Here is a 72,089-nt window from a genome sequence, read left to right as displayed (position 1 = left end):
GGGTCACCTGGTCCAGCCCTAACTATATGCTTTAGCAAAAAGGAAAGTTTTAAGCCTAATCTTAAAAGTAGAGATAGTGTCTGTCTCCTGAATCCAAACTGGAAGCTGGTTCCACAGAAGAGGGGCCTGAAAACTGAAGGCTCTCCCTCCCATTCTACTTTTAAATACTGTAACATTCACAAGAACCAGACGTTTGGATCTCAGTTTGTCCGTTTATTCGGTAACACAGGCAAACGGGCCGTTAACTCCGGAGAGAGTGCTCTCGTACAACACCTCACTTCAGCCCCGCACAGTCACACAACAACAAGGACCCCCCTCCCCTTCCTGCACACATTAACTCCCTTTTTCCTGCAGCACAACCAAACATGTATCTTAAAGAAATAACAACAGTGTGCAGAGATAACCAACATGTCACTGTAAAATAACATTTAACCATCGCTACAATACTCTAGGAACAACCAGTAGTTCTTCAGAGCGAGAGCGAAGTGCTCTAATAGGGTGATATGGTACTACAAGGTCATTAAGATAAGATGGGGCCTGATTATTTAAGAGCTTGTATGTGAGGAGCAGGATTTTGAATTCAATTCTGGATTTAGCAGGAAGCCAATGAAGGGAAGCCAAAACAGGAGAAATATGCTCTCTCTTTCTAGTCCTTGTCAGTACTCTTGATGCAGCATTTTGGATTAGCTGAAGGCTTTTCAGCGAGTTTTTTGGACATCCTGATAATAATGAATTGCAGTAGTCCAGCCTGGAAGTAATAAATGCATGAACTAGTTTTTCAGCGTCACTCTGAGACAGGATACTTCTAATTTTAGAGATGTTGCGCAAATGGAAGAAAGCAGTCTTACATATTTGTTTAATATGTGCGTTGAAGGACATGTCCTGGTCAAAAATGACTCCAAGGTTCCTCACAGCGTTACTGGAGGCCAAGGTAATGCCATCCAGAGTAAGAATCTGGTTAGATGCCATATTTCTAAGATTTTAAGGGCCGAGTACAATAACCTCAGTTTTATCTGAATTAAGAAGCAGTTAGCGGCCATCCAGGTCTTTATGTCTTTAAGACATTCCTGCAGTTTAACTAATTGGTGTGTGTTATCTAGCTTCATAGATAGATAAAGCTGGGTGTCATCTGCATAGCAGTGAAAATGTATGCTATGTCTTCTAATGATGCTACCTAGGGGAAGCATGTATAGTGTAAACAGAATTGGTCCTAGCACTGAACCCTGTGGAACTCCATAATTAACCTCAGTGTGTGAAGAGGACTCTCCATTTACATGTACAAATTGGAGTCTATTAGATAGATATGATACAAACCACTGCAGCGCAGTACCTGTAATACCTACAGCATGTTCTAATCGCTCTAATAGGATATTTTGGTCAACAGTATCGAATGCTTCACTAAGGTCTAGCAGGACAAGCACAGAGATGAGTCCACTGTCAGAGGCCATAAGAAGATCATTTGTAACCTTCACTAAAGCTGTTTCTGTGCTGTGATGAACTCTGAAACCTGACTGAAACTCTTCAAATAAGCCATTCCTCTGCAGATGATCAGTTAGCTGTTTGACAACTACTCTTTCAAGGATTTTTGATATGAAAGGAAGGTTGGAGATTGGCCTATAATTAGCTAAGACTGCTGGGTCTAGAGATGGCTTTTTGAGTAAAGGTTTAACTACAGCCAGCTTGAAGGCCTGTATTTATATAGCGCTTTATTTAGTCCCTATGGACCCCAAAGCGCTCTGTTTTCAGAATCAACTTTTCTCTTTGCCATTGTGAGGGGCTAGCTTCGCAATAACAGAAGTTTGACTTGATTGACACAGGAATGTTCCCAGGTAGCCTAGCCGGCAAAGAGGCTGCAGCGCTGCATTATGGGATCTGTTGTTCGTGTGTTATTAGCACTTCATATCGCCGGGCCATGCATAACAATAATAACAAATCTATATAAAATGATCTCGCGGGCCGGATATAAATGTACGCCAGTCCGGATGTGGCCCGCGGGCCTTGAGTTTGACACATGTGCTGTAGAGGCTCAAGCAAATCCTAAGGAGTCAGCTGAATGTAAGAAAAAGATCCAGGCTATTAACACCCGTGATCAGGTACCCTGCTGAGATAATAAGCTGGCCAAAGGAGGAGATGGAAGCCACTAACATCAAGACAAGTTCCAGACCATGAATGGAGGGTTTCACCCCAACTCCAGCACCCTGAGGCTGTATGCTAAGCGGAAGGACAAAGCTGAACTCAAAGACAGCATGGAGGCACTAATCATAGCAGCACAGGAACAAGCTCTGAGCAAAAGATCCATAGAGGCTGGGATCTATCACACCAGACAAGACCCCAGGTGCAGGCTGTGTAAAGATGCCCCTGAAACAATCCAGCACATAACAGCAGGGTGCTAGATGCTAGCAGGCAAGGCATACATGGAACGCCATAACCATCTGTGCCGAATACAGCCATAAAGTCCTGAGGTCAAAATGGGAGACACCCCCTAGGATGGTGGAGAGTGACCAAGCTAAGATCCTGTGGGACTTACAGATACAGACGGACAAAATGGTGGGGGCTAACCAACCCGACATAGTGATAGTAGACAAACAGAAGCAGATGGCCATAGTGATTGATGTAGCGGTGACAAATGACAGCAACATCAGGAAGAAGGAACACAAGAAGCTCGAAAAAAATACCAAGGGCTCAGAGAAGATCATAAGAAGATGTAGAGGGTGAAGGTAACGGTGGTCCCAATGGCAATTGGAACACTAGGTGCAGTGACTCCCAAGCTAGGCGAGTGGCTCCAGCAGATCTCGGGAACAACATCGAGGATCTCTGTCCAGAAGAGCGCAGTCCTGGGAACAGCTAAAATACTGCACAAGACCCCTTAAGTTCCCAGATCTCTGGTAGAGGACCGGAGCTTAAAGGATTGACCACCCTTACGGTCAGTGGGTAATTATTATTATTTTTTATATATGCATACATATACATATGCTGACATGGTTCACCTCTAAAAAGCATGGGTGGACAGTGAACCAGTCACAAACCAGAGCTGCCCAGTGGAACCTTACGTTGTCCCAAATGACAAGATAGCTGATCTTCACTGGGCCAACTATCTAATCTGGTGGAATGACTGTGTTGTGTTGGATTTCCAGGAATGTTATCAGATGGGCAGTGTTGTAGGGGCCAAGGGTAGCTTGCTGATGGATGGCACAATAGTTGCTTCACATATTGTGATGGTCTCACCATGCTGGCCAGAGACTTCAACAATGGCACGCTGGCCAATGGCATTCCTTCCCCACCTTCAACTTTTCATGAGGTTGAATCCATCCTCATCAGTGAAGATGAACTGGTGCTCCACTGTAGCCATCTCTTTGTAGTGGTTTTGATCTCCTCTGAGATTACGTTCCTCGGCCTTCATTGTCCTCATCCTCCCTATTCTCCTCCTCTTCATTCCTCTGGCTCTGCCTTTTTCCAATGTTCCAATGTTTCCAATGTTGGCATCCATTGCTCCAAAACAGAAGAGCTCACCTGTTGCTCTTTTATAAAGCTCTGATTTCTTAATCGCAATTATGTGTAAAAGGTGTTTACCCATGTGATAAGTTAATATGCAAAGTAGAGCAACAGAGTTTACAATTTTTAATGACAGTGTGTTTCTTGTGCAAACAATAGACTTTCCTCATAAAAAATTTGCCAAATGCAGAAATTATGTGTAGTGTTTTGAAAAAAGTGTGTTTTAAAAGCTGCAATTTGAGTGCAAAGCAGGAATTGTGCTTGTAGTTTATCAGAATTGGTTCAGTGGGTTGGTGCATCAGTTACATGTTGTAGTCATTGTGTTTGAAGTACAAGTAATTGTGTGCAAACAATTGGGAAAAACTGTAAACATACAGGACAAATTCAGCCATGGCAGCAAGAGAACCTAAGATACAGCTCTTGGTATTTGAGATTGTGTGTTCTTGCAACTGAGAAAAGGTTTTTGATATTAGAGATTGATTTCTTGTAATTGAGATAATGTTTGTGGTATTAGAGATTGCTTCTTTGGAACTCAGATACAGTTTTTGGTATTTGGGATTGTGTGCTTGGAATTGGGAAAAAAATTGTTATTACAGATTGCTTTCTTGGAATTGAGATGAAGCTCTTGAAACTTGGGATTGCGTTCTTGGAATTGAGATAACCTTTATGGTATTAGAGATTGACTTCTTGGAATTGAGATGAAGCTCTTGAAACCTGGGATGGTGTTCTTGGAATTGAGATAACCTTTATGGTATTAGAGATTGACTTCTTGGAATTGAGATGAAGCTCTTGAAACTTGGGATTGCGTTCTTGGAATTGAGATAACCTTTATGGTATTAGAGATTGACTTCTTGGAATAGAGATGAAGCTCCTGAAACCTGGGATTGTGTTCTTGGAATTGAGATAACATTTATGGTATTAGAGATTGACTTCTTGGAATTGAGATGAAGCTCTTGAAACTTGGGATTGTGTTCATGGAATTGAGATAAAATTTATGGTATTAGAGATTGACTTCTTGGAATTGAGATAAAGCTCTTGAAACTTGGGATTGTTTTCTTGGAATTGAGATAACATTTATGGTATTACAGATTGATATCTTAGAACTCAGATACAATTTTTGGTATCTGCCATTGTATTGCTGGAACTGAGAAAGATTTTGGAATTAGAGATTGCTTTCTTGGAATTGAGATTAATGTCTGTGTCAAGGGTCGGCAACCTTTCTGATGATGAGTGACGTCTAAAATTTCCTCGGAAGTCAATGTGCCATATGACTGCATTAGCAATAAATTTAATAACACTCTATATGGAGAGTTACACACTATGTAGAACAACTTTATAGAATTATATTTGTTTGCAGATGTTGGCAGCTATCAGCGAATCGTTATCAACCATTTTGAAACAAAAAAAAACACTTTATCCATAACAAGAACTCCATAACAGCAAATGAACTCTACAACAGAAAATGTAAATGCTATTTATGGTCTCCTCACAACAATGATCAGAAAAATAAACTGGGCCAATATGGCATGTTTGTTAAATGGTAAAAATGGTAAATGGCCTGTATTTGTATAGCGCTTTACTAGTCCCTCGGCAACCTTCCGATTACAAGGCAAACTCCCAACTCTTGAGCCACGATCGCCCAACAATAGAGAGATACACATGTCAATGTGATCTCTGGTCTCCCACTCAGAGACACAGGTCTCCAATTGTCCAGCATTCAGACGGCTGCCTGAGGACACTCTTTGTGTGAGAGAAAATCTGCTCACACAGATATGTAGAGCCAAATACTGTCAATAAGGCCTTGGATTAACTGGCTGGACACAGAGGACATCGAAATGCAGCTGATTGAACTGAAAAGCTTGACTATGTGGGGTCAAAGGTTGCAGATCTCCGAACACAGCCTCTGCAATGTTCTGAAGAAAATTAAACTTGTCAGGTAGTGATGTCCAGCAGGTGAAAATGCAAGCACAGCTATGGATTCCAGCTGTGTTCGGAGATCTGCAACCTTTGACTGCACATAGTAAACAAACAAACAAACACCAGCTACTGGTAGACAGAACAGTCAACCGAGACTGCAGGACCAAATTGTGCTCTGCCTAGATTGATTACAAGAAGGCCTATGACTCAATGCCCCACAGCTGGATACTGGAATGCCTAGAATTGTACAATTAACAGGACCCTAAGAGCCTTCATCAGGAACTCAATGGGGATGTGGCGTACAACACTAGGCCAACTTCAAGCCCATAGCACAAATCACCATTAAGTGTGGGATATACCAACGAGATGCTCTAGCCCCTCTGCTGTTCTGCATAGGCCTGAACCCCCTCAGTGAGATCATTAACAAGACTGGCTATGGATGCTGACTACGGAACAGAGCAGTTGTCAGCCACCACCTGTACATGGATGACATCAAGCTGTATGCCAAGAATGAACGAGACATCGATTCACCGATCCACATAACTAGGATATACAGCAATGACATCGGGATGTCATTCGTACTGGAGAAGTGTAGGCGGATGGTAACAAAGAGAGGGAACGTAGTCAGAACTGAGGGGATCGAACTACCAGAAGGTAACATTGCAGACATAGAGGACAGTTACAAGTACCTGGGGATCCCGCAGGTGAATGGGAACCATGAAGAGGCTGCTAGGAAAGCTGCAACCACCAAGTACCTGCAGAAGGTCAGGCAAGTCCTGAGGAGTCAGCTGAACGGTAAGAACAAGATCCGGGCTATCAACACCTACGCCCTGCCCGTGATCAGGTATCCACCTGGTATAATAAGTTGGCCAAAGGAGGAGATAGAAGTTACTAACATAAAGAAAAGAAAGCTCCTTACCATGCATGGAGGGTTTCACCCCAAGTCCAGCACCCTGAGGCTATATGCTAAGCGGAAGGAAGGAGGCCGGGGACTGGTGAGTGTCAGCACCAGAGTCCAGGATGAGACAACGAAAATCCACAAATACATCATGAAGATGGCCCCAACTGACCGAGTGCTCAGTGAATACCTCAGGCAGCAGAAACCCAAGAAAGAGGAGGAAGACGAGGAACCATCATGGAAGGACAGGCCCCTGCACGGTATGTACCTCTGGCAGATAGAGGAAGTGGCTGATATCCAGAAATCCTACCAGTGGCTGGACAAAGCTGGACTGAAAGACAGCACAGAGGCGCTAATCATAGCAGCACATAAACAAGCTCTGAGTACAAGATCCATAGAGGCTGGAGTCTATCACACCAGACAAGACCCCAGGTGCAGGCTGTGTAAAGATGCCCCCGAAACAATCCAGCACATAACAGCAGGGTGCAAGATGCTAGCAGGCAGGGCATACATGGAACACCATAACCAAGTGGCTGGCATAGTGTACAGGAACATCTGTGCCGAGTATGGCCTGGAAGTTCTGAGGTCAAAATGGGAGATATCCTCAAGGGTGGTGGAGAATGACCAAGCTAAGATCCTGTGGGACTTCCAGATACAGACGGACAAAATGGTGGTGGCTAACCAGCCAGACATAGTGGTGGTAGACAAACGAAGCAGACGGCCGTAGTGATAGACGTAGCGGTTCCGAATGACAGCAACATCAGGAAGAAGGAACACGAGAAGCTGGAGAAATACCAAGGGCTCAGAGAAGAGCTCGAGAGGATGTGGAGGGTGAAGGTAACGGTGGTCCCAGTGGTAATCGGAACACTAGGTGCGGTGACTCCCAAGCTAAGCGAGTGGCTCCAGCAGATCCCGGGAACAACATCGGAGATCTCTGTCCAGAAGAGCGCAGTCCTGGGAAAAGATAAGATACTGTGCATGACCCTCAAGCTCCCAGGTCTGTGGAACACTCACCAAGTATTCCACATTCCTCACACTCAATGTCTGACTCCTCCGACTCAGACTCTATCCACAGTTTTATCTTGGCTCTTTCCATCAGCTCTTTGCTCATCCTGAGAACCGTTGGTATCAATCAGTTTACATGCGATTCTGAAGAAGCCGTGCAGCCTTGACGATGTTGGCCCCATTATTGATTACAACGAGCAGCACCTTCTCTTTCCCTACAGCCCACTCTTCTAATGTCTGATCAGTGCAGCGGGCGATGGCTTCCCTGGTATGTGGGTGCTCCATTCGTTGCACGTTAAGCAAAGCATCATGGACCTGGCCCAGGTGGGTGGTAAAACAAGCGGAAACACCCATGAAAGATCCTGTTAATCCCCTTTTTCTCCAGCCATCTACACACAGAGTTAGCTTCCTCGCTTCTTTTATTAGTTCTTTCAATTTCTGCTTTGCTATATCCATCTTGGCCCCAATCAGACCATTAGCTCACACAGTTGTGTAGGTATCCTAATCTCAATAAACATATTCACCAACGCTTCCTCTCGCTTGTGATGTTGCTGCGAATGGACCAACCTTGGGCTTGGGCGTGCACACTTACCTTCTCAAGATAAGCTAGTTTAGCCTTCTTTTGCGAACTTTTCAAGTGCACTTTAAGGTTTGTGGGATTTTTCCCCTTTAGAAATGTCCCACAAATTTTTATCTCTTTCCACTAAAAGACACTTGCTTTTATCCAAAACACATATTCAGAGAAATCCCAAATTTGACTCTAGCGCTTTCTCTTGACTTTTGCTGACATGATGCTACGCGTGGACGGAGCGGCAACACAGACGACTCGACCGAGGTACTTGCCACCTGCTGGCATAATGAGACAAAGCAAGAAAAAAAATGGAAACTACAGTTCATTTTCCCCCTAGACCAGGCGTAGGAAACGTTAGTCCTCAAGAGCCGGTGTTCTGCAGGTTTTAGATCTCACCCTGGGTTGCCACACCTGAATCAAATGATTAGTTCATTACCAGGCCTCTGGAGAACTTCAAAGCTAATTTAGCCATTTAAATCAGCTGTGTTAGGTCAAGGACACATCTAAAACCTGTAGGACACCGGCTCTCGAGGCCTGGAGTTCCCTACCTCTGCCCTAGACTAATGTATGACACACACACGTGAACAAAAACTAAACATATTTTCTCTATAAATTCAGTTAATTTTAGTTAGTTTTGTGAACGGTCATTTCAGTTTTAGTTAGTTGTCCATTTGTCACAGTCTTGTTTTTATTTCTATTTCCGTTAACATTTTTTTTTTATTTCTAGTTTTCATTATTTTGTTAGTTTTCATGAGATGTTCTTGGAACCTTGATAATGTAATTGAAAATTCATTTTGTTATGTATTGATCACTTTAGTATTAGTAAACTTCAGTTAGTCACTTAGTCTTACTCATTTATATGTCTGTAGAATAAATGTGTCTTTATACTCTATCACACACAGATACACAAACACAGTTGGGGCATTGTAAGTTCATGTGAGATGTAAAACAGATATCGGGGCTCCTCCTTATCAGGGAGCAAGTAGGGAGGATTCGAGATATAAATCTGTAAGTGACAGCTATGTGAACCTCACAACCCAAATGTTGCTGAATACTTTTGTCTGTGTGTTTGTATAAAAGACATCAAGGCCACGTTTCTCTGGTTTCTCCTTATTGCAATATGTTATTAAATGTACATCAAAAGATACTCATCAGGTGTTTGCAATTAATTTTAAAATTTTTCACAGTGACACAGCTATTGGTATTTGAGATTTAGATCTTGGAACTGAGATATAACTCTTGGTATTAAAGAGTTTATTAGTGGATTTAAGATGCAAATGTTGGCATTTGGGATTGTGTACTTGAAAAAAAGAAAAAGGTTTTGTTATGATCGAGTGTGTTATTGGAATTTGGATTTAGATTTTGGCTTCGGGATAAAGCATTTTCATTGCTCCACTCAAAACCAGTTGTCTAAAATCTAAAACCCAGCTTTGGTATAATAATGCTCCCAGAGAACTCAGATGTGTAGAAAAGCTGAGCGAAAATGGAAAAAAAAGACAGACTTCAGGTTTAATGTACTTAGAGAATCTTTGATAAATTATCAGAAGGCTTTAAGAGCAGCAAAAAGTATTTCTACAAGATTGTGTCTAATAACTGTCACAAACCTCATATTTTATTCAGCATGATTAATTCTGTTATTAATCCACCTACTGCAGCTCCCCATGCAGCATCAAAAGCAACGTGAAAACTTACTGAAATTCTTCATTAATAGGATTGCAGATATCAGGTCTCATATTATCCCTCCTACTACCGACCCATCTGTTCATACGGCAGCTTCAGTTGCATTTGATCATTTTGAGCCCTTGTCCTTTCCATTACTGAGTGAAGAAGTCAACAATTTGAAACCCACAAGATGTACGCTGAATATTGTTCCATCTTGTTTAAAGAAAGTCGTTGGAAGATGTTTTTGACACTGTGGGTATGTGTTTGCTTTCTATTGTCAATAGCAGTCTTCAGTTTGTGTGTGTCCCTGCTGACTTCAACCATTCTGTGGTGGAACCTATTCTTAAAAAAACATAACCTGGATCCAGCAGTTTTATCCAACTACAGACCAATTTCTAAACTGCCCTTTCTTTCTAAAGTCCTGGAGAAAGTTATCCCCCGTCAGCTCCAGACCTTTGTATGGCATTGGTGAAGTATTTCAGTCTAGTTTTAAAATGCACCAGAGCACTGAAACTGCTATTTTAAAAGTTTCTAATGACCTTTTAACTTTTACTGACTTGAGAGATTTTGCGATTTTAATATTATTAGACCTCAGTGCTGCCTTTGATACCGTAGATCAGGGGTGTCAAACTCAATTTCACAGGGTGCAAAAACTCAAGGCACACTTTAGGTCGCAGGCCAAACAAGATAAATATTTACTGACACACTAAAACAATGTTTTTTAAACACAAAAATTTATAACTTAGTGAACTCAGTGAACAGTTTGCTCAGTTTATCAGCAAAGTGTGCCGACTTGGTTCAAAAAGTCAGGCACTGGTGCATTTGTGACAGCTTCACTTGAAATGCCTTCATCGCGTCATACATGCCATGTCCATGAACTGACAGGTTTCCTTGCTGAGCTCAAAAACTCTGTTGAGAACTTTTCCCCAACTCAGCCAATGAACCTCTATATGATAAGGTATGTCTGCAAACTGAATCTATTTTCCACATAAAAGACTGAAATTGACGGTGATTTAAACCTTTAGCTCGGATAAAATTTACAGTTTGTGTCACGGTGATCATTACATTCTCCATTTTCAAGACTTTACCACACAGCGTTTCCTGGTTCATGATGCAGTATTCTGTTAACCAGTTAACCAGTCTGTTAACCTCCTGCATCTTTACTCACATCCTGCTGACTACTCCACTTTTTTCACCGCATAACACCGGCACTCCATCTATTATAAGTCCAAAAAGTTTGTCCCAGGGCATGTCGGTTACAGTTTGACAGACATTTTTAAAACCTTTCCTGTCGTTGTCCAGTGCATCGATTTAATGTCCTTGTCCTGCAAATTGTACTCCACTCCACAGATGATGGCCAGCTGTGCAATGTCCATCAAGTCTGTACATTCATCCACAGCAAGAGAGTGTGCAATAAAGTCTTTGCTTCTTTGACACAACTGTGTTCTTAAATCAGTGACCATCTCACAAACCCGATCAGCAATCGTATTTCTGCTCAGGCTCACATTTGCCAAATTTGTCATTTGCCAAAATCTGCATTTTGTCTGGACACAAGACATCGCACACCTTCATTATTCAGCTCCTCAGAGTGATAAATGGGCTGATTTGGCTTTCTCCTCTGCCACAATAAAATTTTCTTTCACAACAGCTTCACTTTGTGATTTTGCTGTGGTGAAAAACATCTTCTGAAATGTAGCCTAGCCGGCAAGGAGGCTGCAGCGCTACATTATGGGATCTGTAGTTAGTGTGTTATTAGCGCCTCATATCGCCGGGCCATGTGAAAGAATAATAATAAATCTATATAAAATGATTTCGTTTGCCAGGTTTAAAAGTACTTTGGAGCGCTGGAAGCAGTGGAAGAGAAGGAACTAAAAACACATTTATTCTTGGGCTTTTAAATCAGAATGAGTTTGTACTACTTTTATTTCTCTTATTTCTTACTCAAACCTAATTTTATAATTCTTTTTCTTAACTGTTATCATGTCTTCTTATGTTTTTATTCATTTTGATTATCTTAATTGTACAGCACCTTGGTCAATTGTTTTTGTTTTAAATGTACTATATGAATAAACTTAAATTTGACTTTGTGGATTTTTTGGAATTATAGTTATACTTCACTAATTAGCTGGGGATTCTGAGCCCCTCCCAGAGAAAGAATTTGGAAGGATTCCAAATTTCCCAACCTTTCCCTAATCATGCTATGCCCCCTGGTGGTCATTGTTTGCAATGATTTTAGGTTGGAATTCAGATTCCAACCTCCATATTCCCACCAATGAACAAAATTGGAAGGGAACACTTTCGGTGGAATTCTTCCAAATGCAATGATAAAGTCAATGGCAGCTATTCCAAAAACACGATATAATCCCTTACCTAGCGTTAGGATTTTAAGATTGTTTGACTATCCTTTTGCTTGTAACCAAGTATTGATGTCCGTGCAAAGAATTTCATACACGCACAGGCTGTCGACTCATCTCCTTGTACGTGTAAAATAACCCTGAGTTTTAAAAACAGCACCGCACACATATTCAGAACTTGGCCCCAAATAATTTTATCAAAGCAATTTCACCCTCGGATGAGGTATTTTGGTTTTATACAGCCCCCTCTTAGGTTAAGTGAGGGAAAGAGTTTTCTTTTCTTTAGAGGTATTTTTTACAACAGGGAAGCAGGTTTTCTTATTAGCAGAAAACTCTCGATAAACAGAAAAAACAAAACACACGACCCTACAAGATGAGACTGTGAGATGAGTGAAATAGCTTCTTCTTTTCTGCTTGTTGACACACCGTGTGCATGATGGTGCAATTCAAGACGACACAGAAACAAGATGCAGTGACTCAAGAGTCTCCATTTCAACTTGGGTCGAAAGAGCCGACTTCAAACTATATACCAGTTTTTGAATTGTGTCGATAGGCCTCGTAAAACCAGAATTTTCGCCGTCTCCGGGAATGAAAAATTCGATTGTCGTTAAGCGCAGAGAGGGGTTGACATTCTTGATATTTTTTATCCTCTATAGATAATTGGGTCATAGGAGCAGAAAATAGAGTTCGGCCAGGGTGCATTTGGCAGATTTTTGATGTCAGAGAGACATTGTTTTCTTTTCTTCCTTTCTAAAATATAAATGCGATCTTAAAATATGTCGGAGCTCTGCTCAGGGTTCCTTCTCTTCCCGCCGCTGGTCTTGACTGATTTGGATTTTCCTCTGGGCATTTCATTTTTAGCCAGAGAAACCCGCTCGCCTGGAGGGTGTTTCCTCTTCCTGTGAGATAAGATCATCATACCTCCGGCACCTCTTGACTGGGGGTCTGCTCTGTCAGCTTCTCCATCACTCAGTTGACCGCGTCGGCCGCGATGTTGATGTCGGCCGACTGTTTTCAGTTGAGGTTTGGCTATGGCGAACCCCGTCTTGAAGAAAGGAGATGCAAAACGAAACAGTCTGGAGAAGATAGATCCTATGCCTCTGCCGTACATCACTGGGGCCCCATAAGAACTTTTTCAAAATTGCACTTTATTAAACTACATTTCAAAAACCTTTTTCAAATTGCACTTTAATAAACTGCATTTCAAAATCCATTTCCCTTGCCTGTTCGCTCAGGGATTAATTTCTGGATTAGCAGTTGGATTAACAACTTCATTTTAAAAATCCTGCTGCTATTCAAATTAGCCACACTGTGGGATGTAAGGAGCTCTCTGATTGGTTGGTCAGACACAGGCTGTCTGCCAGCCTGGATTTTTCTAGCTCATAGCTTCAGCCTGCTAAGAAGTGTGTGTGCTTGTACAAAGGCCGTTCAGCCTCGGGATTTACACTCGGCTCAACACGGATATGTGAAGAATGAAGGGACCCTGCAGCGAAACGGAGAGCCCAGCCTCTGACTGAGTGCCTGTTTTTGCAGTCTGACCACCTGTTAAAGGTAACGTGCTAACATGGCTAACGCTAGCATCACCGCACGTAGCCCGTTATTTTAAGGTCATCTTATCTTATGAAAATTTTAAGTGTTCAGCTGTACGAGCTAGCTACGTGTTTTGGAAGCTGCTGTGCTGTTCACAAATAAAGCTGGAAGCAGCTCAGACTATTAGAAACAGCACTGAGGCCTGTTACATTTATACAGTGTTAGAGCAATGGCTGCAACCTACAGCCTTTAAACTAGCGATTAAAACGCTGACAGTAAACTCGTCAGTCCAGATGTTACCACATTACTTTGTGATACTTAGAGTTAAAACAACTGAGACAGGCTGATTAAAATAACAGCTTTCAGTTCTCTCATTCCTTATAGCAGGACTGGAGATCACACTACTGATTTCAGTTCATTTAATATGTGAGTGCACAGATTCATTCTCAACTGGACATAAATGATGATCAAAGGTTGTATATATGATGAATTCATCAAATCCCAGCCTGTAAGACAGTGCGCTGAATCTTAGCTTTGAATGTCCAGTATATTCTAATCAGTGCAATTTAAGCATTCACTGAACCTACAGTATCTACAACTGTGTTGCAAATGTGTGGTAAAGACACAGATAATGAAATTTATTTAGTAACACAATATACATCATGAAAAACGAAAGCTGAAATTGATTCAGTCTTAAAGTAGTTATAACCAGAGACGGAGGCAGACATTTGATACACCCGGGGCTTAAATGACTGAAAGATTAATAGGCTGTGTTTTGAGTTTTGTTCAAAAAAGAATGACTTCATATTGGGAAAAATATATATCACATATGCAGGACACCTTAAACTAGTTTTTTAATTAAGCAGCAAGGCAGAACAAAGTCGGGGCTGTATCAAGACACAAGGACTAAACCCCAATTCAACCAGACCCAGAACTGATCCAGAATTAAAACAGGACTACAACAGTTCAATTCAATTCAATTCAATTCAATTTTATTTATATAGCGCCAAATCACAACAAATGTTGCCTCAAGGCGCTTCATAGATACAGAGAAAAGCCCAACAATCATATGACCCCCTATGAGCAAGCACTTTGGCGACAGTGGGAAGGAAAAACTCCCTTTTAACAGGAAGAAACCTCCGGCAGAACCAGGCTCAGGGAGGGGCGGCCATCTGCTGCGACCGGTTGGGGTGAGAGAAAGAAGACAGGATAAAAGACATGCTGTGGAAGAGAGACAGAGATTAATAACAGATATGATTCAATACAGAGAGGTCTGTTAACACATAGTGAGTGAGAAAGGTGACTGGAAAGGAAAAACTCAATGCATCATGGGAATCCCCCGGCAGCCTACATCTATTGCAGCATAACTAAGGGAGGATTCAGGGTCACCTGGTCCAGCCCTAACTATATGCTTAAGCAAAAAGGAAAGTTTTAAGCCTAATCTTAAAAGTAGAGATAGTGTCTGTCTCCCGAATCCAAACTGGAAGCTGGTTCCACAGAAGAGGGGCCTGAAAACTGAAGGCTCTCCCTCCCATTCTACTTTTAAATACTCTAGGAACAACAAGTAGGTCTGCAGAGTGAGAGCGAAGTGCTCTAATAGGGTAATATGGTACTACAAGGTCATTAAGATAAGATGGGGCCTGATTATTTAAGACCTTGTATGTGAGGAGCAGGATTTTGAATTCAATTCTGGATTTAACAGGAAGCCAATGAAGGGAAGCCAAAACAGGAGAAATATGCTCTCTCTTTCTAGTCCCTGTCAGTACTCTTGCTGCAGCATTTTGGATGAGCTGAAGGCTTTTCAGTGAGTTTTTTGGACATCCTGATAATAATGAATTGCAGTAGTCCAGCCTGGAAGTAATAAATGCATGAACTAGTTTTTCAGTGTCACTCTGAGACAGGATATTTCTAATTTTAGAGATGTTGCGCAAATGGAAGAACGCAGTCTTACATATTTGTTTAATATGTGCGTTGAAGGACATATCCTGGTCAAAAATGACTCCAAGGTTCCTCACAGTGTTACTGGAGGCCAAGGTAATGCCATTACCTTGGCCTGTCACTGATGTTCCCCTGGTCCCAGCTCCTATATTTGTTCCACTTTTAACAGTAATACACAAAACTCTGGACTCGGACCTTTCTCTCCCATAGTCAACACAATACCCGTTATAATCACAAACAGAGAGCAACAGAATTATCATAAATCCAGTAACTCCAAAAACATTAATAACCTCCGGCCTCTTCAAAAATGTCAACATCCATTCAACTCTGTTGTCAAAAATCCACCGGTCTCAATCAGTATGGCACTTTTAAATGTCCGCTCTCTGTTGAACAAGTCTTTTATTATTAATGATTTAATTTTAGATAATAAACTTGACTGTTTATTTTTAACTGAAACATGGCTGGGTTCGGATGCACCAGTTGTTCTCACTGAGGCCTCCCCACCAAATTTTAATTTCTCTTTTTCTATTAGAAGTGGTAAGAGAGGTGGTGGGACTGTATCTTTAGCCAACAACACACTCACCACCAAACACATTTTATTTGATCATTTTACCACTTTCGAATTCCATGCTATTGTTTTCAGCAGCCCTCCAGTTTTATCTGTCACAATTTATAGACCACCTAAAGACAGTGCTGCTTTTATCAAGGAATTCTCAGAATTTTTAACAAACATACATTCAAAATATAATATGATAATTTTAACCGGTGATTTTAACCTGCACATAGATAATCCTTCTGACCCTGCATCAAAAGAATTCTTAAACATTCTTCACTGTTTGGATTTTACCCAGCACGTCACGCAGCCGACTCACAACAGAGGACACACCCTGGACCTGGTCATCACCCATGGGCTGTCCGCCAGTGTGTCCTCTGTTGTTGACTTGGCTGTCTCTGACCACTACTGTGTGTTTTTTAACATCACTGGTTTTATTCAGCGGGAGACCTCAGTGCGAACTGTGAGGAGGCGCTATCTAACCTCTGAAGTGGCTGCAAATTTTACCAGGGTTTTAGACGAATGCCCCCCTGTGATTTTACCTGCACCCTGTGATTTTATTTTTAGTCATTTTAACAGCAAACTGAAGAAAAGCCTTGACTCCGTTGCTCCACTTACCACCAAAAAGATTAACGTAAAACATGTATCACCCTGGAGAAACGAAGAAGTCAAAAAATTCAAAAGAAATTGCAGGGCAGCAGAAAGGAGATGGAGGAAAAATAAAAATACAATCAACCATGAAATATTTTGCGAGCAACTTAAAATGTACAATAATATATTAAGGAATTCAAGAAATTCATACTTTGCCAAAATAATCAGTAATAACAAAATAATCCCAAGGTCCTCTTTTCCACCATAGATCATTTATTTAACCCTGATTTTAACAGCTCTCACAGAACCCCCACAGACTCGCTCTGTGAGCAGTTTGCAGACCACTTCAGGGGAAAAATCAGCGCCATCAGATCTGATATTTTATCTTCTCGCGATATGATTTTAAACACATCTGAGGACTCGATTGTACCCAAGGAGACACTGGACAGCTTTGTCCTGGTTAATGCTGAGAACCTTAAGAAAGTTTTCTCCACAGTGAGACCCACCACATGTCTTTTAGATCCAATCCCTTCTTCACTCTTTAAAACACTTTATGGATCTTTTGAAGCTGAGCTTTTATGCATGATGAATTGCTCTCTTCAGTTGGGTGTCTTCCCTGCTGCCTTTAAAACGGCGGTGCTGAGGCCCCTTCTGAAGAAGAGCAATTTGGATTGTAATGATTTTAATAACTACAGACCTGTATCCAACTTACCATTTTTAAGTAAAATTTTAGAAAAACTTGTTTTTACTCAGATTAATGACTTTTTGAGTGATAGACAGATCCTGGAGATATTCCAGTCTGGATTTAAGGTGAACCACAGCACAGAGACTGCTCTCCTAAAGGTTTTAAATGATCTTAGATGTAACTGGGACTCCCAAAAGCTCTCAGTCCTGGTGCTACTGGATCTAAGCGCAGCCTTTGATACAGTAGACCACGCTATTCTTTTAAACAGACTGAAACACATGGTGGGCCTCTCTGGTGCTGTACACAACTGGTTCACTTCCTATCTCTCAGACAGAACTTTTATGGTGAGTATGGATACATGCTCCTCTAAGATCCATAAAATGACATGTGGTGTGCCTCAAGGGTCAGTTCTAGGCCCTGTACTTTTTAATTTGTATATGCTCCCTCTCGGCGGTGTCATCAGGAGGCATGGAGTGAACTTCCACAGTTACGCTGATGACACTCAGCTGTACATTTCCATGTCTCCTGATGACACCAGACCAATGGATGCCCTTTTTAACTGTATTTTAGATATAAGATCTTGGATGGCAGAAAACTTTTTACAGCTTAACCAGGACAAAACTGAAGTTTTAATCGTCGGTCCTGAGGCTCAGAGAGAGAAACTCTTGTCTAAATTACAGGCATTTTCACTATGTCCTTCGCTACAAGTGAAAAATCTGGGTGTTATTTTTGACTCTGAGCTTGGTTTTATCCCACATATTAAACATGTAACCAAAATTGGATTTTATCATCTAAAAAATATAGCCAGAGTCCGCCCTATTCTCTCTCGGGCCAACACGGAGATGTTGATGCATGCTTTTATTACCAGTCGCATTGATTACTGTAATGCCCTGCTCTCTGGTCTTCCTAAAAAGAATATTTCAACTTTACAACTTTTACAAAACTCTGCAGCTCGTGTGCTGACGAAGACCAGAGGGCGGGCCCACATTACACCGGTTTTAGAATCGCTGCACTGGCTCCCCGTGTGTTTCAGGATCGATTTTAAAGTTCTTTTATTGGTTTTTAAATGTCTTAATGATCTCGGGCCTTCTTATCTCTCAGGTCTGCTTTTACCATATGAACCCTCGCGGACCTTGAGGTCCTCTGGTACTGGCCTTTTGATTGTCCCTAAAGTCAGGACACATACTCACGGAGAGGCAGCTTTTCAGTGGTATGGTCCTCGTCTGTGGAACAGCCTGCCGGAGGAGCTCAGGGCCGCAGAGAACGTACATGTTTTTAAGAACAGGCTCAAGACCCACCTTTTTAATTTGGCTTTTACTTAACGTTTATTTATTTTACGCTTATTTATTCTATCCTGTTATTTTATTGTTAATTTAGGTTTTACCTAATATTTATTGATTTTATTCTTATTCATTTTTTAATCTTCTTACTCTATTTATATTTATATTTATATTGTATCCCGTTCTTATTTATTTTATCTTTTTACCCAGTATATACTCTTATTAGGTCATATCTCCAGTGTTTCCTCAGAGGGCGCTCTCTGCACCGGGGCTGTGATCGACCGCGGCTGCTGGGGCTCTGGGGGTCCTCTCAGCCTGGCTGGGGGGCTTCTTTGCCTCCCTCCTGCTGTGTGCCCAGCCTGGAGGCTGCGGTCTGTGACCGGCTTCCGGTGCAGACGGCTCCCCATGATAGTGTTTCCTCACTTGGCTCATGCGTACCCAGTCCAATTTTACTTTTTAAGTGTGTGCATGTGTGTGTGTGTGTGTGGGGGGGGGGGGGGGGGGGGGGCTGCTTTTAACCATGTAAAGCACTTTGTGCTACATTTTCTTTTTGTATGAAAAGTGCTTTATAAATAAAGATTGATTGATTGATTGATTGATCCAGAGTAAGAATCTGGTTAGATACCATATTTCTAAGCTTTTCAGCACCGAGTACAATGACCTCAGTTTTATCTGAGTTAAGAAGCAGAAAGTTAGTGGCCATCCAAGTCTTTATGTCTTTAAGACATTCCTGCAGTTTAACTAATTGGTGTGTGTTATCTGGCTTCATGGACAGATAGAGCTGGGTGTCATCTGCATAGCAGTGAAAATGTATGCTATGTCTTCTAATGATGCTGCCTAGGGGAAGCATGTATAATGTAAACAGAATTGGTCCTAGCACTGAACCCTGTGGAACTCCATAATTAACCTCAGTGTGTGAAGAGGACTCTCCATTTACATGCACAAACTGGAGTCTATTAGATAGATATGATACAAACCACTGCAGTGCAATACCTGTAATACCTACAGCATGTTCTAATCGCTCTAATAGGATATTATGGTCAACAGTATTGAATGCTGCACTAAGGTCAAGAAGGACAAGCACAGAGATGAGTCCACTGTCAGAGGCCATAAGAAGATCATTTGTAACCTTCACTAAAGCTGTTTCTGTGCTGTGATGAGCTCTGAAACCTGACTGAAACTCTTCAAATAAACCATTCCTCTGCAGATGATCAGTTAGCTGTTTGACAACTACTCTTTCAAGGATTTTTGATATGAAAGGAAGGTTGGAGATTGGCCTATAATTAGCTAAGACTGCTGGGTCTAGAGATGGCTTTTTGAGTAAAGGTTTAACTGCAGCCACCTTGAAGGCCTGTGGTACATAGCCGATAATTAGAGATAGGTTGATCATATATAAGATTGAAGAATTAATCAATGGCAGGACTTCTTTGAGCAGTTTTGTAGGAATGGGGTCTAAAAGACACGTTGATGGTTTGGAGGAAGTAATTATTGAAGTTAACTCAGAAAGATCGATTGGAGAAAAGGAGTCTAACTTAACATCAATGGTACTAAGAGTAGCTGTAGATAATATTACATCTGTGGGATGATTATTGGTAATTTTTTCTCTAATGATAAAAATTTTATTTGTGAAGAAGTTCATGAAGTCATCACTAGTTAACGTTAAAGGGATGGTTGGCTCAAAAGAGCTCTGACTTTTTGTCAGCCTGGCTACAGTGCTGAAGAGAAACCTGGGGTTGTTCTTATTTTCTTCAATCAGTGATGAGTAGTAAGCTGTTCTGGCTTTGCGGAGGGCTTTCTTATAAAGCAACAAACTATTTCTCCAGGCTAAATGATAATCCTCTAAATTTGTGACACGCCATTTCCTCTCCAGATTACGAGTCATCTGCTTTAGGGTACGTGTTTGAGAATTATACCACGGGGTCAGGTACTTCTGATTAGAGACCTTAGTTTTCACTGGAGCTACAGTATCCAGAGTCGTACGTAGTGAGGAGGTGAAATTATTAACAAGATAATCGACCTCTGTTGGGGTAGCGTTCAGATAGCTGCTCTGCTCTGTGTTGGTACAGGGCATTGACGATGATAACAGTGGCTGGATTATATTCTTAAACTTAGTTACAGCGCTTTCAGAAAGACATCTACTGTGATAAAGTCTACTCTCCACTGCCGTGTAATCAATTATTGTAAATGTAAATGTTATCAAGAAATGATCAGACAGGAGAGGGTTTTCAGGAAACACTGTTAAATGTTCAGTTTCTATGCCATATGTTAAAACAAGATCTAGAGTGTGATTAAAGTGGTGGGTGGGTTCTTTTACATTTTGAGAGAAACCAATTGAGTCTAACAACAGATTAAATGCCATGTTGAGGCTGTCATTTTTAGCATCAACATGGATGTTAAAATCACCCACAATAATTATTTTATCTGAGCTCAGAACTAAATCAGATATAAAGTCTGAGAAATCAGACAGAAACTCTGTGTAAGGCCCAGGTGGACGATAGATGATAACAAGTAAGACTGGTTTCTGAGTTTCACAGCTGGGGTGGACGAGGCTAAGCATCAGGCTTTCAAATGAATTAAAAGTCTGTCTGGGTCTTTCATTAAGTAATAGACTGGTGTGAAAAATTGCTGCCACATCGCCCCCTCGACCTGTGCTTCGAGATTTCTGGTAGTTAGAATGACTCGGGGGTGTTGATTCATTTAAACTAACATAATCATCCTGCTGCAACCAGGTTTCTGTAAGGCAGAGTAAATCAATTTGTTGATCAATTATTAAGTCATGTACTAACAGAGACTTGGAGGAGAGAGACCTAATATTTAATAATCCACATTTCACTGTTTTACTCTTTGGTTCAGATGTGGATACTGTATTATTCTTTCTTTGTAAATGTTTAAGTTGTTTGTTGCTGGTTTTTAGTTTGTTTTTTGTCTTTTTGGAAGCAGACACAGTCTCTATGGAGATGGGTTTTTGGGGGGGCAGCAGGAGGAGAGAAGCTGCAGAGAGGCGTGTAAGACTGCAACTCTGCTTCCTGGTCCCAACTCTGGATAGTCATATTTTGAGGGGTTTAATAAATTTGTCGATATTTCTAGAAATGAGAGCTGCTCCATCCAAAGTGGGATGGATGCCATCTCTCCTAACAAGACCAGGTTTCCTCCAGAAGGTTTGCCAATTATCTATGAAGCCCACATCGTTTCTGGGACACCACTCAGACAGCCAGCAATTTAAGGAGAACATGCGGCTAAACATGTCACTCCTGGTCTGATTGGGGAGGGGACCAGAGAAAACTACAGAGTCCGACATTGTTTTGGCAAAGTTGCACACCGATTCAATATTGATTTTAGTGACCTCCGATAGTTCAAAATCAGGACTACTTAGGATTTAACCAAGACAGAACCAGAATCAAAACTAGATGATAGTAGCACTAAAAATCATCATAGACCTGCACTACACTTATTTTTTAATTCTACCAAAGTACAATATTTAGATTCAGAAAGGTTTATATAATTATTTAGCCTTGTTGTGCAAACAAGCCTGCATAACTTAATAAATATAGAATTTGAAAAATAACAAACCTAAAAAGAAACACTAGGTACGAGATACATGAGTACCTATGATACGGTGATACTTTTGGTAAACAACCATTTGACTAAAATGTCTGTCTGATCTGCTCTTGTTCCCTCTCTGTTCCTCTCTCTCCCTCTTTGTGCTGACAATCAAGCCAAACACCAACATCATCAAATATACAGTTGAAACTGATACTCTTCAGATAAAAACACAAACACTTTTTTAATTGTAACATCAAATCAGACTAAATGTTTATTTTTTTAGATTGATAGATATAAAAAACATATTTGTTAACTTTAAGAGTAAAGACAGAAACTATCTGTATTTCTTAATTGTAAATGGCACCAAATTATATTCAAAATTGAGCCACACTTATGGAGCTCCACAATTCTTTTCCTGGTGTTTTTGTTGACATCTCTTGATTTTCCCATTTCAAAGAAACAGGCTCTGTGTTTTGCCTTATATGCATCCACAGCTGTGCCACCAATTTACTCACATGGACTCTACTAACCTATCAGAAGCTTCTTTAGCTCAGAATGGAATCGTCTGCAGTTTTCTTATTAATTAACAATAAACTTAGTGTATATGTACTCCTAAATTTGATGAAAGTGTTAATAAATAGACAGCTCTGTCTCTCTTTATTCTGACATTTAACTAATTCAAAAGATATTTCAATATTTATTTATCCAAAACAAAACAATTTTACTCTAAATTGATGTTGTACAGTAAAAAAAATGTTCTTGTTTGTAGTGTATGTAAGTATCTGGTTTAAACTGTGAATATACTGCTGTGTATTGAAATTCCTCTTGTTTTGCATAGAAATATACTGAACAACATACAAAGCATAATATATAAAATAACATCTACCAGAGTTGTTTCTTTGAAAGAAGCTCCTTATGTCCATTCTTGCATATCAGTAAATTACTGAAACAGATTTATTTAGCCGTGGAGGGTAACAACTGAAAATATGAAATAAACACACATGTAAGCTAAGACTCTCTAAAGAAACAGCATTGTTGTTGTTCGACTTTTCATTTCGCAATTTGTTGATTCACTTGAAGAGCAAGTAACGTAATATGGGTCAAGTGATCAGTTTGATATCAATCTTTCGTGATACACCGTCATATTTACATTATTTGTACAGTACGAAGGATTTGCTTTGGTACCTGGTCAAACTTCAGTTCTCCTCTTTCTGCCTGGCTGCGCTTCTCCAACAGCGCACTCGCAAGCAGCAGCTGCCCCGCCACCTCGCTCAGTTGCCTAGTGTCTGAGCTCGGGTCATACCAATATTAGGGGGGATTTACGCATAGTCGTAAATTCCCACAGTGTGCACTATGTGCTTCGAATATTGTGTGTAGTTTTTTTTTATACAGTTGTCAGCCAGGCATCTAACTATGAAAAATTTACACTCCAAAAGACCCTGGGCTTCTGAAAAAACAACCCGGGCTTAAGCCCAGTAAGCCACCCCCCCGCTCCGCCACTGGTTAAATCACTGCTGATAGTCTGGTTGTTTATATTTTCACGTTTTTGTGTCTGTAGGGCTGTTTGATGACGATTTGGAGATGAGAACACACCCACATCTGTTCCGTACTGCAGCCATTGATGGTGTTACGGCTCTGAGTCAGCTTTGGGCCATCAGACGCACACACTGGAAAACCAACACCTACAGCTACGGAGCTAGTAGAAATCTATTTTTTACATTAACATCTCCTTACAGGTCCATCAAAAAAAACCCACTCCTACAAAACTGACACGTGGGGCCTGTTTACAGCAGATCGACTGATTTTCCAGAGAAAGTTAAAACTATGATGTAAAAAAAATATAAAGAAGTTAAACACATAACACAGATCAATATATCTGCTGCAGGAAAGTCAAGGTTACAAACACTCTGTGAACATCTGTGTTTGTGCTTTGCTTAGTGAGACTGGAAATGTTTTATAATATTAATGACGTTTATGTGAAGCCAGTAGAGCTCACAGTTCTCACAGTGTAATTTTATAAAGTAATCAGTGTTATATACCTCTATCATTAAGATGTCACCTTATGTGTATAAAGCAGTTTTAGTCTTGTTGTTTTTAGCTGCAGTTACGGTCGTGTTTAATGGTCTGAGAGCAAATTTCAGTTTTTTTCAAGATGAGCTCTAAAAATTTTCTACAGGCTCCTCTTTTTTTGTTGGTTCTTTTATATGTTAATTCAATCATATTTATAAGTGTTATCTCAGTTATTACATTTTGTGTAATATAGTATAACATCACAATGTCTACGTTGACAGAAAGGACAAAAATGGGAAGATAGGAGTGAATATATTAAAAGGAAAGAGGACAAAGAGAAATGAGAACTGTGTCAACAACTGCTGCACCTGCAAGAAAAACGAAGCAAAAAAAATAATAAAACCAAAAAAAGAAACATTCAGCACCTGGAACACAAAAATATGAAAATGTACAGAAACATAAATCTACAATCTTCTTGTGGTGAGTGTTTGAGTGTGTGCTCATGAGAGAGAGTGAGTGTCTGTGTCTTTTTCTTGAAATGTACTTGATAATGGTAAATGGTAAATGGCCTGTATTTGTACAGCGCTTTTACTAGTCCCGCCTAGGGACCCCAAAGCGCTTTACACGTCCAGTCATCCACCCATTCACTCTTACATTCACACACTGGTGGAGGCAAGCTACAGTTGTAGCCACAGCTGCCCTGGGGCAGACTGACAGAAGCGAGGCTGCCATATCGCGCCATCGGCCCTTCTGGCCAACACCAGTAGGCGGTAGGTGAAGTGTCTTGCCCAAGGACACAACGACCGAGACTGTCCGAGCCGGGGCTCGAACCGGCAACCTTCCGATTACAAGGCAAACTCCCAACTCTTGAGCCACGATCGCCCCGAATGAAGGTGGGAAGCCAAAATAACGCCCCACAGGAATTAGAGGCAGACAGACATGGATCCAGGAGATCCGGGCCATCCACAGCCCCCTAGAGTATTGAAGACCTGAGGCCACACATCTCGGTGACAACTGTGTGTCCATCTCAGCAGGAGGAGGAGGGAGACCCCAGATGGGGCGCCCACAACCAAAGGGTGAGTGGATGACAAGAGGCAACGGGCAGCCACTCCGCTAGAGGTCCACCACGCTGGCATGTGCCCAGAACAGGGCCCTTGGCTCCTAAGAAACACCAGGTACCCAGCAGAGCCCCCCCAACACAGAAGAAGTCCCATCCACTGCAGACCATCATACACAGGGGAGCAGGTCAGTGACCACCCCAGAACAACCAGCCACAACCATGTCCCACAGAGGCCAAGACTCGGCAAGTCCCAGACCACAGCCCAACCATGTACACACACACACACACACACACACACACACACACACTCAAAACCAAAACTAACCAAAAAGACAAAAACAAAATCAAGGCATATATGACAGATATGGTTGATAAGATGAGGAAGGGGTCCACAGAGACTACCCGCAGTGGTGTGAAAAATGTTTGCCCCCTTCCTGATTGCTTATTTGTTTGTATGTTTGTCAGAGAATCAGAGACTCAAAGATCAGAATGTCTTTATTGTCACTGTCGCAGGTACAACGAAATTAAGTCATCTCTTAGAATTAGATTTCAATAGAATTCAACTTTATTGTCTTTGTCACAGGTACAAGGCAACGAAATGCAGTTTGCATCCATCCAGAAGTGCTTTAGCCATGATATAGATATTGTTACGAAATCAGTTTTACCCCTGTTCTTTTAGTCGTCGAGGCATCCAGAGACGGCACCGGAACTCAGTAGTCATTTTCACAAAACTTTTATTCATCTTTATTCATCTTCATTTAAGCATGCACTTCTAGAAGGGAAGACGAGGCCGGTGTCTCCCTCTGCAAAATCTTCACCCCTTTGTTAGTTACAGCCAGCTTTATAGAGGCGTCCCCATCATAAAACCCCCCTACGGTGTGCTGCAAACTCTGTGTCTGTGTCTATGTGAGTGATCGTGTGTGACTGTGTACGCATACCTGTGTGTTGTGTGTGCACGTGAGTGAGTGTGCGTGACAGTTAAAACACTGTGGGTGTAGGTGACTCCCTAGAGGTCATAAAAAACCCATTTCCCTTCCAGACCACAGTTATCCAGGTCAAATGTTGAAACCCCCACCCAAACATTCTCTGGGGAATTTCCTCTCAGGATTAACTCCTCTTTGTTTTACTTTCACAGTTCAACTGGGGAGGGTCTCCTATACTCTGCTCCTAAATTCAGGACACCATCAGGCCTTTATTACATTGAGGGCAGTGTCACTGTCTCTACAATAATTCTAGATTCTATGTTAACACATTTCTAAACTCTAAATCAGCTAAACATATCTACAATATATTACAATATATATTAGCAATGCTATTAGCAATGCTATGATATGTAAGTATATTACAGAAATGGGTCTGTTATGGTATGTTATAATGGACACGGTATGAAGTATGTTATAAATATGCTATAACTATAAGTATGTACAGGCTATGAACAGGATATAAACATGAAAAACTATATAGAAATATGAGCTATACAGCTATACAGAAATGTGAACTATGCAAGTTATAAACAGTTGTAGAATTAAAATTATCGTATGTACAGAATGATTATTTATACAGAATTATATAATAGTGCAGTTAAGATAAGTGAGATATGTGGATAATTTCTACAGAGGCTATATAAAGTGCTATCACCCATAAAAATACAAAAACACTAAAATGTAATGAAATCAATAAAGAAAATACCTAAAGTGCCAATAAGAATAGTATGAGCAAACATTTACATATCCTTCCACACACATGCTTCAGTCATTTAAAGATTTTTTTGTAGCAGCATTCAGCATTCAGACGTGTTATTGTGGTTGGGTAAAAACTGTGTTTGAGTCTATTTGTCCCTATACTGATTGTTCTGTATCGTCTGCCCGACAGTAACAGTGCAAACAGTCACATTTGAAAACTGTTTTCTCCCTATTATAACAGAAATGAACTGTGGTGTATCACAGTTTTGTGACCTTACCAACCAAAATAACCCTAAGAATACAGCAACGACTCATCCAAAAGGTCACAAAAGACTGCAGAACAACATCCAAAGAACTGCAGACCTTACTTGCCTCTGTTAAGGTCAGAGTTCATGACTCCACCATTAGAAAGTGACTGGGGAACAATGGCCTGCATGGCAGAGCTCCAATATGAAAACCACTGCTGAGAAAAAGGAACAAAAGTTTGTCTCAGTTTTGCCAGAAAGCATCTTGATGATCCCCAAGACTTTGGGGAAAATACTCTGTGGACTGATGAGACAGTTTAACTTTTTGTAAGGGTTGAGTCCCATTATATTTGGTGTAAAACCAACACAGCATTTCAGACAAGGAACATCATACCAGTGGTAAAATATGGAGTGTGATGCCCTGACGCTTTTTTGTTGTCTCAGGACCAGAAAGACTTGCTGTGGTTAATGGAACCCTGAATTCTCCCGTCTACCAAAACATCCTGACGAAGAATGCCCGACCATCTGCTTATGACCTCACCATGAAGCACACTTGAGATCTGCAGCAGAACAATGATCCAAAACACCCCAGCAAGTCTACCACCAAGATAATCAGCTGCTGGAGTTGACATTAGTCACAGAAACACATTCAGTTATCAGATTCTCTTGTGGTGCTGGGTTTGTAGCCACATTTTGCATTTTGTACAAACCTTGGTCTGTGTTGCTGTTGTGTGCGTCACATTTATAAACAGCTCATTGTGTCAGTAGCTTGACAGCATTGTGGAATTCAGAGAAGCATCATATCTGCAATTTTCATGAGTATTTCATGCAAATCATATCTGAGGAAGCAAAGTGCACTTCATGTGGCAACACTATCCTGGCACTGTTCACTGCTTGCTGTGACAAGAACAGTAGCTGGGCTAAGAGTTGTACAGTGATGTTAGGATATTCTCTGTACTGTCCTGTAAAGGCTGAAGTAGCCAAAAATAAAAGTAAAATTAAATTAAAAAAAGACAGCATTTAAATGACATTTTCTTGTGTAATTAAGCTGTTGTATTTTGAGTATCTAACAGCATCTGTATGTAACCTGTTGTTTTTAGTTTATAACTCAATTTCCACTCATTCATTTTCTTGACTGCTTATCTAATTCAAGACAAATGGATCATCCAGATATCTATAATGTTTGATTTAAAGTTGGTTATTTTCTTGTTTGGTCTGTTGCACTTGATGAGGAAGACATTTTCATTTTTTATTGGCTACATGTTTTGCATATAGATTAATTTTCAGCCAGACAGCGTAATTATAGCAGCTCTCTGTTTTATTTACCATCAGCTCAGCTCTTCACTGTAATCCAGAAGTGATAATAGCTCTCTGAACAGCTCTCCAGACCGGACAGCAAATTGAGTGAGTACACATGCTCATAATCCTTTATTTAGGAATGAAATTCACAGCAAATATTGAGTATAATGTTCCCCGAGCTTAAGACTGTAATGTGACATGATTCTACTTTACTGGATCAGTTAATCTAACATAGATCAATTTTTCTAAAACTGTAGCAGGACCGTTATGCCTCACTGTGTCTTGAGAGTTATTAGTGAGAGACAATTTACTTAGAAGAGCTTTAAGTTAATCACATAGTAAACAGAAATATGTTGTAAAGTTAATTTGTAGATACAAATTATTTTTTGAAATGGTCCTAATGTTTCGAACTTTCCTGTAAGAGACAACAGAAAATTTCAGTATTTTGAAAATGCTGTTTATAACAATGCCTGAAATTTAGAGAGGAGACCACAATACCAGCTGCAGGAGAAAAACAAGCTCATAATACATGGCTACACAGTAAAACTGCATTGTGAGCTTTTTTTTAAAATAGCATTTTACAGTTGTCAGAGCCCCCCGTCCTCCCTAATAAAGGGGGTGATGCAGTACTCTCATCATTTAAGATGAGCCCTCTTCTCTGCTTTAAGATAACCACTCATGTTATCAGAGATGTTATCAGGGTTATAGAATAGAGTAAAGTCAAGTCCTCTTTGACACATTCATTTTTCCGTCTCCCGATGGGGATATACAGGCTCTCATATTGCCAGAAAAGCTCACACGAATGGCTGACTGGTATCTTAGCAGGTTTCCTGTGGACCCATCCTCAATGGGCTAAAGATGGTACAGTAACTTCCTTTAGGACTTGAGTGGGACCCTAAAATCCCGTGTGAACTGGGTTCACTATTTGTGTAGTGAGAGTTTGTGAATATTTTTTACAATGGAATTTTATTTATTTAATGTCAAATGACAACAACAGTCACTTCAGGGAACTTAATGTAAGGTAAAGACAGTACTACATGTAAACTCCAACAAGTAGATGACCCGCTGTGAGCAAGCACTTTGGCAAAAGTGGGAAGGGGAAACTCCCTTCTAACAAGAAGAAACCTCTGGCAAAAGGTTGGAAAAAGAAAATAGTGGCTGGATAGGCTACTGCTCAGTACTGAGCAGAGGCTTTTCATTGTTCTATTGATAGTTCCCACATGCTTTGCATTTAATCCCTCACCCTGTAGGCTGTTTTCCAGTTTCTGCGCAAAAGACCAAAAAAGCTAGCATCAGGAATCACTGCATAGAGGCAGAAACACTTCTGACAATGTATTTTGTGGTATGAGGAATAATACGATTAATACCATTCAACTTTTCATCAGAACAGTTTCAGATATAATTTCAGAGATAATGTGTATTGTCTGTGAATCGACCATCTATACTAAATGATTTGTGATGAACTGGTGGCAACCTGCTCATATTTTATGTTTAAATTGTCTGTTTTTGTTGTGCTGATTATATCATTATTAAGACAGACTTTTCATTCATTTGAAAGCCTGATGCTTAGCCTTGTCCACCCCAGCTGTAAAACTCAGAAACCAGTCTTACTTGTTATCATCTATTGTCCACCTGGGCCTTACACAGAGTTTCGGTCTGATTTCTCAGACTTTTTATCTGATTTAGTGCTCAACTCAGATAAAATAATTATTGTAGGTGTTCTCTGCAAAGCCAGAACATCTTACTATTCGTCCTACTATTCAAACCTTGGAGTGATTTTTGACCAAGACATGTCCTTCAATGCATATATTAAACAAATATGCAGGACTGACTTCTTCCATTTGCGCAACATTTCTAAAATTAGAAATATCCTGTCTCAGAGTGACGCTGAAAGACTAGTTCATGCATTTATTACCTCCAGGCTAAACTACTGCAATTCATTATTATCAGGATGTCCAAAAAACTCATTGAAAAGCCTTCAGCTAATCCAAAATGCTGCAGCAAGAGTACTGACAGGGACTAGAAAGAGAGAGCATATTTCTCCTGTTTTGGCTTCCCTTCATTGGCTTCCTGTTAAATCCAGAATTGAATTCAAAATCCTGCTCCTCACATACAAGGTCTTAAATAATCAGGCCCCATCTTATCTTTATGACCTTGTAGTACCATATCACCCTATTAGAGCACTTCCCTCTCGCACTGCAGGCCTACTTGTTGTTCCTAGAGTATTTAAAAGTAGAATGAGAGGCAGAGCCTTCAGTTAAGTTTCAGTTAAAACTTTCCTTTTTGCTAAAGCATATAGTTAGGGCTGGATCAGGTGACCCTGAATCCTCCCTTAGTTATGCTGCAATTGACATAGGCTGCCAGGGATTTCCATGATGCATTGAGTTTTTTCTTTTCAGTCACCTTTCTCACTCACTGCGTTAATAGACTTCTCTGCATTGCTAGCAGTTAGCATGTTAGCAGGGAGTTTGTCCTTCCCACTATCGCCAAAGTGCTTGCTCATAGGGGGGTCATATGATTGTTGGGTTTTTCTCTGAATGTATTATTGTAGGTTCTACCTTTACAATATAAAGTGCTTTGAGGTGACTGTTGTTGTGATTTGGGGCTATATTAATAAAATTGAATTGAATTATTATCAAACAGTACATGTATAAAGCCAGATGACACAACTGAGTTAAACAGGAGACATGTCTTGAAAAAATAAAATCCAACCGTCAAGTTTCTACTTCTAAATTAAGACAATACTATTATTACACAATTACTTCTTGTATGTGGAATGTTGGAGACTTCTTCTTAAACCATTTACCATTAGTTTGCAAAATAGGAAATATCCTTTGTATTAAGTGTGGCATGTTTCACCTCTTAAAGAAAGCATATTAGAATGCATATATTCTTACATGCATCCAAATGTGCAGACAGACATAAACGAAGCAGAAATGTTCTGTGATCTGTTGTGCACAGAAATCACTTTTGTTTCATAAACTGATGAACTATTGCAACTAAAAGATAAAAACAAATATGAAAAAATAGTTTAAGAAAGTTTTGATTAATTCAAAACAACTTCATTGAAAATACAATTTTATAAATAGTCTGATGTTTGTGTTGGATTAGACAACTGCATTCAGTACCCACCACCATCTGATTGTAATCTTCTAATAGGTGTTTGCTGATTCCAGGTAATTTTCATGTTTACAAACTAAATAAACTAGTCAAAAAACATCAGACAAAAGGACAGAGAGTGAAAGTGAGGCTGTCTTTGGAAGTACATGTATTCGTGTTCTCAGTGATTTCTGCCTTTGTGCAGAGACACACACATTCATCATGTTGCTCTCTGAGACATCGTTGGTGCTGCTGATGGTTTGCGGCACTCAGGCTGCACATTTTTTAGGCACAGTCATGACCTACTACCCAAAGGACACTTTAGCAAATGGATCTGTCACAGTACGTACATTTTCTATCTAAAATAATTTTCCGGACTTGAAAACTTGAAAATGTTAGGTAAACACTTTGTGGCTGTAACTCTACAGGTGACCGTTCGGTATAAGTTGAACTTCCACGACTGCACATCTGATAACATATGGAGTTGCCTCAGTGGTGATTGTGGGACTGGAACCTACACACTACATGTGGTAAAACAGGAGAGCAGTGGAGACTGGTGTCAGAGAGAGGGAATCATGACTCGACAGGTTCCCAGCAACGCTCCGTTTGAACTTTGGTGAGTGTACAACAACAGGAAAAAGTCATTTGTTACAACATTTTTAAATTGTCACTGAAGGGCGACAAAAACAACTTCCCCAAAACATCAGCAGCTTCACTAAACAGTCTTTTTGTTGAGTGACTCGTGGTAAACTAATAATTTATTAAAATATGTTATGTTAAGACTTTAAAAACTGAATTTCTGATCAATTTCCACTGAAGGTTGGATGGTAATGCCTGGATATCGAACATCAATGGTATCACATACTGGAGAGCTGTGACTCGGGTGGAACTGAGGAACCGGTCCGACACCGGCAAAGCCAACACATCACCTCAGACCACCATCATACCAGCTGTGAGGTAAGCCCACTTAATGTGTGTCTATGTTTGTATTCTTATATATTTCATATTTTACATTCATCCCTTTCATATTAAAGTTAATTTTAAGCATTTATCACTACTCTTTACATTGAAATGAATACAGCAAATAGAGCTACAATCTTTGTTTCTCTCTCAGAGTTCCTTCAAACTGTCAGAGAGATTTCAGCCTGTTGATGTTTGACCCTGATGGAGACGAAGTTAAATGCAGATATGGAAACTCTGCACTCTCAGAGTGTAACCCCTGCACTCCACCGTCTGTCCTCAGCCTCTCATCGGTGAGCAATGATTGTTACTCTCATGTCAGATGAGAGAGGCAAACCTTTTGCACAGAAAGTGATTAAATGGTTTTAACTGAGTTACAGTTCAGATCAATTTATTTTGCAAAAGTGAAAGTTTGTCCAAAAAAGTTGTTTTTTCTGCAACAGAAAACATTTTGGTTATTTTGATTTCAAGCCCATTTTTCTCCTCTTGCAGTCCTCTTGTACTCTGTCATTCAGCCCCACCAGCAGCAGTAATGAAGGTTCGTATGTAGTACAGCTGGTGATGGAGGACTTCCCCAGACAGACCATCACTCTGACTCAAATCAACGGGACACAAACAACAATAACTACCAACGATGCCATCAGCAAAATACCGATTCAGTTTGCTTTGAAAGGTACCAATATACGTTTCATTATCTTACAATGAAAGCACTAAAGAGCTGCTGCTGCTGAACTTACTGCTCGGCCTGATGTACAGAGATGTTTGACCACCAGTGTCATCAGGACTGATTCTCTGGACCAACAAATATTAATCTGTCCAGCAGATATTTTACTCTGGATCATCTTTCCATCTCGTGAGAATCACCTTAACGTTTCTCTATTCATCCAGTTGATCCTGCAGTGCCAACCTGCACAGAAGGACTCTTTCTGCCCAAGTTTCTTCCTCCAACACCAGCCAACGGAGCTCAGCTCTACAACAATGTCAGTCAGACTCTGGAAATTAACATCACTGCAGAGGCACTTAACTCCACGTAAGTAAAACACAGTTAAATACGTAAAAGTTTAAATATTATATTCAGAGCAGCCTATGGGTAGATATGAAATATAGGCCTCAAAGTCATGAATCTAAGAGAAATGAGTGACATGCAAATTTTACATATGTTTCAGGTTATCAGGTTACATATGTGAGATGATCTTTATTATTACAAAACTCCAGTGCTGATGTACAAGATTACAGTCAGAAGTCAAGTTAGACGACACAGTAAATGAAACAGCCAATGCCTCACAGATGTAAGGACATGAATGCAAAAAGATTAGGTAAAACAACAGTAAACATTAAAAGTAAGGCAACATGAAACACTTCCAAGCAGGGGCGATTCTAGGATCAGAGCTTTGGGGGTGCTGAGCACCCAGAGAGCTGCCAAGCCAGACAAGATAAACTTTACTCGTCATGATGAGACTTCTTCCCTGTCTCTGTCAGTCCCTGCTTCCTTAAATGTCTCCAGTTCTCCTGGGTTCTCTCTGACTGTCTCCTTGGTGCATTTAAACCCCTGTTCCTCCCCTGTCTTCGTCGTCTGTTGTCTTTGTCTCCCTTATCAGTCATCATAATTTTACCATCTCTGTGCAAGTCTGCAAATTTCTTTATTAAATCATAAGATTCTTATAATGCTTAAAATTCTTACAAATCTGATAAAGGTTATTTAAATGCTGCAAAAGAAGAATGGATTGGAGTGAAAAAAATACATATCCTAATGTTAATTACTGGGGGAGAATAATGAATGATGCTCACAGTGAGTAAAAAGTAAACTGAGTGCATTTTTTGGACAGAGATTCACTTTTAATGTGTATGTATAATATAATACAGATACATAAAAATACACTCCAAAAACAGAAGAGTCCTTGAAATGTACAAATGTACAAAATATTAATATTTTTTTTTATAAAAAATGGAGGCAACTTTGCCTGTGGTACAGTGTATAATATGTATGAAAAGATCTTTACTGCAGATACTACTATGGCTCTGCAGGTTTTTTCTTTTATTTTAACCTATGTCGCCTCACCTTGAGGTTGGCAAATCTGTCTATCACATTTTGGTGGTCAACTCTCTGAAGCGCCTCTTTCTCAACTGACATCACAGCCAGGTGCTGGAGTCTGCTTTGACCCATGGTCCTTCTCAACCAGGTATCCCTGTCTGTTTTCTTACCGGTTTCTTCCTGACCTTGTACTTTCTCCTCACGTTCCCATCTTTCCTGTCTCCCTCTTTGGACTGACAATCATACACAAATAGATTGTATTAAATTAAATGAAAAAATGACATTAATATGAAAAAAATATACTATTATGGTCACTAATGAAAAAGTCCTCTCTCTGTGTACTTTCAACCAAAATGCAAATAACCAAACCACATGAACATCTAATAAAAGATATAAACATTGAAACACTGATCCAACATTATTCTTGATAGTTTGATGTTTGATGTGCTTCAGCACCCCTGGGCTAAAAGCACCCCTGCTTCCAAGGTTGGTTGGTTTGAGAAATAAAACATGGCCAGATAAAATCTGTGCTCTAGTTGGGAAACAAAAGAAATATGCTCTTTTTGCAGATGTGGAGATTTTGAAAAAAACAAAACAAAAAAAACCCACACACAATTTGATGAATTTTTGATTTTGTTTGTTGAAGGGTCTCTGAGCTGCTCTACAGCGGGCCGTACAATTTAATCAGCAGTACATCAGGACCAGGACAGTTCACCCTAAGATGGACACCATCGGAAAGCGAAGACAGAGAAAGCCTCCCCGTCTGTTTTGCTGTCCAGGCAGTTTCTCGGTCAGTCTCATGTTTCATGTAAATGACTCTGTAGAAAGTTGCAGCAGTTGAAATTCCTGAAATGAAAAAGTTTCAAAGTAAACTTGAAATCCAAAGAGAAGAAGAGAGAAAAGACTTAAGAAGATTCACTGATGTAGTGAAGGAGGACATCCAAAGGGTTGGTGTGACAGATGAGGATGTTAGAAACAGAGTGAGATGAATGTAAATCTTCTGCTGTAGTGACCAGTAAAAGGTGCAGCTGAAACAAGAAGAATATAACATCTTTCTACTCAATTTTGAAAGTGCTTTGAGTCACTCAAAGCACTTTCTAGTACAAGTCTCATTCACCCTATCACACATACAGACAGACATGTGTCATACAAACATATTGTACCTAAATTACTTTCTATCTAACATTTACATGGATGTGCTGAGTAGGGCTGCCACAAACGATTATTTTGATAGTCGACTAGTCACAGATTATTTTTACGATTAGTCAACTAGTCAGATCATGCATCCATTGGATGTAAAACGTACAGCTTATTGCGGCAGCATGCATCTGCTCTTATATAACTATCATTAGCTTACAGCTTTAAGTGTTTAAGGTATGCGCTAACTAAAAACAAAGACAAGATGAAATTTGCAGATTGTTTCGGTGAAATTTAATAAACTCAGCCGTCTGCTCCTTGCTATCTAAAATATAACAGGACACCGGAGTATATTCTCGAGCATCTCACACTTCTGATAATCATTTCCTAAACAGACTACAAGTCGGATTTTTGTCATATTTATTGTATTTTGATCACATTTAAAACATCAAATCATCAGATTTCTCTTTATTCTCAGATTTCTCTTTACTGTTAAGTGTGTCTGTGTCAACTTTTCTGCTTATACTTGTTTTTGGGTGGTGTAAGCATGATCATTAAGGAGTGTTGGAGAGGTATACTGGTATACTTGAAAAGGAAAGATGATGTGAAACTACATAAAGAATAATTTTGTACTCTTAATAACAGATCTATTGCACTGACTTATTTCTGCAGTGGGACCAAGTATCACTCAGAGCTTCGATGTGTCATTGTGACAGTTGCAAAACGTGAGTAGAGTCCGTCACCATTTCAGCCACATTTTAAATCTAATTTACTGGATCAGTGTAACTGAGTTATAAGATCTAATTCTGTTTATAGGACCAATAATAACCACACCACCTGAAACAACAACTACACCCAGTGAACCATCTTGTGAGTATGAATGAAATGACATGATGTTTACACTATCTCAGTACAAGATATATTACTCTCACTTTGGCATTGGCATTATTATGCCAATTTTATATCACTACACAATACGCTGGTTTTACAAATTCTCAATTTGTAAAACCAGCAAAATACTTTTGAGGTATATTGAGTGAATTTTGCAGTACTGACTAACTGCATACAAAATCAAAAGTCCAAAATAAAGTCATCAGGTGATAAGATGTGATTTTCACCAGGCCACAAAACCCAATGGTTGCCTTTGCAATCAACAGTGTGAAGTAGTGAACAAACTCAGCAAAGCAAGAAATATACAATGGCGATCAAAATGCCAGCTGGAAGTAAATAGATGATTAAGTAAAGCTAACTAATCCTTGGTGGACAAACACATGATTCCTTAATGTTTCATGTAGGACAACATGGTTGACATGAGTTTAACACCACCATCTCAAAATCCACAGTGCATATTTCGTTTTGCTAACACAAAAAAGAAAAAATTTGGTCTGAATTAAAAAATCATCAACAGACTTGACGTTGCTTGAAAACTTTGAGAACTGAATAGAGTACAGTGATTTCTATTGGATTCCAACATGTCTGTCATGGTCCTGAGTCTGGCGACCCAGTGTTTGTTTTTATTATTGATGTTCTTTCTTTTAGTTAGTTTTTGGTGATTTCTAGTTCTTTGGTATTGTTTTGTTGCCTGACCTGTGTTACACAGTTCTTGTCTCTTCTCCTTGACCTCTGTTTGTGCATCTCCAGTCAATCGCGTCGTCCCATGTCTCTAAGTTTCTGTGTTTCTGTTTCCATCGTTGCTAGTTTCATGCTCCTCGTTTCCTAGTGCTTCTGTTTCTAGTTTCCAATGTTTACTTCTTAGTTTCCATGTTCAAGTTTTGGTTTGTTATTCGTAAGTTTATTTTGTGGATTTTTTTCCCAGCATACACAGCCATACATGACAATGTCTTTGTGTTTCTAGATGTTCTCATATTGAAGATTACCTCTTTGGTGGACTTGTCTAAAATTGATAGAAATGACTTACTTACACAGGTAAGTATATTTGTATTTATTCAGAAATCCCATCAGAGAGTCAAACAGCTGCACCATATGGACTGTAGGGAAGCATCAAAAACCGTTAAACCTTTCGACTTTAAATGTGTTTGTTCAAATTTACCCTTTAACCCTTTAACGCCCAGGGTATTGTATTTGATACATGTGTTTTTGAGACTTCTAGATCATCAGCTTGACTTTTTTTATCCTCAAAAAATGATATAAATTGTGTGACACATTTTTAGTGACTAAATTGCAAAAATATGGCGCATGTAGTGTCGTGGAAAATTTAACAATAACCTGCAACACACCCAGTGAGCTTGATTTGAAGTGGGTTTAATCAACACATTGCAATGTGGAGAGAGCATCCCAGTGAAACACCAGGACCATCTCTGAATTGTGGCCACCGCCCTTACATCTTATCTACAGAGACACAGACAAAGAACACTCCTCAAACTCTTACATGTTGGCTCCTCTCACGGGGGCTATACCTCCTCCCTCACAGAGAGAATTATGACCTTGTTTTCTGCTTGGCCGTCACCTAAAGATTTACATCCCTGATAAGCAGAAGGAGCCTCACTATCTGTTTAACGTCTCCCATTACAATGGCCTCACTGTGTTAACTTTCCACATGCATGTAAAGTAGTGGCAGGAGTGCTCTTACTATAGTAAAGTGAGAAAGTGATATTACTATAACTAATGTAATATGATTAAATATGTGATTAATATATGAGAAAAGAAATCTGCCACCACATTAGCAAACATGATACAAATTAAAACTTGTATATATGCAGATTAAAAATTGATAGATTTTTATATATTTTGTCTAAAGATTCAGCAAACACTCCATTATCAAAAAAATTAAGATGTCTTGCAGTTATTTCATGGCTCAAAATTTAAAGGGTTAATATGTCTTGAAACATGCTCAATCACTCAGGTAAGGAAATCTCAAAGTTGATTCTGTTTATCCGGACGTAACGTTTTCAGTGGAACAAATGTTTCATTACTCGTCAAAGTGATTTCTTCAGGCTCAGCTGACTGCAGGTTTCCCCAACCTTATAAACAATACATTTGCATGATTAGCACAACTGGATAACAACGGGCTATGAGGTCAGTTCTAGAGATGGACCGATCCAATATTACGTATCGGTCCGATACTGACCTAAATTACTGGATCGGATATCGGAGAGAAATAAAAAATGTAATCCGATCCAAAGTATCACAAAATCACCTCACAAAACGCGCTACTTGGCGTAACCCAGCTCGGCGCATCGGCGCAGTATGTGTCACGTGATAGCGGCGGCTGTTGTCTGCGAGACCTGTCGGTGGTCTGGTGGAGCATTTGGAGCCTCGCTACATGCTTCCTAACCGTGGCATTTCATCTCGGCGAAAACAATCCCAGAGAAGTAAAGCAAGTGTGTAAGTTCATCCCTGAATGTTTGCATAGTATTTCCACATTAAGCTTAACAAATGATATTGAGCCACAGCTAGACTGGCCATCGGAGTTCCATACTGAGGTGAAAAGGAAGCAATTTTTCCCGTAATTCAGTTAGAATAAAAAAAAAAAATAGGACACAAAGCTGGAGTTATTCTGTCTTTGCTGCGCAGTTGCATCTACTTCTCTCATTCTCTCCCCCTCCCTCTCCTGTTACTTCAAACATGAAACTGATCAATGATCAGCTGATCGGCTTTTCTGCCGCAAGTCCGTCTTTCTTGTTTGTTTATCGCCCACTTCGCGCTAGAAAGAGGAGACCAGCGGATAAACAACAGCAGCACGTTTAAGCGTGATCAGCTGTTGTTAGAATGTATTTAATATTACTTTCTAGAATCAGCTGAGGTTTGCTGGAGCCACAGCTGTAAAAGCTGCTGGTCATGATGTCCGTTTGGATATGTAGTGAGAGTGAAACCTGAAGATAAAACCAGGAGATGTCCTTACTGAATCATCAGAGCTGAACAGGTGAGTTGAAGGGAAGTTATGAACTGTTTCCGAGAGACAAATAACACCCTTTTTAAGTAGCTGACAGCTAGTAACTGTGCAGGGGCGGGTCCTAACAGGGAGAGGGGGCCACAAAGAAATACTTTTCTTTGTTATGTCATTTAAAAACTTTGAATAAATAATTATCTGAATCTTACAACAAAAGTGGTCATCTCATTAAATGTATAGAAATCCATTATTGTATATGGTAAGTAATAAGTCATATATACACCTCAGTAAGCTATAGTACTTTTTCCTTTGGGAAGGTACCATCTGTGCAGTCTGCAATTCTGTAGAAAAATAATTGATTTCTGTGCATTTGTCTTACACTTGCATTAAATTAAAGTTAAAGTCAATTAAGCATCATGAGGTGGAGGGCGGGGGGTGGTTCCCTAATATTTTTGCTGGGAGTTGGCAACCCTATTAGTTAGGTTGCTTAATATTTCCACTAAGTACTCTTTAAAATACCAGAAAAATACCAGAATAGGGGGGATGGTGTAGGTTTAAATTTATTAGATTGATCAGTATTGCTGAACTATAAAATGTTTTGGGTGCAGTGTATTTTTTGCATACAGGTATGACAGAATAGCTTCAGTCTCTTGTTTTTTAAAACTTGATTATGAACTTTTACAAAATGCAGCAAGATATTTCTAAAAAAAGTTTTATTGATTACAAAATATCGGATTCATATTGGTATCGGCAGATATCCAAATTTATGATATCGGAATCGGTATCGGACATTAAAAAGTGGTATCGTGCCATCTCTAGTCAGTTCCTTGATCATTAATATGCAAATTGTCGTTACCATTGATCAACAACCACTGATTAATGCTCATTGATCAATGGATATGAGTACCATTCGCAGAGAGTTGGGGAATGGCTGCAATCACAGCATTGTAAGATCCTGTGATTGCATGATGATGTAAGATCTCCTCGTTTCAGAGTTTTCCCTTTTCATATAAAAGACCTCCTTGACTCCCCGCGCAAACCAGCGTTCTTCCCTGTCCTGTTCACTCATCCAAGTGACTGATAAAGTTACTTGGATTAAACGTTTTTCCCACTAAAAACGCTACTGGCTGAATTGTAAACGAGTCTTTGGATCTGTTTCAGCGCCCATTCAGTCCTTCTAATTTCTAAAATCCTTGTACTGTCCAACTCATTCTCATTCCCAGGGTGCCAAATTCTGACATTTTGACAAAGCTGCTGATTCAGCACACAGGTTGTATACTGCATATAGAGAACAAAAGATCCTGCTTTAAAGATTAAAATAGTGTTGGCCATGTAAGTTTGGGAACTTTGTGTTTTGAGCTTTGCTTTACCCTCTGTGTTAGTTTATCTATCAAAAAGAGAAAAGATGGTGGTCTGAGTTAAAACACACCCATTATGACCACTGACACATAATGATAAAGGGAATGAGGGCAGGCTCCTTATTACACTACATGGACAAAAACACTGGGTCACTAACGCATTAAAAATACAGGAGCTGATCTGCCAAGAAAACCCATGACATGAAGCTCCAGGTACACAGTTTTTGTGCAGATGTTAATGCAGTGCCTTTAACACTATGCACCTCAGCATCTGATAACCCTGCTCTGTAAATTTACATGGTCTGCCACTCTATGACTGAGTTGTCATTTCTTCCAATTTAAGTCCAGAAATGCTAACAATTTTTTTATTTGTCATCACTGCATTGTTTTTTTATCATCCAAAAAAATCAATAAAATAATTAACTTCTTTTTAGACTGACAGAGTTGCTGTCACAGCGGGGTACACCGGTCTGTTTGTTTTTAAGACCCAGAAGCAGACGCAGAGAGGAGTTTGTGGGAGTTAACAAAAGGCGAGCCTTTATTTGGCTGTAAGCAGTAGCAAAACACGAAACTAAGAAAACAACAAAGACTGTGAACACTGTGTAAACTGAAAGAATATGAAACTCAGTGAAATAACCATGAAGAAACTATGAACACTGAGTAATCTAAGAAACACAGTGTAAACAAAGAGGAAAACTTATGAAACCACTATGACCTTGACTATGGTGACGATAACAGACGATCTGACAAAGACTGAAGTGAAACATACAGACTAAATACCTACAGGGATGATTAGGGGAAGTGGACACACATGGGACCACAGCTGACACACATGAACCTAATAACAGGGCAGGGGAAGTGAAACTAAATACAATGAACAAGGGAGATACTGGACTCTTTCAAAGTAAAACATGGAGACGTAGACATGACACAAGGAGAACCTGATAAACCATGAACTAAACTGCAAACAAGGCATGGCCGAATAACTAGATAAGTGAAAATAAACTGGAATACAGATGAAATAACAAAACAACATGAAACTCAGAAACACTGGGTCGCATGACCCAGGACCACGACATTTTCACTGATCCGGCCCGCATTAGATGAAAGTGAATGTGATGTAAAGTGAATTTGACGCCCCTGGTCTACAGTACCCCACTGGGAGAAATGACTGTATGGGGTCATACCTTAAACTGTTCACACATGATAGACATGCAAAACCACACAGGCACACCCTTCATCATAAAAACTGTTTATGTGAGCAGAGTTTCTTAAAACCTTTGCTGCTTCTTTCTAAAGAACCCTCACATGTAGAATAAAAATCAGTGAGAATATCTCTCTTCATTTTTCCCCCTCTGTAGATCAAAAATGTGCTGATATCCAACGGACTGCCCCAAGACATGATCATACGACTCATAAGCAGCAAACCACAGATTGGTGGAACTGCAGCGCCCTCTACTGGCACAACATGAACATCTACTGACAACTTCTGGAACATTTTCATTTCATCTGCTGAATGAAGTTTTGTCTTCACTGTTCTTTAAATAACTTAGGAGTAGATTTTAAAAGCAAAATGTTAGCCTGACTTTTCACTGCTATAATCTAAAATTAAGTAATTTGTACTATGTTATTTTTTACTATCCTCATTTTATTTTATTCAAGTCGTATAGTTCAAATATTTATTGTTATTTATTTTAATAATTGTTTAAATTTTATTTTATTCTCTTCACTGCGTGCAATATACTTTCATTACGCTTTTTGAGATTTATGATTTCTGTTTGAAGTAATTTGCAGTTTGGATTTGATATGTGTTATATGAAAATAAAGATATAAATGTTATTTAATATGAATGATTTTTAAAATGAATGGTAATTAAAAGGAAACTTTTAAAATCGTTTATCACATCCTGCAGAACTGCCTCTGTTCAAACACAAAATACAAACATCTTTGGATATCGTCAGTTGACCAGGTTAATTATGTGATTGTATATTTTTTGCTATGAAATTCCAGCATCCAAGCAAAAGTAAATACTTCAAAGACGAAAACTGCTTTGACTTAAATGCTCACAGTAAAGGAAAAAGAGAACATTCACTTTAAAAGTAAAAGACTGTCATGTGTCTACCCGGTCGGCTCACTGTGACTACATGTGTTTTTGTTTTGATTTTGTTCCTGCTCTGTCCCTCCTTCTCTCACTGCCTGGGCGGAGCTCACCTGTGGGCTCTTGCCCTTGGCCCATGCACTTGGTCGTAATCACAAACCTGTGGCTCATCACCAAACAGTGTTCCAGTCCCTTTATAAGATGGCAGCTCTGTGTTTCTCGTTGCTGGACTGTTGCCGACTCTCGTCAGTGTTAACCCCAGCTCAGTTTATTGTCGTGTGCCCCTGGTGATCTTCCTATTGTAACCTTTTGTATCTCTGTGAATAGATTTCCGTGGACCTGCACCTGTGCTACCTCATAGATCAAGTGTGTGAGGATTGGAGCGAGCTTTTGTGTTTCTTGTGGAGTGTGAAGAGGAGCGTGAGGCGTGGACGGAGTGTGGTCTTTGGAGCGTGTGTGACTGCAAGTGTCTTTCCCCCGTTTGTGTGTGGATTCCCCGTCTTTTCCCCACTTTGTAAATGGATCAACTGGTGCTTCTGTAAATAAAAACTCTTTATTGTTCTGTACTCAGTGCCTCCAGCACTGCCGTGCTCTAATCCACAGCCAGGGAGTTTTGTGACACTGCAGCTAATCCTGTCTTGTTTCTCACACCATCATGCTCCACAACCTTTTCTGTGGAGGACTACATATCTGGAATATCAGGATGAAGATGGAAAAGACTTACTGTTTTCCTGGCACTTGAATTTTTGAAGTGGATTATAGTCCATGTGGGTGGTGGAGAGTCCAAGACGGAGGGCTCGGACCATAACCAAAATTGAGTCCACAGAGACAGCTCAGGTGGCCGAACCGGAGGCCGACAACACAGAAGTCCAAGCATTTCAGGTGGTCGACCCGGAGGCCAGCGACAGAGACGCGCGGAAGGCAGCGGTGGTAACAAAACAGGTCCTGAGGCTGGTCGCGTAGAAGATGGCAATGATAAAGCAGGTCCAAAGGCTGTCTGTGGCGGCGAAGAAGTCCAGACAGCAGCCTGGAAGGTGGCCGCCGACACTTAGATGAGGCGGCAACCACACGACCACACGACCAGACAAGGCAGGACCAGACGATGGGGTGGCAGCCGCAAACGATGGAGCAGGTGGATGGATCGCTCTGACCCTTCAGCAGAGACTGGAGATTGCTGAACAGGCCCCTCAGACCCTCCAGCGGAGACAGGCTGCTGAACAGGCCCCTTGGGCTGGCTGGAGCTGAGCGGCTCTATCTATCTATCTATCTATCTATCTGTATCTATCTATCTATCTATCTGTATCTATATATATCTATATCTATCTATATATATATATATATATAAAAATAAATAAATAAATAATGTGTGTCATTACATGTTCCCCTCTCTCGTCTCTGTTTCACTCAGTCCAGTGTCGCATTCTCCCTCATTCATGGATGTGTATTTCTTCGTGTGTTTCGCTGTACATTTAGGTTTTGAAATTCTAGTTTTGTTTCATTTTGTATAACCTGCACGCCTGTAATTATGTTGTGTTTTTGAGAGTCAGCCCTGCCTGTGAGTCTGCTTTTGGAACCTATCCTGCCTGCTGTGCACAGCCAGTTCATGACACAGTAGAGGTATGATCAAGCATTTCCAAAGGGCTGTTGGACATTTACAGTGGGGCAAAAAAGTATTTAGTCAGCCACCGATTGTGCAAGTTCCGCCACTTAAAATGATGACAGAGGTCAGTAATTTGCACCAGAGGTACACTTCAACTGTGAGAGACAGAATGTGAAAAAAAAATCCATGAATTCACATGGTAGGATTTGTAAAGAATTTATTCGTAAATCAGGGTGGAAAATAAGTATTTGGTCAATAACAAAAATACAACTCAATACTTTGTAACATAACCTTTGTTGGCAATAACAGAGGTCAAACGTTTACTATAGGTCTTTACCAGGTTTGCACACACAGTAGCTGGTATTTTGGCCCATTCCTCCATGCAGATCTTCTCAAGAGCAGTGATGTTTTAGGGCTGTCGCCGAGCAACACGGACTTTCAACTCCCGCCACAGATTTTCTATGGGGTTGAGGTCTGGAGACTGGCTAGGCCACTCCAGGACTTTCAAATGCTTCTTACGGAGCCACTCCTTTGTTGCCCGGGCGGTGTGTTTTGGATCATTGTCATGTTGGAAGACCCAGCCTCGTTTCATCTTCAAAGTTCTCACTGATGGAAGGAGGTTTTGGCTCAAAATCTCACGATACTTGGCCCCATTCATTCTGTCCTTAACACGGATCAGTCGTCCTGTCCCCTTGGCAGAAAAACAGCCCCATAGCATGATGTTTCCACCCCCATGCTTCACAGTAGGTATGGTGTTCTTGGGATGCAACTCAGTATTCTTCTTCCTCCAAACACGACGAGTTGAGTTTATACCAAAAAGTTCTACTTTGGTTTCATCTGACCACATGACATTCTCCCAATCCTCTGCTGTATCATCCATGTGCTCTCTGGCAAACTTCAGACGGGCCTGGACATGCACTGGCTTCAGCAGCGGAACACGTCTGGCACTGCGGGATTTGATTCCCTGCCGTTGTAGTGTGTTACTGATGGTGACCTTTGTTACTTTGGTCCCAGCTCTCTGCAGGTCATTCACCAGGTCCCCCCGTGTGGTTCTGGGATCTTTGCTCACCGTTCTCATGATCATTTTGACCCCACGGGATGAGATCTTGCGTGGAGCCCCAAATCGAGGGAGATTATCAGTGGTCTTGTATGTCTTCCATTTTCTGATGATTGCTCCCACAGTTGATTTTTTCACACCAAGCTGCTTGCCTATTGTAGATTCACTCTTCCCAGTCTGGTGCAGGTCTACAATTCTTTTCCTGGTGTCCTTCAAAAGCTCTTTGGTCTTGGCCATGGCGGAGTTTGGAATCTGATTGGTTGAGGCTGTGGACAGGTGTCTTTTATACAGATGATGAGGTCAAACAGGTGCCATTCATACAGGTAACGAGTGGGGGACAGAAAAGCTTCTTACAGAAGACGTTACAGGTCTGTGAGAGCCAGGGATTTTCCTTGTTTGAGGTGACCAAATACTTATTTTCCACCCTGATTTACGAATAAATTCTTTACAAATCCTACCATGTGAATTCATGGATTTTTTTTTCACATTCTGTCTCTCACAGTTGAAGTGTACCTCTGGTGCAAATTACTGACCTCTGTCATCATTTTAAGTGGGGGAACTTGCACAATCGGTGGCTGACTAAATACTTTTTTGCCCCACTGTACATTGTCTAAAAATGAAAACTTATCCTACAGACTATATAAATAACATTTGTTTTAATGTCGATAGTGTAGCTACCATATTAATTTATTTTAACACATTTTGCATCAATGTGAGCATTGGAGGTGGTGATTAGAGCCATTCCTCATTTTGTCCCACCAGCATTAGGTTAGTGAATATACGTATTTTAGTAAATTCAGTCTAGTTCCATTTGTATTGCAGTCGTCTCAAGTTGCATTATAATTCTAACCTTTGAATCTACTAGTACTACTACCAACTACCACCAATTACTATTCCTACAAGTCTTTATCAACTACACCACCAGCTACTACATCACTTGTGAGTATAAATGAAAAGAAGTAGCATATAGCAAACACTGAGTCCATAGTATTGGGATATTCAGTACAGATTTGAGTGTGAGACTGCTTGAATTCAAGGGGTGCTCACACCAAAATGCCAAAATATCACGTCATTGCAAATGGTTGCAAATGGTTACCTGTCTCTCTGTGTTAGCTCTGCGACAGACTCTCACCCTATGGTAGCTAGGATAGGCGCCAGCCCCCAGATAAACAGATAAAACATCCTCAGGAGCGTCCAGCGGATGTTGAAAGACCTCAGCCTCCTGAGGAAATACAGTCTGAATTGGCTTTCTTTATACAGATGCTGCGTGTCACTCGATGTGTTATGAGAGTGTCTCGTTCACAGAGTCTGACGAAAAGCCACAGGCTGCTGTAACGGCAGATTTCTTTATTCCATGTATTGATCACATATTTTAACAATATCACTATAGCAATAGTAGAATCATGTTGTCACCAGTTGTATGCATGTAGAATGTTATCACAAGTGGGCCTCCTGTTAATTGCACCTTCACAGGGGGGCTATTGTAGTAAGTGGAACACATCCAGGCACCACATTTAAGGGATATTTGACGGGTGCTTGTAATTTTTCTTAATGGAGAAGCGGGATCAAGGATTAGCTGAAATGAAGATATTGTCATGGTCCCTGTGCCTCACCAGCTGATCCCGTATTAGGCAACATGTGTTTTTGTTATTTTTGCTCTTTCTCTCTCTCCCTCCCGCGGCGGTCTTGGGACCCAGGGCTTGTTTCTTTGTAAATATGTTTGTTGTCCGTGTGTTGTGTTTTGGGTAGTCTCTCTTCTTTTCCCCTCCCCTTGTGTGCTTACGTTCGCTCTCCCGGATGTTTTAGACACAGAGCGACCTCTGCACGCAGAAGTGCTCCCGTGTGGGAGGCAGCTCATCGATCTGTCACCAGCTGTGCCAATCACCTTCTGGATGAGCGTCCCATTTAGCAGTGCGGCTGAGTAAGGTTTGCACCATTGTTAGGGTTTTACCTTTTCCTTGAGGTGACTTGTGGGTCCATATAAATAAAACTAAATTGAACTGTGAATTGATTTGTTTATCAAAGTATTTGTAATTAAAATATCAAAAAGTCCCAGTACGATGTGGAAAGGAATCTAATTTCCTTGTTACTGGCAAACCGGTTAGCCCTGTCTTCACTGCAAATTACTGTCAAACAGACAACCATGAAACATTTCCTCATACTACAACATGTCCCAGCCTACTATGACTTTCTTTTGTGCAGAGACTTTCTCACATTTATCATGCTGCGCTCTGCGCTGGTGTTGATGCTGCTGGTCTGCAGTGTTCAGGCTAATTTTTACAATATAGTGGTGAACTACTATCCACGTGGCAATGTTTCAACAGGATCTTCCACTGTAAGTACACTTTCTCAAAAGACAAGTTGTTACGCCCCTAGTCTAGGCGTGTAGAGACGCACATAAGATTGGAGGAGAGAGAGACAAATACCCGCCCTGGTTCACAAGCCAAATATCCAAAACCAGTTGTGAGTAAAAAAAGGTGATTTTATTGAAGGTAATGAAGCATAGCTCCAGGGTGAACCCAGGCCAAAATAATAAACAAAACCAACTAAGTCCCACCAGAGAAAACTAACTAAACCCTACGAAAGAAAACAGAACAAACAAATGACAATACTAGCCCTCGCTCCCTAACCCGGAAAACAGGAGAAAACTGTTCCCAAAGAAAAAGGCGGCTCACCCCTTCCGCTTCAGCCTAAGGGTGCCTAAGCACTAAGTTAACACAGCAGGAGCGGCTCTCACAGATCACACTCACACAAATATACAGCAAAAGTATAGGTTGGTAACCAGGGTCAGGACCGCGTCGGCTGTCAAGCTACTTGCTCGCTCCACTCTCTCTCTCTCTCCGGCGGGAGCTGTCAGAGCGGCTTTTTGAACACGGTCACGTGTTCCACGGTCCAACCAGCTGCTCACTACTCTTCATTAGGGGAGGGACCTGCAAAGAGTCTGAAGCACAGTAAAGAGACACAGAACAGAACAGCCCACACAGTGTTCTTATGGCCACAGCCGTAACACAAGTATATTTACTTTGTGAATTTTGAAGGTGCTTAAGTAAACACAGACACTTGTTTTAGACAAGGTCGACGAGGAGAGTAGAGGAGAATGGTGCCAAACTGAATGAGTTATCTCTCGGCTTTTTTCCAGCAACTCTATATTTTCAATTCCGTGAGTGCACACATACGCTGTACATAATTACACATGCATAAATATGTTTTTTGTTGTCTGAGGGGGAATGAACATTAAAAAACCTCCTCTGAGAAGTCATTCATTTCTATTGCAGGGTCTCTGGCTTAAACTGGATCTTTGGCATAAAAAATGGCATCGTATCATTTAAAATTCAGGCTCTGGTGGAACTGAGGATCCGCTCTGACATCGGCAAAGCCAACACATCACCACAGACCACTATCATACCAGCTATCAGGTCAGCCCTGTTTGTGCCTCCATTCCTTTTTTAGTAATTATACAAACATACATACATTCATACAATTTTATGTGTCACGTCTGGCACTTTCATTGCTTTTCACAGACTAATTTGCTTTAAGATGGAAAGTTTCACCATAGAGAAGGAGAAAGATAGAGAATGCTACAAGTGAAAATTAACCTTTGGTTCAAGTTAATTTTTGCAGTTGTGAAACTTTAACCATAAACCCAGATCAGCATCCAGGCTGTGGGTGTACTGAGCAGCTATCAAAATGAACATATAAAAATTGTGTCAGATATTTCACAGAAATTAATGCAAATAATGGAAAATGAGTTTGTTTGGTTTTTTAACTTTCTTTCAGAGTTCCATTAAACTGTCCAAGAAATTTGAGCCTGTTGATGTTTGATCCTGATGGAGACATAGTGAAATGCAGAAATGGAGATGCATCACTCTCAGAGTGTAGTCCCTGCACACCACCGTCTGTCCTCAGCCTTTCACCAGTAAGTAACAGCTATTTTTTTGTCACTGGAGACATGTTGGCTCCAGTGTCAGATTAAGGAACTGACCTCCCAGCCCATTGTTCCTCACTGGGCCGGTTTCAGTCATTATGCAAATTCAAATTCAAATTTTATTTGTCACATACACAGTCACACACAGTACGATATGCAGTGAAATGCTTAGACAACTGCTCGTGACCCAAAGAAAAAAAGAAAAGGCTATGAATAAGATAGGAAATACATATGAAAATTAAAACGGGTAAATTTAACTAGGAAGGAATAAAATAAAATATAAAAATTAAAGTTAGAAATGAAATAATTGTACAACAAAATACACAATACACAGTATAGAAATATATAAGAATGTATGAAGAAATATAAATAAATATATATACACAATAACAGCAGCTGTACAAGTATTAACTGGAAATGAGGAATATAATGTCCAGTGTTGTGCAATCCACATTATTTAGTGTCTTGTGCAGTGCAAATATGCTTAAAGTGATTTAAGTGATGAAGTGAAAACAATGTCCAGAATGTTCAGTGTGTGTAAGAACTATATGTGTGGGTCAGTGCTGTGTGGTGGTGTGGTTGAAAGACCATATCGCCTGCGGGAAGAAGCTCCTCCTCAGTCTCTCTGTGTTGGTCTTCAGGGAGCGGAATCGCTTTCCTGACCTCAACAGAGAGAACAGTCTGTTGTTGGGATGGCTGAGGTCCTTCACGATCTTCCTGGCCTTGGTCCAGCACCGTCTGCTGTAGATTGAGTGCAGGTCAGGGAGCTCGGAGCGGATGGTGCGCTCAGCTGATCGCACAACCCTCTGTAGAGCTAGTCTGTCTTGCATGGTGCTGTTCCCGAACCAGGTTAAGATGTACTGTTTATAAGCTTGGAGAAACCTGCAGTCAGCTGAGACTGAAGAAGTCACTTGGATGAGTGACGAAACGCTATGTCCAGATGAACAGAATCAACTTTTGGAGATTTACTTACCTGGATGATTGAGCATCAAGATGAGACATGTTGGCATAGACAACAATGCTTGTTCATCATGTCAGATCAATATATCTGGCAAAGACAAACAAAAAAAGCCTGCTTTTTGTTAATTTAGATAAGTGTAAATTATGTGAAATGTTGCTTTTTAGTAAGTAGAAAATATTTGTGCTATTTTTTCTTCATGGCCCTATTTTTGTCTTCTTGCAGTCCTCTTGTACTCTGTCATTCAGCCCCACAAACAGCAGTGATGATTTTCTCCTGGCTCCTGTTTAATGGCCTTGTTATTTTGGCCTTTTGATTTTGGCCACCATGAAGCTAACGTTTACTTTATCCTTACTGCAGGAAACCCAGAATTTGTCAAGATTTAAACAACTTGTCTTTACTTTACAACTTGGCTGCTTATTAACTTGGAAAAAGCTTTCTCTTGGCTACCTGTAGATGAGAAAAACAATCCTGGTGGACCAGTTAGAGTTTCTGTTCTTAAAAAAATGTCTTTATTATTGTCATCACTGCTTTGTGTGTTGTTTCAGTGGATCCTGCAGTGCCATCGTGCACAGAGGGACTCTTTCTACCCATGTTCCTGCCTCCAACCCCAGCCCACAGAACCCAGCTCCACACCTACGTCAATCAGACTCTGGCTATCAGCATCAAGGCACAGACAATTAACTCCACGTAAGTAGATCTCTAAATATATAATTAAAGGCTTTATTTGTTAAATTACCAACGGTTAACATATCCTGCAGAACTGAATGTTTCTGCAAATTAAAATGTAGCTTTAATGCACAAATCAAACCTATTTTTCATTTAATCAGATCATGAATCTTATCTTTTGAGTTGTGTAACTTTAACACTTCTAACTGCGCTGCTACAGACAGGTTTGACAAGCCAGCAACTCAACTGGTTTTATACTGACGTTAGGATGTACTAGCACTAGGTTAAGCTAAGACAATTAAAGAGAAACAAGAATAAAAATAAACATCTTTTAAGCCAAAACTGAACCATGTAAATACTTTTTTCTGTTTGAAGATTGGGAACTTTTGGGAAACTAACTTTTTTCTTGTTTTTGTTTTTTTTCTTAAAGGATCTCTGAGCTGCTGTTCAGCGCGGCGCACACAGTAACTCAAAATCAAACAGGCCCAGGACAGTTCACACTGACGTGGACACCATCTGATTCAGTAGCTGAACAAAGCCACCCCATTTGTTTTGTTGTCCAGGCAGTTTTAGGGTCAGTATCCTGTTTCATAAATATGATCTTATACAAAAATTATTGAAATTTTCATTTAAAAAAAGTGAAATGGAACAACTGTAATTTTCTGAATATGTCGCCCTTTTTTGTTCACTCATGATGTGTCCAAACTGCATTCCTGTAAACCTTTTCACACCCTGACATTATAATTGTAGCATCAAAACAGTCGCAAAGCAGACATAGCAAGAAACTGAAATTCACTGAAGACAGAACACATAGGTGTTTCAAATACCTTTGAGGAATAACTCCATAACAGCAGACACATCCCTGCGTAGGTGTAAAAAGATTGGTTTTGAAAGTAGAGCAGAAACAGATAAATACTGCAAAATGCAATGTTTTGTTGTTGTTGTTTTTTTTTACCAAGAGCTGCCTCAGCAAGTTAAAGATTAAGGAGAAAGAGAAGAGAAAGAAGAGCAACACAATGAGTCCAGATATCATATACAGTCCAGCTGCAAAACAAAGCTTTTATTAGTGACAAGAACAGGAAGATCTAAGACTGGCCAAGTCAGTTTCCACATTTAAACCTTTAAGTACTAAACAGAATATCAGTTAATTTGACAAATTATAACTCATTTAATGTTAAAAATTTCCTTATTCAGTCTGTGCAAACGAGTAAGACAACAAGTCCACAGCATCATACACATATCCCCTTAATAGGGCATATACATATTATCTTTCCTTTCATAGCTGATTCATTATTTGGTGCACACTATTTTGTTAGTGTCTCAGGATCATGACTGCTAAGGGTTGAAGTGTACTGAGGACACATTTTATCTGCTGTAATCCTGCTTCACCGGAAGAGAATTTCCAACAAAGATACTAAAGTTCAATGGTTTGTAGACTTGATGTTGTGACTGCATCAAAGGATTATATTTTTGTGTTTCTTATACTTGTAAAGTTACTGATGCTAATTTTAAAAAGGTAATCATAAGGTACTAATTTTTCTTGTTGTTTGACTTAAAATCAAAATAAATCAAATTGTAGCAAACTAAATATCTACAAGTTAAACTCTCTAAACATTAAAAAAGATTATTTAAACAAGTTACAACACTAAAACATTGAAAATATATATTTTTTAAATTTAAAACACAATTTAATAATGACTCCATTGTACTGATTTATTTTCACAGTGCAGCCAAGTACCACTCTGAGCTTCGATGTGTGATTGTGACCGTTAGAAAAGGTGAGCAGTGCATTAACATCCACTACTAACAACTACACAACTGATGCAGTTCATGAGTAATCGCTGTTTTGACTTTTTACAGCATCACCAACTCCATCACCCAATACACCAGAGTGTGAGTATAAAAGCCTGGAGTGATGTTTAACACTCAAAGTTAGTCTTATTTGATAGATTTAGTGAATAAATAGAAAATAGCAGAAGAATAAAATCTCGTACTTGTGTTAAGGATGAGTCAAACCAAAAACCCAGAACTTGTGGATAGTTTCCCTTCATTCCAGTGGAATCGCTGCATAATTGCTCTTTGCATAGTTCAACTTTGGTAAACATTTGCTCACTTTCAAACCACCCACTAACTGCAGAAATGTCATTTTCAGCTTCATCCACTAGAGGGCAGAGTGGTATATAATCCACTAGAGCTAGCAAGCTTAGCTAAAAGGCTACATGCACACACCTGGTAATTATTGATATGTATGTATTGATATGTAAGAGACCAATAAAATATTAGAATTTCACCACAAGTCAAACATAAAGGTCTTGGATAGGCTAGAACATGCAGCACTCAATATCCTTTAATTATTGAGGCTGTAGACCAAAGTGTTTATTTGTACCAGGTTTAAAAATGTTAAATTTAATTCTGAAGTTTGGCTTCTGAACATGAAAGTCAATGGCCTCAAGTGCACATTGTAGTCAAGAACTTTGTTTATTACAACTACAAAGTAGACTTGATTGTGACTGCAAAGTGTTCTGCATTTCAGCGTTGAGCCCTGGAGTAAGATGACTTAGACTGAGTTTATTATCCTGCTGCCAAATGAGCAAAAGTGACCTTGAGAAGACTCTTACAAAATTTATCTTAATTTCTTAGGACTCTCAATGGGAAAAAACACTGTGAAATGATAAACAAAGTGACAGAAAATAAATAAAAACAAATATTGTAGAAAACTAATTGTGTTAGTTTTACAAAACTATGTTTGAAAATACAAAAATGACCCATCTCTAATGACATGAACATAAAGTTGTAAAGGACATGTTATGATTAGATAACTCAAACAAATCAAGTCAGAAAAACATTCTTGTTGGTTTAGAGACATTCTAACATTCTTGTGTTTCTAGATGTTGCAGCGCTGAAAATGAAGTTTTCCTCATCGATGGATTTATCTAAAATCAATACGAATGTCTTCCTAAATCAGGTCAGACTTATATCCAGTCAGAAATCAAATAAGCGTACCAGTGAACTGCACCCCTGCAGTTGTAGACATTACGATGGAAACAGCTTTTGTGAGTGATTACAGAAAAAAAAGTTCAGATCACAGTGTGTGTCTGAACTTTTGTCCAAGTTTGTTTTGTTTTGTTTGCCTTCACTTGCTGTTTTTTGGCATTCGTGCAGCACAAACACTGAATTGAAATATCAAATTCAGTATTTTTAAATTTGTTAAAATTTCTGTGGAGAGGAGCAGGACTGTGAACTCTGTAATAATTACATAATTAGCATCAGAATTACTTGTGGAATTATTGCATGGCTAAACTGAGCCATGTCCTAACTGACTTCCTGCAGCACAAATGTTTAGGAAATGTGGTGTATTCATGTATACAGTGACTAACAATTGTATTAGACCACCAGTCATAAAACCAAGAAAACAAAATGTGTTTAAAATTAATATTGCTATTCATTAAGCAAATAACAATCGGGATTCACATTTTTCAATTCCGACTTCTCTGAGAAATCTGAAATTAATCGAGCATAAAAATCAACAATGAAAACTAATTGGTCTCCTCAGGAATGCAAGTAATTAATTGATCTTAATCCCAAAAATTAAATGTCTTTGCTTTGTTCTTCAGCTTTATATATGCGCATGTATCTAGGACTGATAACTGTTCTTAGATAAAACATTTAGCAGAACTATAAAGTAGCATCTAAATGTGAAAGAATCAGAGGGAAAATCTAGCTTTACATCTTTTAGACTTTCACCTGTTTGTGTTCAAGAATTAAGAAAACCTGAATTGTTCACTCAAGATATACATTACAAAATATACATTTTCTCAGTGTAAAATAGTAAAACTGTTTTGTAGATGAATTGTTTCTCAATCCACTTTCCAAAGAAAAACCACACCTGAGAGTGTGGTGATGTTTTCTCACTGCTCCTTCCTCCTCAGATTAAACAGAAACTGCAGTCATACGGACTGCCTGATGACGTCAGTCTGCGCCTCATAAGCAGTGTGCCACAGATTGGTGTAACTGTAGCGTCCTCTAATTCTACAACATGAACCTGAAGTCCTGGGTCTGCATGCTCTATCTTCACTGTATATTTACTAGTTGAAGACTTTTATGTGGAAAGATAATAAAAAATATTACTTATAACAGATATTTTTGCACTAAACGGGTCTGTCATATAACATTCTTTGTAATGTTAAATTTTTAAAGGGATCTTTCAAGGTTGAAATTTATGTTTACTATTGATTAATCCTTCTTTGTTCTTTCTTCCAATATCCTTGTCTGGTGGGCTGTGTTCTGTATGCAAGTGGTCGTGGAGGATTTAATCATATTTTTTACATGATTGTAAGGTTTGTAAACTGGTTTTGGGTGAATCAGTTTCTTATACAGTCGTGTTTATTTGTTTGGCTTTAGAAAACTGTTCTTCCAAGTCTTAGCAGCCAGTGGCTGGAATGAAAAAACAAACAAAAAAAACAAAATCTCAGTCACATTTCTGACTTCAATTTATTTTTCCTACAAATTAATTCAAACGTTTTCTTGTTTTCTAAAACACAGACTTAACATCTGACTTAGGATCACTGATGACTTAGACCTCAGAAAAGAGGAACTACAAACACCAACAGGACTGGAAATATGCTTAACTTTCTGCAGAGAAGTGTCTATGTTTGTGTTTATTGATTTCAGAAACTTTATTAAGCCCAGAAGCAACAAGTTTGGTAAATTAACATCATTTTGCTTTAACCTCCTAGGACCTGGCGTCCACATATGTGGACATGACATTTTGGGTTATTTAGACCAAAATACTCAATTTTGCTCAACAAGGGCCTGATATCCACTTACTAGGACATTATATTGCTACTGTTCTATCAAAATTTTAAACGAATATCATTATATGTGGCTCCCATTTTTCAACTTCATTTTAAAAATCCTGCTGCAATGCAAATTAGCCACACCGTGAGATGTAAGGATATCTGGTAGACCAAGCAGTCTGCCTAGACTGCAAGACTAGGTTGATGAGCCTGTGCACTGCCTGGACTGATTACAAGAAGGCCTATGACTCAATGTCCCACAGCTGGATCCTAGAATGCCTCGACCTATACAAGATCAACAGGACCCTGATACCTTTCTTCAATGTGAAGGTGGCGGACAACACTAGAAGCAAACTTCAAGCCCATAGCAGAAGTCAGCATCAAATACGGGATCTACCAAGGAGATTCTCTGTCCCCACTTCTGTTTTGCATAGGCCTGAACCCTCTCAGGGAGAACATTGACACGACTGGCTACTAGAGCAGGGCAATATGACCAAAAATATTTATCACAATATACATTTGAAAATTTGCGATAACGATATAACTGACGATATAATTGACACAACAAATACAGTGAACAAATACTTTACAACTCCACAACTTTATTAGTGCAAAAAAACCCATCAATGTATTTTCACTTAAACAAGCAGCTGTTTTTTTATGTGCATTAAAGTTATATAAAATTTTAACAGTGCAAATGCAAATTCCTTGCTGACAGTTTAACCAAAAGGCATTTCCAGTGGAAATTGGCCGATGTATCCTCAGCATAACCATGTATAATATCCACAAAACTTAAAAAGAGGTATTACACATACAATACGGTAATATTATGTTGAAGCACAGTATGTATCACTCCGCGAGGCTCCTGCCTACGATAGCCGTAATGCTCCGACAATCCATCAAGCGGTGCGGGTTCGTAGCTTAGCAAAGTCGTACTAAAACATCTGACAGATTTTCGAGCGCCGTGTACCACATAAAATCGTTTTGAGGTCAGTAAACACGACCAGAATTCATACATAATTTTCAGAAAAATCAAAGGATTGATTTTAAGTGTGCCGTATTTTCCAAAAAACAGGGTAATAACAACGGCCCGCCAGCATGCGCTACCAAAAATAGTGGTTCATCCGTTTCATTGAACGATCCACTTTCACCCTTCTCATTCTCTGTCGGGGGCATTTTTTTCCCGCCATGTGCGTATGAAAACAAAGGCACTGCGCATGCGCGTTTTATCCATATTTTATCGCGATATTTCATTTTCTTATCGTTGCCCGACATTATTCTGGTATTACCGTGAACGGTATGATATGGCCCATCCCTACTGGCTACAGATACCGACTACAGAACGACGCAGTTGTCAGCCACCTCCTGTACATGGATGACATCAAGCTGTATGCCAAGAGTGAATGGGACATTGATTCACTGATCCACACAACCAGGATATACAGCAATGACATCGGAATGTTGTTTGGATTGAAGAAATGTAGTCGAATGATAACAAAGAGAGGGAAGGTAGTCAGAACTGAGGGGATCAAACTACCAGAAGGCAACATTGCAGACATAGAGGACAGCTACAAGTACCTGGGGATCCCACAGGCAAATGGGAACCATCAAGAGGCCGCTAGGAAAGCTGCAAACACCAAGTCAGGGCTCTAGAGTGGTGTGACTAAAAAAAATATTTGGTCGCAGCAGTGTGACCAACTGCTCGGGTAACAAAAAAAAAAAAAATCTCTGCAACTCTCCGTGTGGTCAACAACAGACACACATTATGCCCCTATCGTGGACTAAACCAATCAGAGATAGTCAGGGGCGGGACCTCTCTGATTGGCCGTGGTCCAGTTGAAAGTGCAGGTGGATAGAGGGAGGTGAGTAGCTTGAATAAAGCGATATCAATTCATTAAATCCTGAATTGACTTTTAAACATAACTGTGTTTTGCCAGAAACGCCAGATTCTCAGATTAAAGCTCACAAAACTATTTCAACAACCACCGAACAGTAAATGATCGCAAAACCTGCAGGACACCGGCCCTTGAAGCCTGGAGTTCCCCACCCCTGCTTTAGAGGGTTAAAAGTAAATGCTGCCCAGAGAGTGAGCTACTTGTTTTTCATCTGTGCGCTTTACTTAGTCCCTAAGGACCCCAAAGCGCTTTACACATTCAGTCATCCACCCATTCACACACACATTCACAGACTGGTGAAGGCAAGCTACATTGTAGCCACAGCTGCCACAATGATTTTAACCTGTTAAAAACACTTGCCATTGTTTAATATTGAGTCACCAGCAAACAGTGGAGTAATTAAACTCTGTGGGAACATGAAAAACCTGTACCTATTATGGTTAGTCTGTAAGACAGGAATTCTGACATTTGAGAGGAGTGATCTGTGTACGGCTTTCTGTGATGTTGTATGCAGACAATGTGAGTAATGAGGAAAGCTTTCTTTTTTTCAGACTTACAAGAACTCCAAACACAGGTGTTGTTCTCAGTGCCAACATACCAAATATGCAGTCTATAAGGCAGGGATGTCCAACTCCAGTCCTCGAGAGCTACTGTCCTGCAGCTTTTAGATGCATCCATACTCCAACACAGCTGAATCAAATGATAGAATTACTGCTTCAGTATTGCATCAAGTTTGGCAAAGGCCTAGTAACAAGCCATGCATTTGATTCAGGTGTTTTGAAACAAGGATGCATTTAAAGCTGCAGGACAGTAGTTCTCGAGGGCTGGAGTTGGACACCCCTGCTGTAAGGTAGTCTGACCAAAGCCCAGACCAGACAGGAAGTCCAAACATGACTGTCTGTTCATCAATCTGCTAAAACAGTTGTGGAGCTAAACATTACTTACATTAGGATACAATTTAAGTTTTGTTCAAAGTAACCTGTCCTTGAACAACAAGAATCCATAGGAAATATATGGTCTTAACAAAAACTTAATTACTTGCTGTTTTCCCTCTTGGTTTCAAGCAACTTAATTTGTCTTTGTCTGTTTAATCCTAAAAATGGGCACCAAAGTCTTTAACTTAACAATATTAATTATATTTTTATTTTTTCTTTACTTGCTTTCATCTGGAGGAAAAAGGTTAAAATTGTCTTGAGTGCCACAAGAATACCTTAATTTAAGCAACATCATAGTTTTATGGTCTCTGCATTGCGTTATCCTGTTTTTATTCTAATATTACAGATTGATATTTTTTGTAGAATATGTCACTGTGGTTCAAGGGGACCTGTCCATGCTTGTGATTGGCCTGTGGTGCTGCATTGTACCTTTTATATTAATATGTTTGATGCATTGACCTTTTGAACTGATGACCACTTCAGTGTGACTGCTTATCAGTGTTAGTGTAAGTGAAGCCAGATAAGGAAAGGATATGCAGGTTGTGTTGAACTTGCTGTACAGTACGTGCCCCTGAACAGAAATGGTGTCACGGTCTGGCTGGCAGACCGTGGGGGGTGTAGGGAAGGAGGACCCAGGTGCGGTGCTCTGTGTGCGAACAGTGCATTTATTTACAGTGGTGTAAAACAGACAACAATAAATCCCCCATGCGATCCCAACTCCTGTTCCGTGTCTTCTCCCTTATCCCGTGCTAACGGCAGACTTGCACTAACCTTGCACATTAATCTAAGACTGACGGGAAGTCACTCAACGATCCAGCGTCGAGGAGCTCTCAGCCACAGTGTCTTGAAGCTCCCCTGACGAGGCTTGATCGGTGCCAGGTGTGTGTGGATTCCTGGGTGTGACCAGCCAGCTGGCAGGGCCACACCCATCAGGCCTGAAAGTGCCTGCCACAACCGCACCCGCACACACACGCACACACCCATAAACACCTGACAGTACACAAACACAGAACACAGGACAGCAGAAACAACCATAATAATAATAACGACAATAGTAGTCCAGACGGCTCACGGACCTCGAGTCCCCGGAACCGGGTCCGTGACAAATGGTTTTGTTGCCACTTAGCTTATTTAGCTATATATAGATCCAGAAACAGATTACACAGTGTAAATAACATTGATTTTGCTGGACTTATATTGTGTTTATTTATTGTGTGGAAGCATTTATCGTATTTTTTTTATCATGTTGTGCTGCTGTTGCAATAGTTGTGGTTCCTGGGGTAGATTTTATATGATATATGTGCATTTTAGATTTTTATCCATGTACATTTGGCCTTTTTAGGAAACTGGTATGATTCGTTCACTTTTCATAAACATGATAAACTCTAGTATTTGGTTAAATAGTCATTAATACAGACTATGTAACATGCTTGTGATTACAACATCAACCTTATATCACATGTTTTACACTAATTAAACATTAAGTACTGTAAGTCCTACAAAAGCATTCTGTGAAGCAGGCATATTGTGCATCTCTGAGACCCCAGGAAACCTTAGGAGTCAGTTCTTCTTCTCATCAGAAAGAAGAACTGACTCCAAAGGTTTTAACATTTGGGAACCAAAGTCACCAAACAAATCAAAGTTGACTTGTTTCGTAATTAAAGTTTTATATGGCCCAGTGACCACTGGAAATAAAGTTATGGATATTTCCAAGTTCATTTTGATATGGACTTTGTGTTGTCTTAGCCAAAATGACCGCCCAGGAGCATTGCCAAGATTACTGCCAATTAGCAATTATCACTTTTTAAACTAGTTAACACTTTTTAAATTCTCTTAATGATTTTTGAGTCTTTATAAATCAGGGCTCTAGAGTGCGACCAATTTGGTCGCAAATGCAACCAAATTTTTCAGTGGTGCGACTAAAAAAAAATATTTGGTTGCACCTGTGCAAAAAAAAAAAATCTGCAACCTTCCCTGTGGTCAACAACAGACACACATTATGCCCCTATCGTGGACTAAACCAATCAGAGATAGTAAGGGGCGGGACCTCTCTGATTGGCCGTGGTCCAGTTGAAAGTGCAGGTGGAAGTGGGAGGTGAGTAGCTTGAATAAAGCGATATCAATTCATTAAATCCTGAATCGACTTTTAAATATAATTGTGTTTTGCCAGAAACGCCAGATTCTCAGATTAAAGCTCACAAACCATTTCAACAACAACCAAACAGCAAATGAGAGCAGATACACGGATTCCACACAAAGAAGTAAACACAGAATGGACCCGACGCATCAGAATCAACTTTGTCTTTCTCGGCTTTCTCACCCGACGGCCCGTAGACGGACACGCTGTCGGAGCTTAGCAATTCTGATGCGTCCGGTCCGCGCTGTGTTTACGTCTTTTTGCGCTGATTCTGATCTGCAGGTTTTGTCTCTCTCCAACCAAAATTCGCCGAGCCAGCAGCAAAAGAAGCAGCAAACTGCGCTTCACATTTGATCAATGTCGTCATTAATTTTGCTGTTTTGCTTCCACGACTATTAAAATCACACTTCATGCACAGCTAGCTCTCTCTCTATCTCTCTCTGTACTTCAAGAACAGTTTCCCGTCTCCAATCTCTGTTTTCTGTATTATTCATTCGCTTATTACCCACCAGTCTACCGTTGTTTACAGCGCTGTCTTTTTCTTTTCTTTTTCTTTTTTTCACTTAAATGACCTCGGACAAGAAAGCCTATTTTTTCTGTTGTTCAATACTGAAGAAATTTAAACTTTATATGCAGAACATTGTAGAATATTTTTAAGGTTATCTGCTATAAAAAGCCAGACCAGGAAAATCTCCTTCATGTTTTTCTGTGTTTTATTCTCAGTTACTTTCACACAAAGGCATCTGCTGTGATGTTCACAATTCTGATGAAGTCAGTACTGATAAATGATCAGAATTATAATATTTCTGACTGTCTGAGGCAAAATTGAATCGAATCGAAATCGAATGGATTATAGAAATCAGTGATGATACCCAGCCCTAGTGAGCAGCCTACACCTAACAGAAGTGGATGTAGCTGGGTAATAAGAAAAGATGAAAAGAACTATTGATAACTTTTTGTTAAGTTAAGGCCTGATCCATCTGAAATTCATAGGCAGTGCTCTGACACGGTGCCATCAATCTTTGAACGTTGAAAAAGCACAGTGTGTCCAGAAAACACATATGCTGCAATAAATGCAAGTGTCCCCTCTACCCACTGCCTTTCAGCAGCATGCAACAGCAAACAGGTCGTCAGAGGAGGCCAAGATGATGATTAAGTTTAACATTCTCTACAATATTGACAAAGCACTTTAAGCACAAGATTGTTAGTTAATAATTTAGAAATGAATATTGTCTGTATGGACTGCAATCCCCCCCAAAAAGTGCATGTCTAAAACTGCGGTGTTAAGCGATGCGGTTGAAAAATTTGAGTGCGCCTAACTTTTGTGCGAGTTAGGAGCACCGGTGCGCCCATGGCAAAAAGTTAGTCTAGAGCCCTGCAAGTACCTGCAAAGGGTCAGACAAGTACTGAGGAGTCAACTGAATAGTAAGAACAAGATCCGGGCTATCAACACCTATGCCCTAAAAGTGATTAGGTACCCTGCCGGGATAATAAGTTGGCCAAAGGAGGAGATAGAAACTACTGACATCAAGACAAGGAAGCTCCTGACCATGCATGGAGGGTTTCAGCCCAAGTCCAGCACCCTGAGGCTGTACGCTAAGCGGAAGAAAGAAGGCCGGGGACTGGTGAGTGTCAGCACCACAGTTCAGGATGAGACAACGAACATCCAAGAATACATCAGGAAGATGGCCCCAAATGACAGCGTGCTCAGTGAATATCTCAGGCAGCAGAAACCCAAGAAAGAGGAGGAAAAGGACGACCCATCATGGAAGGACAGGCCCCTGCACGGTATGCACCACCGGCAGATAGAGGAGGTGGCTGATATCCAGAAATCCTACCAGTGGCTGGACAAACCTGGACTGAAAGACAGCACAGAGGCACTAATCATGGCAGCACAGGAACAAGCAGTGAGCCCAAGATCCATAGAGGCTGGGGTCTATCACACCAGGCAAGACCCCAGGTACAGGCTGTGTAAAGATGCCCCTGAGACAATCCAGCACATAACAGCAGGGTGCAAGATGCCAGCATAGTATACAGGAAAATTTGTGCCAAGTATAACCTGAAGTCCCGAGGTCAAAATGGGAGACGCCCCCAAGGGTGGTGGAGAATGACTGAGCTAAGATCCTGTGGGACTTCCAGATACAGACGGACAAAATGGTGGCGGGTAACTAACCAGACATAGTGGTGGTAGACAAACAGAAGAAGACGGCCGTAGTGATCGATGTAGCGGTTCCGAATGACAACAATATCAGGAAGAAGGAACACGAGAAGCTGGAGAAATACCAAGGACTCAGAGAAGAGCTCAAGAAAATGTGGAGAGTGAAGGTGACGGTGGTTCCAGTGGTAATCGGAGCACTAGGTGACTCCCAGGCTAGGCGAGTGCTCCCGGGAATAACATCGGAGATCTCTGTCCAGAAGAGCGCAGTCCTAGGAACAGCTAAGATACTGCGCAGGACCCTCAAGCTCCCAGGCCTCTGGTAGAGAACCAAAGCTTGAAGGACAGACCGCCCACAGATGCAAGCAGGGAATTTATAAGTGGTACTATGCTGTGTGTCATAATCTTTATATTCAGATCTACTTTTTAATTCAAAAATATATAACAAGCAAAAATGAACTGTAGATGTTCATTCAGTCAGAAAAAAATGTGTTAAAAACAAATTGTTTTTTGCATAACACAGACCTATAGTATTTGTAATTAAATTACCTGTTTCCGTTTCAAGTATAACACATTGTATTAACAAAAGGGACATACTCTGCCAAGAAAAAGTCACAATTGATCAATATTTACATGTTTAACTATTTCTGGTCTATATGTAAATGCCCCTAACAGGATGGAACACATTCAGAGTCGATGTTAAAGAAAACTACCTGTAATTACTATTTTATCCCTGAGCTTGATCATAATGGATTTCATATAGTTAAACATGTCAGCATTGACAATTATTATAAGAAATATAAAACATAAATCTTTATTTTTTTAAAAGTTATGAAGGTAAAATGTTGCCGTAAAAAGAGAATCACCCGACCGTTTCTGGTTAAACAACAGGGCATACCCACAAGGGTTTACTAACATTTAGGTGATCAGATGAAGAGGAAGTCGATTTTCTCTGTGGTGTTATGAAACACCCACATAAGACTGGTCTGACAAGATAGCAGCACTTACAAGCTGTCAGCTGTCAGTTGTATAATCATTAAAGCAAAAAAAAAGAGAGATAACAATCTCCTGGGAATGAAAACCACTTGAGAATAATGTCTGCTGCCAGGTAGTTTCCAGTCATAGTGGTGCTCTTGTTGCTTTAGCATTTTGTCACCACTGGTTTATTTGTAGGTGTGTAGTTTGGAAACAATTTGAATGTTATCCTATAACAAACAGAAACACTTAAGAAAAAATCATTTATAAAGACTCAAAAATCATTAAGAGAATTTAAAAAGTGTTAACTAGTTTAAAAAGTGATGATTGCTACTTGGCAGTAATCTTGGTAATGCTCCTGGGTGGTCATTTTGGCTAAGTCAACACAAAGTCCATATCAAAATGAACCTGGAAAGATCCATAACTTAATTTCCAGTGGTCACTGGGCCATATAAAACTTTAATTATGAAACAAGTCAACTTTGATTTGTTTGGTGACTTTGGTTCCCAAATGTTAAAACCTTTGGAGTCAGTTCTTCTTTCTGATGAGAAGAAGAACTGACTCCTAAGGTTTCCTGGGGTCTCAGAGATGCACAATATGCCTGCTTCACAGAATGTTTTTGTAGGAATTACAGTACTTAATGTTTAATTAGTGTAAAACATGTGATATAAGGTTGATGTTGTAATCACAAGCACGTTACATAGTCTGTAATCATGACTATTTAACCAAATACTAGAGTTTATCATGTTTATGAAAAGTGAACGAATCATACCAGTTTCTTAAAAAGGCCAAATGTACATGGATAAAAATCTAAAATGCACATATATCATATAAAATCTACCCCAGGAACCACAACTATTGCAAAAGCAGCACAACATGATAAAAAATATGATAAATGCTTCCACAACCAGTTCAGCTGCCAGCCACTACAACTGGAAACCCAATATAAGTCCAGCAAAATTAATGTTATTTACACTGTGTAATCTGTTTCTGGATGTTTGCATAGCTGAATGAGCTAAGTGGCAACAAAACCATTTCTGTTCAGGGGCATGTATTGTACAGCAAGTTCAACACAATCTGCATATCCTTTCCTTATCTGGCAAAAAATATCAATCTGTAATATTAGAATAAAAACAGGATAACGCAATGCAGAGACCATAAAACTATGATGTTGCTTAAATTAAGATATTCTTGTGGCACTCAAGAGAATTTTAACCTTTTTCCTCCAGATGAAAGCAAGTAAAGAAAAAATACAAATATAATTAATATTGTTAAGTTAAAGACTTTGGTGCCCATTTTTAGGATTAAACAGACAAAGACAAATTAAGTTGCTTGAAACCAAGAGGGAAAACAGCAAGTAATTAAGTTTTTGTTAAGACCATATATTTCCTATGGATTCTTGCTGTTCAAGGACAGGTTACTTTGAACAAAACTTAAATTGTATCCTAATGTAAGTAATGTCTAGCTCCACAACTGTTTTAGCAGATTGATGAACAGACAGTCATGTTTGGACTTCCTGTCTGGTCTGGGCTTTGGTCAGACTACCTTACAGCAGGGGTGTCCAACTCCAGCCCTCGAGAACTACTGTCCTGCAGCTTTAAATGCATCCTTGTTTCAAAACACCTGAATCAAATGCATGGCTTGTTACTAGGCCTTTGCCAAACTTGATGCAATACTGTAGCAGTAATTCTATCATTTGATTCAGCTGTGTTGGAGTATGGATGCATCTAAAAGCTGCAGGACAGTAGCTCTCGAGGACTGGAGTTGGACATCCCTGCCTTATAGACTGCATATTTGGTATGTTGGCACTGAGAACAACACCTGTGTTTGGAGTTCTTGTAAGTCTGAAAAAAAGAAAGCTTTCCTCATCACTCACATTGTCTGCATACAACATGACAGAAAGCCATACACGGATCACTCCTCTCAAATGTCAGAATTCCTGTCTTGCAGACTAAGCATAACAGGTAAAGGTTTTTCATGTTCCCACAGAGTTTAATTCCTCCACTGTTTGCTGGTGACTCAATATTAAACAATGCCAAACTAGAACCAGTATTTTCCAAGTGTTTTTAACAGGTTAAAATCATTGTGGCAGCTGTGGCTACAGTGTAGCTTGCCTTCACCAGTCTGTGAATGTGTGTGTGAATGGGTGGTTGACTGAATGTGTAAAGCGCTTTGGGGTCCTTAGGGACTAAGTAAAGCGCACAGATGAAAAACAAGTAGCTCACTCTCTGGGCAACATTTACTTTTAACCCTCTAAAGCAGGGGTGGGGAACTCCAGGCTTCAAGGGCCGGTGTCCTGCAGGTTTTAGATCTCACCCTGGGTCAACACACCTGAATCAAATGATTAGTTCATTACCAGGCCTCATGCTTCCAACAGTGAAGCATGAGACAGGTTTGACACAGCAGCAATCAGAATCACAAAACTGGTTTTATACTAATCCTGACATAAGGCATGTGAAATCAAAATAGTTTTAAGCCTAATATTAAATTAACACAGACCTTCCCAAAGTGTGTGGCCTGCCATTGCAGAGCCATTGCAGGGGGGGCACAGTATGAAAGGGGGGGGGGACAAAACGCTTGGACACTGCTAGCACGGGCTGCCCACAGAAACGCAAAGCAGGAGATAAAGTATAGCTGAATATGTTTCCAAACCAACTTCATTCTAAGCCAAAGACTAGAAAATATGGTGAAGCATATCTTCCCTTTGGCTTCACCTGCAAAGAGTTAGTAGTTTATTTTCTTACTACCTGTAATTTATTGCAGATTACTTGTATTTGCTTAATTGTTTACTAAATGTTTGAGGTGCGAAAGAAACCGCAATGGAGCAAAATATGGGTGTGTGTGGTTGGAGGATGTGTTTGTACGTGTGCGTACAAACACAACATTTTTCTTATACATTTTTCTTGTAAAACAAAGGGGGGCCTAGCAAAAAACAAAGGGGGGCCTAGCAAAAAAAGTTTGGGAACCACTTTGTTAATTCAGTGGTTTGGGAACCACTGAATTAACACTGAATTAACAAAACAATTATTAAAAAGCAATAATAATCCAACAATTGAAGGAAAATAATAAAGGGAAGTCTGAGTTTGGAATGGAAGGTTAAAGTATTTAAAACATTTTGTCATAGAAAAGAGCTATGCAAACATTTGTTTGTATAACCTTTTTAGAACTTTGTTGTTCATTGTTATTTGTTGACATTCATCAGTTAAGTTCTTATCCAAATATAAAAAACAAAAACAGGCTTTAGTGTGACGATAACATGCTGTTGGACAGCGATGTACATCTACCAGTTTCCCTACTATGACTCACCTTTGGAACAGTCTAGGTATGATCAAGCCTTTCCAAAGGACTGTTGGACATTTACATTGTCTCAACATTAAAGTGTATCCTACAGAATATATAAATGACATTTTTAATGTAGAAAGTGGAGTTACCATATGAATGTATTTTTACCATTTGAATCACTCAAAGCTTCCTTGTGACTGTTGGAGGTGGTGAGTAGAGCCATTACCCATTTTTTTCCTACCAGCATTAGGTTACTGGATTTAAGTTTTTTAGTAAATTCACCAATTACTACACCTTCTATAGTCTTTATCAACTACACCACCAGCTCATTAAGCCCAAAAACCTGCTTCATAGTTGAGCCACAGAGAGACTCTATGAATTGACTCTGCTTTTTGAACAGTTACACAACAAACTGACACAACTCTGTGTCAGTTCTGTGCTATCTTTCATGACCTGAGCATTGTGCTTTTGATGTCTTATTGACTAAACCAAAGACTGTAATGCAGAGCTTTTTAGTTTTCCTCTCACACACTTTTCTTTTTGTTCTCATTCTGTCACTGTCATGAGTGTGTCTGAACAAAGCTTTCAAAGCATTCGTACAAAACTGAGCCATGTCTGAATCACTGACTGATGAATCATGAAGTAACATTGCGTATACCACATCTGAAATAGACCCTTTTTAGTCTGGAAAGAAATGATTCATTCTGCTGATCATTGTTCATAATTGCTCCACTTTAAACACTAATAATACCAGTCACAGTTTCTTTCCAAAAGATGTGTTCCTGTGATAAACTGACTTTATTTCCTGCTTGGTAAGTTTGTCTCTCAGCATTCAACGTCAAAGCAGCAAATGCAGTTTGTTCACCTACTAAAAAATTACTAAAACAAATAAATTAATGCCCTAATCTAAATGTCCAAAATGTCAAAAACAAATTTTCTTTTACAGTCACCGGCTGTTGTGTCAAATGTACATAAAGATTGATTGCAGAGATTTGCATATCATTTATATTGATATTTATTTCTATTTATTCTATTTATTTATATTTATATATCAATATATTTATGCATATCATTTACCCTAACCTTAACTCAAAGGGCAAGAGCGTGAATGCAGCTGTATCATGAACCAGAGGTCAGAGCAACGTTGCTTGCCTCTGCATCACTGAATCCTTTTTTCTGTTAGTGAAATCCAGCTTGCTTACGTAGCAACAATATCTTTTCCCCCTAAAAAGAAGTTGCATAAATGTAGCCTACAGCTAATAAACCACCTAAATACCTCTACAGCTACATGTAAATTTAAATGTTTGATGATGTGGAGTTTTATTCATTCTCCATTTTCAAAGTAAGAAGCAATGATACCTTAAATTGCATTTTAAGTTGTTTTTGATTGTGCCCACATTTAAAGGAAATGATTATTATTCCCTATTATGCACCTTAATTTGTATTTATACAATTGCGTGGAATGAGTTCTGAGTTGAGTGTTTTTTAATGGCCAAAAAGTATTTAAATAAATAAATTGAGAGTTAAATTTGTCTTGTCTATTTCTTTTTTTGGTGATTCGCGACTCAAAACCGTGATCCAAACCGAACCGTGAGTTTTTTGATCCGTTGCACTACTAGTATTGACTGTAGTACGTTTTACCATGCACAAAAGACACTAATGAAACATGGAGCTTGCACTCTCTGATCTGTTGTGAACAGAAATAACTATTGTTTCACAAAACCAATTGACACTGTGTTAATCACTATTATAACTAAAAGATTGGATTGGATTTATATAGCGCTTTTCGAGAACCTCAGAGCGCTTTACATTTCCACTATTCATTCACTCTCACATCCACACACTGGAGAAGGCAAGCCACAGTTGTAGCCACAGCTGCTCTGGGGCAGACTGACAGAAGCGAGGCTGCCATATCGCGCCATCGGCCCCTCTGGCCATCACCACTAGACGGCAGGTGAAGGATCTTGCCCAAGGACACAATGACCGAGACAGACAGGGCAGGTGACCGGCAACCTTCCAGTTACAAGATGAGCTTCCCAACCCCCTGAACCACGGTCGCCCCCCAAAGGATGATATTAAAAACAAATCTGTGAAAAGGGTTTTGACAAATGTTTGTTGTTGTTTTGACAAATTCAAAACAACTTTGTTTAAATATACTTAAAAATATACTCGTGCTTCTTACTGGTGGTTTAGACAGCTGGATTCGGTGAAATCCCCATCTGACTGTAATCTTTGAAAGACGTTTCCTCATTCCAGGTAATTTTCTGGTTTACAAACTGAATCAGTTTCTGTTTGTGGAAAAAAACACATCAGACAAAAGGACAGAGAGTGAAAGAGAGGCTGTCTTTGGAAGTACAGGTGTTCTCAGTGATTTCTGCCTTTGTAGAGAGAGACACACATTCATCATGTCGCTCTCTGTGACATCGTTGGTGCTGCTGATGGTTTGCGCCACGCAGGCTTCACATTTTTTAGGCACAGTCATGACCTACTACCCAAAGGACACTTTTGCAAATGGATCTGTCACAGTACGTACATTTTCTTTCTAAAATAATTTACTTATTTTAAAAATCTTACAAGACTTAAGTGAACACTTTGTGGCTGTAAATTTAAAGGTGACTCTTCGGTATAAGTTGAACTTCCATCGCTGCACAGATGGTACCACATGGAGTTGTCTCAGTGGTGATTGTGGGACTGAAACCTACACACTACATGTGGTAAAACAGGAGAGCAGTGGAGACTGGTGTCAGAGAGAGGGAATCATGACTCGACAGGTTTCCAGTAACGCTCCGTTTGAACTTTGGTGAGTGTACAACAACAGGAAAAAGTCATTTGTTACAACATTTTTAAATTCTCAGTGATGGGCAACAAAACCAAACGAAACCACTTTTCCCCAAAATGTCAACGGCTCAACAAAAAATAATGTTTTCGAGAAGTGAAGAATTATGTTAATGATCAGCTCTGCTGTATTGGTGGCTCATGATTAACTAATAATTTATTAAAACATGTTTTGTTCAGACTTTAAAAACTGAATTTCTGATCAATTTCCACTGAAGGTTGAATAGTGGTAACTGGATATCAAACATCAATAACATCATATCATGGAGAGCTGTGACTCGGGTGGAACTGAGGAACCGGTCAGACACCGGCAAAGCCAACACATCACCTCAGACCACCATCCTACCAGCTGTGAGGTAAGCCCACTTAATGTGTGTCTATGTTTGTAACCCTAGTTTTCTTTTATATTTCATATTTTACATTTCACCCTTTCATATTAAAATGTATTTAACAAAGCATTTATCACTACTCTTTACATTGAAATGAATACAGCAAATAGAGCTGCAATCTTTGTTTCTCTCTCAGAGTTCCTTCAAACTGTCAGAGAGATTTCAGCCTGTTGATGTTTGACCCTGATGGAGACGAAGTTAAATGCAGATATGGAAACTCTGCACTCTCAGAGTGTAACCCCTGCACTCCACCGTCTGTCCTCAGCCTCTCATCGGTGAGCAATGACTGTTACTCTCATGTCAGATGAGACAGGCAAAGACTAAAAGCTGGCACAGACAGTCACGCAATAATGTGATGGGAATGTTTTAATTGAATTACAATTGATATAAATTTTGTAGAAGAAGTTTATCCAAAACAAGTGTTTTTTTCTACATTTTTTTTATATCCTTGAATTGAATTACATGACAGAAAACATTTTGGTTATTTTGACTTCAAGCCTGTTTTTGTCCTCTTGCAGTCCTCTTGTACTCTGTCATTCAGCCCCACCAGCAGCAGTAATGAAGGTTCGTATGTAGTACAGCTGGTGATGGAGGACTTCCCCAGACAGACCATCACTCTGACTCAAACCAACGGGACACAAACAACAATAACTACCAACGATGCCATCAGCAAAATACCGATTCAGTTTGCTTTGAAAGGTACCAATATACGTTTCATTATCTTACAATGAAAGCTCTAAAGACCTGCTGCTGATGAACTTAGTGCTCTGATGAAGCACTAAGTATACATACTCCACTTTTCCATCGTCCTGTTGCGTTTTCTCATCTTGCAGAGATTCCCCTCTTCACTGCGAACGCGCGTCTACTCGTTCTTCTTCTCCTTCTGCTTCATCAGTTTGTATATAGTATACTCGTTTGGCTCTCAGCGAAGGCGGTCGCACTTTTCTCCTCTCCTCCTTACCCTTATCTTCCCTGCTTAGCCTCTGTGTCCTTGTCTTGTCTCATGTGCATTACTTTCCCTGGAACAGTCTCTCACTGTCGTTCTCTAAAACCTAAAAGAGAATTATGGATTTGATCAACTGGTCTCTGAATGCTATTGACACCCTTTTCTCAACGAAAAGTCTGGGCTCGGGAGAGCCCAAGTGCCCTGGAGGGACTTTCCCTGCCGGATACACGATGGACGGGTGGCAGAAATGGAGGGTCATGTGCCTGGCGGGACTGTCGATCGAGGACGCTGAAGATATCTACCTATTCGGAACCATGATAACAGGGTTCATGCTGATCGGAGCTGGCATGGCCCTGACTTATCGGAGAATTGAGAGAGCGGAACCGGCTGTTCAAACCCCCCCAAGGCTGCCCGCTGGAATCGAAGCGACGGGACGAGGCGCGACCTCTCACAACGAACGCAGCATGGTTAACACCTTGGAGACGCTTACAGCTGCTGTGAGGCTCAAAACAACACCATTGAGCGTATGGTGGGATACATCAGAGAGGGCCCTGCTCAAAATGAGACCCTTGAGCGGAAGTTGGATCACATCACAGAACGGATCACTGCAGTTGTGAGGTCTCAGAATCAAAAGAATGACAACACCACAGAACAGAAATTTGATACCATCATGGGGAGGCTCGCGG

The 72,089-nt window shown here is 40.0% G+C and overlaps 2 protein-coding genes across 2 annotated transcripts in view; both read left to right on the top strand.

The window, feature by feature from the left end:
- The first annotated feature begins 31,636 nt into the window (after positions 1-31,636).
- LOC118455174 (uncharacterized) lies at positions 31,637-42,223 on the top strand. The gene is made up of 11 exons (XM_087839230.1): positions 31,637-31,756; positions 31,843-32,030; positions 32,234-32,371; positions 32,529-32,667; positions 32,867-33,047; positions 33,263-33,404; positions 35,053-35,196; positions 36,216-36,268; positions 36,360-36,413; positions 37,399-37,469; positions 42,113-42,223. Exons 1-11 carry the CDS (start codon positions 31,637-31,639, stop codon positions 42,221-42,223), a joined length of 1,341 nt encoding a protein of 446 aa, XP_087695356.1.
- Positions 42,224-69,638: 27,415 nt separating this feature from the next.
- Positions 69,639-72,089, top strand: part of LOC148103933 (uncharacterized) — a 13,329-nt gene continuing 10,878 nt past the window's right edge. Inside the window, exons 1-5 of the mRNA XM_087839229.1 lie at positions 69,639-69,758; positions 69,846-70,033; positions 70,287-70,424; positions 70,594-70,732; positions 70,976-71,156. Of these exons, the coding sequence (XP_087695355.1) occupies positions 69,639-69,758; positions 69,846-70,033; positions 70,287-70,424; positions 70,594-70,732; positions 70,976-71,156 (766 nt within the window). The remainder of the gene's footprint in view (positions 69,759-69,845; positions 70,034-70,286; positions 70,425-70,593; positions 70,733-70,975; positions 71,157-72,089) is intronic.

This window comes from Neolamprologus brichardi, chromosome 3 (genome assembly GCF_056152115.1).
Source record: "Neolamprologus brichardi isolate AB-2024 chromosome 3, ASM5615211v1, whole genome shotgun sequence".
NCBI classification, from domain to species: domain Eukaryota; kingdom Metazoa; phylum Chordata; class Actinopteri; order Cichliformes; family Cichlidae; genus Neolamprologus; species Neolamprologus brichardi.
Note: the sequence above shows the minus strand (reverse complement) of the source record. Positions and strands in the feature narration are given on the sequence as shown.

Coding starts and splice junctions, on each gene's coding strand:
- LOC118455174 (XM_087839230.1), top strand. CDS start 31,637: ATGTTGCTCTCTGAGACATCGTTGGTGCTGCTGATGGTTTGCGGCACT. Junction 33,405..35,052: donor GCAGAGGCACTTAACTCCAC/GTAAGTAAAACA, acceptor TGTTTGTTGAAG/GGTCTCTGAGCTGCTCTACA. Junction 35,197..36,215: donor GCTGTCCAGGCAGTTTCTCG/GTCAGTCTCATG, acceptor TTATTTCTGCAG/TGGGACCAAGTATCACTCAG.